At 32.7% G+C, this 72,089-nt stretch overlaps 5 protein-coding genes across 5 annotated transcripts; all 5 read left to right on the top strand.

The window, feature by feature from the left end:
- The first annotated feature begins 14,015 nt into the window (after window positions 1-14,015).
- On the top strand, window positions 14,016-14,968 carry LOC100930553 (olfactory receptor 5D18-like). The gene has a single exon (XM_012552985.2). It carries the CDS (start codon window positions 14,016-14,018, stop codon window positions 14,949-14,951), a length of 936 nt encoding a protein of 311 aa, XP_012408439.1. The 3' UTR covers window positions 14,952-14,968.
- A 14,368-nt stretch (window positions 14,969-29,336) lies between these two features.
- On the top strand, window positions 29,337-30,272 carry LOC100933947 (olfactory receptor 5D18-like). The gene has a single exon (XM_012552645.1). The coding sequence runs from the start codon at window positions 29,337-29,339 to the stop codon at window positions 30,270-30,272; it is 936 nt and encodes a 311-aa protein (XP_012408099.1).
- A 7,790-nt stretch (window positions 30,273-38,062) lies between these two features.
- Window positions 38,063-42,486, top strand: LOC100934208 (olfactory receptor 5D13-like). The gene is made up of 2 exons (XM_031943697.1): window positions 38,063-38,068; window positions 41,476-42,486. The coding sequence occupies exons 1-2, from the start codon at window positions 38,063-38,065 to the stop codon at window positions 42,484-42,486; spliced, it is 1,017 nt and encodes a 338-aa protein (XP_031799557.1).
- Window positions 42,487-55,213: 12,727 nt separating this feature from the next.
- On the top strand, window positions 55,214-56,466 carry LOC100929006 (olfactory receptor 5D13-like). The gene has a single exon (XM_003773795.2). The coding sequence runs from the start codon at window positions 55,296-55,298 to the stop codon at window positions 56,238-56,240; it is 945 nt and encodes a 314-aa protein (XP_003773843.2). The 5' UTR covers window positions 55,214-55,295; the 3' UTR covers window positions 56,241-56,466.
- Window positions 56,467-66,624: 10,158 nt separating this feature from the next.
- Window positions 66,625-67,647, top strand: LOC100934464 (olfactory receptor 5D18-like). Its single transcript, XM_003773814.2, has one exon. The coding sequence runs from the start codon at window positions 66,681-66,683 to the stop codon at window positions 67,614-67,616; it is 936 nt and encodes a 311-aa protein (XP_003773862.1). The 5' UTR covers window positions 66,625-66,680; the 3' UTR covers window positions 67,617-67,647.
- The last annotated feature ends 4,442 nt before the right edge of the window (window positions 67,648-72,089 follow it).

Raw genomic sequence — 72,089 nt, 5'->3', positions numbered from 1 at the left:
TATATTAAACATGCACAATTATTTTCTACATATTTCCACAATTATTATGTTGCACCAAAAAATCAGAACAAAAAGGGAAAAATGAGAATGAAACAAAAAGCAAGACAACAACAAAAAAGTAAAAATACTATGTTGTGATCCACACTCAATCCCTAATGTCTTCTCTCTGGGCGCAGATGTTCTTTCCATAACAAGATCATCAGAACTGGCTTGAATCATCTCATTGTTGAAAAGAGCCATGCTCATCAGAATTTATCATTATATAGTCTTCTTGTTGCTGTACAATATTAACATCATTTCATGTAAGTTTTTCAAGGCCTTTCTGAAATCATCCTTCTACTAATTTCTTATAGAATAATAATATCCCATAGTATTTATATACTATAACTTATTCAACCATTCTATAACTGATAGGCATTCACTTATTTGCCAGTTCCTTTCTACTACAAAAAGAGCTGCTACAAACATTTTTGCACATATAGGTTCTTTTCCCTTTTTGATGATTTCTGGAATACAGGCCCAGTAACACTGCTGCATGAAAGGTTAGGCACAGTTTGATATTCCTTTGAGCACAGTTCAATATTTCTCTCCAGAATGGTTGGCTCAACTCACAACTCCTTCAACAATGTATTAGTGTCCCAGTTTTCCCACATCCCTTCTAATATTCATCATTATCTTTTCCTGTCATCTTAGCCAATCTGAAAGATGTACAGTGGTACCTCAGAGTTGTCTTAATTTCTATTTCTCTAACAAAGTGATTTAAATAATTTTTCATATGACTAGAAATAATTTTAATTTTTCATGTGAAAATTGTCTGTTCATATCTTTTGATCATTTAACAATTGGAGAATGGCTTGTATTATTATAAATTAGACTAATTTCTCTATATATTTTAGAAATGGGGCCTTTATAAGTACCCTCAGATGTGAAATTTTCCCCAGGTTACTGCTTCCCTTCTAATCTTGCCTGCATTGCTTTTGTTTGTACAAAACCTTTTTAATTTAATATAATGAAAATTATTCATTTTGCATTCTATTATGTGTTCTAGTTTGTCTTTATCCACAAATTCCTTTCTTCTCTCCAGATTTGAGGAGTAAATTATTTTTTTTTTCTAATTTACTTATAGTATCACTCTTTATGTCTAAATTATGGACCAATTTCAACCTTATCGTGGTATAAGGTGTTAGGTGTGAGTCAATGCCTAGTTTCTGACATACTAATTTTAAATTTTTCTAGCCATTTTTTGTCAAGTTCTTATCCCACACGCTAGGGTCTTTGTGTTTATCAAACACTAAATCATTATAGACATTTACTATTGTTTCTTGTGAACCTAACCTATTTAACTTGGCAGGTATCAAATTATTATTTGTTTAATAGCCTTTTATTTACAGGATATATGCATGTATATAACTTTACAGCATTAACAATTGCCAAACCTCTTGTTCCAATTTTTCACCTCTTACCCCCCAACCCCTTCCCCTAGATGGCAGGATGAACAGTAGATGTTAAATATATTAAAATATAAATTAGATATACAATAAGTATAGATGACCAAAACGTTATTTTGTTGTACAAAAAGAATCAGACTCTGAAATATTGTACAATTAGCTTGTGAAGGAAATCAAAAATGCAAGTGTGCATAAATATAGGGACTGGGAATTCAATGTAATGGTTTTTAGTCATCTCCCAGAGTTCTTTTTCTGGGCATAGCTGGTTCAGTTCATTACTGCTCCTTTGGAAATGATTTGGTTTATCTCGTTGCTGAGGATGGCCTGGTCCATCAGAACTGGTCATCATATGGTATTGTTGTTGAAGTATATAATGATCTCCTGGTCCTGCTCATTTCACTCAGCATCAGTTTGTGTAAGTCGCTCCAGGCCATTCTGAAATCATCCTGTTGGTCATTTCTTACAGAACAGTAATATTCCATAATATTCATATACCATAATTTATTCAGCCATTCTCCAACTGATGGACATCCATTCAGTTTCCAGTTTTTAGCCACTACAAAAGGGCTACCACAACATTTCGTGCACATACAGGTCCCTTTCCTCTTATAATCTCTTTGGGATATAATCCCAGTAGTAACACTGCTGGATCAAAGGGTATGCACAGTTTGATAACTTTTTGAGCATAGTTCCAAACTACTCTCCAGAATGGTTGGATTCGTTCACAACTCCACCAACAATGCATCAATGTCCCAGTTTTCCCACATCCCTCCAATAATCATCATTATTTTTCCTGTCATCTTAGCCAATCTGACAGGTGTGTAGTGTATCTTAGAGTTGTCTTAATTTGCATTTCTCTGATTAATAATGACTTGGAGCATCTTTTCATATGACTAGAAATAGTTTCCATTTCTTCATCTGAGAATTTTCTGTTCATATCCTTTGACCATGTTTCAATTGGAGAATGGCTTGATTTTTATAAATTAGAGTTAATTTCATATATTTTGGAAATGAGGCCTTTATCAGAACCTTTGACTGTAAAAATATTTTCCAGTTTATTGCTTCCTTCTAATCTGTCTGCATTAGTTTTGTTTGAAAAACTTAACAGTTTGGTATAATCGAAATTTCTATTTTAGATGTAATGATCTCTAGTTCTGCTTTGGTCATAAAGACCTTCCCTTCTAGGTCTGAGAGGTAAACTATCCTGTGTTCCTCTAATTTATTAATAATTTCATTCTTTATGCTAGGTCATGAACCCATTTTGACCTTATCTTGGTGTACGGCGTTAAGTATGGATCAATGCCTAGTTTCTGCCATATTAGTTTCCAATTTTCCCAGCAATTTTTATCAAACGGTAAGTTCTTATCCAAAAGCTGGGATCTTTGGGTTTGTCAAAGACTAGGTTGCTATATTTGTTGACTGTTTATCCCTTGAACCTAATCTATTCCACTGATCAACTAATTATTTTTAGCCAATACCAAATAGTTTTGGTAACTGCTGCTCTATAATATAATTTTAGATGTATACAGCTAAGCCACCTTCATTTGATTTTTTTTTCATTAATTCCCTTGAAATTTTGACCTTTTGTTTTTCCATATGAACTTTGTTGTTATTTTTCTAGGTCATTAAAATAGTTTTGGGACTCTGATTGGTATAGCACTAAATAAATAGATTAGTTTAGGTAATATTGTCATCTTTATTATATTTGCTCACCCTATCAAGAGCATTTAATATTTTCAATTGGTTAGATCCGACTTAATTTTTTGCGAAAAGTGGTCTGTAATTTTGCTCATAAAGTTTCTGATTTTCCTTGGCAGATAGATTCCTAAATATTTTATATTATCAGTAGTTACTTTAAATGGAATTTCTCTTGTAACTCTGACTGTTGGATTTGTTAGTGATATATAAGAATGCTGATGACTTATGTGGGTTTATTTTATAACGAGCAAATGTAAAGTTGTGGATTATTTACAATTTTTAGCAGAATCTGGGGTTCTCTAAGTATATCATCATGTCATTGGCAAAGAGTGATAATTTGGTTTCCTCCTTGCCTATTCTTATTCCTTTAATCTCTTTCTCAGCTCTTATTGCTATAGCTAGCATTTCTAATACAATATTAAATAGTAATGGTGATAGTGGGCAACCTTGTTTCACTCCAGATCTTATTGGGAATGGTTGCAGTTTGTCTCATTACATATGATGCTTACTGATGGTTTTAAATAGATGCTGATTATTTTAAGGAAAAGTCCATTTATTCCTATACTCAAGTGTTTTTAATAGGAATGGATGTTGGATTTATCAAATGCTTTCTGCATCTATTGAGATGATCATATGGTTTTTGTTAATTTGGTTATCAACATGGCCAATTATATTGATAGTTTTCCTAATATTGAACCAGCCCTGCATTCCTGGTATGAATCCTACTTGATCATAGTGTATTATCTTGGAGATGATTTTCTGTAGTCTTTTTGTTAATATCTTATTTAAGATTTTAGCATCAATATTCATTAGGGAGATTGGTCTATCATTTTCTTTCTCTGTTTTCAGCCTACCTGGTTTAGGTATCAGTACCATTCTGTGTCATAGAAGGAATTTGGTAGGACTCCTTCATTCCCTATTTTATCAAATAATTTATATAGCATTGGGGCCAATTGTTCTTTAAATGTTTGGTAAAATTCACATGTAAATCCATCTGGTCCTGGGGATTTTTTCTTAGAGTTGTTTAATTGCTGTTCTATTTCTTTTTCTGAAATGGGATTATTAACATTTCTTCCTCCTCTGTTAGTCTGGGAAGTCTGTATTTTGGAGGTAGTCATCCATTTTAGGTTATCAAATTATTGGCATAAGTTGAGCAAATAATTCTTATTATTTCTATTTCTCTTCATTGGTGGAAATTTCTCCTTTTCATTTTAAGACTACTATTGTTGTCCTCCTCATTTTCTAATCAGATTTACCAAAGGCTTATCTATTTTATTGCCTTTTTTATAGAACCAACTCTTAGTTTTATTAATTAGTTCAATAGTTTTTTTTTTCTTTCAATATTTTTAATTTCTCCTTTTAATTTTAGAATTTCCAATTTAGTATTTGATTGGGGTTTTTAATTTGGTCTTTAGTTTTTTAGTTGCAAGCCCAATTATTAATCTTTTCTTTCTCTGTTTTATTCAAGTAAGCCTCTAGGATAAAATTCCTCTTATTACCGCTTTGGCTGCATCCCACAAATTTGGTATAATGTCTCATCATTGTCATTATCTTGAGGTGAAATTATTAATTGTATCTATAATTTGCTGTTCACCCAATCATTCTTTAAGATGAGATTGTTTAGTTTCCAATTACTTTTGGTCTATTTCCCTAACTTTTTGTTGAATGTAGTTTTATTGCATCATGATCTGAAAAAGAAAGCATTTACTATTTCTGCTTTCTTGCATTTAATTTTAGAGGTCTTTATGTCCTAATATATGGTCAATTTTGAATAGGTTCCATGAACTGCTGAGAAGAAAGTATATTCCTTCTATCTCCATTCAATTTTCTCCAAAGATCCAACATACCTAATTTTCTAATATTCTATTTACTTCTTAATTTCTTTCTTATTTGTTTTGTGGTTTGATTTGTCTAATTCTGAGGTGCAAGGTTGAGATCTCCTACTATTACAGTTTTGTTGTCTATTTCTTCTTGCAACTCTCTTAACTTCTCTAGGAAGCTGGATGCCATACCACTTGGTGCATATATGTTTATATTGATATTGCTTCGTTGTTTATGCTACTTTGGCAGGATGTAGTTACCTTCCTTATCTCTTTTAATTAGATCAATTTTACTTTTGTTTGATCTGAGATAAGGATGGCTACCCCTGCTTTTGACTTCACCTGAAGCATAATAGATTTTGCTCCAGCCTTTACTTTTACTCTATATGTATCCCTCTTTAAATGTGTTTTGTAAACTAACATATTGTAGGGTTCTGACTTTTGATCAGTCTGCTATCTGCCTCTCTTTATGGGGGAGTTCATCCATTTAAATTTACGGTTAGAATTACTAAATCTGTATTTCCTGCCATCCTAATAACTCCCTGATTGTGCTTTTCTTATTCTTGCCTCCCCAACCCTCTTTCCCCTTTAAACTTATGTACCCTCTTGTATCACGATACTTATCCTCTTATAATCCTCCTCCCCCTTTGAGTCTTTTCCCTTCCTTCCTTATTACTCTTTTTTCTTTCCCTTTTCTCTCCCCGTTTTAATGAGGCTAGAGAGATTTTTCTAAAACAAATGTCAATTATTTTTCTTGAGCAACTCTGATGAGAGTAAGATTCACACAATGTTCCTCCCCTCTCTAAATTCCTCAGATATGATAAGTTTCTTAGCTCTTTGTGGGATGTGGTTTCCTTTTATCCCTCCTTCCACCTTGTTCTGCCATCATCCCTTTTCCATATCTACTTCCCTTTTTATGTTATAAGTACAATCAAATTATACATGTATTCTTTTTGTATATCCACAACAGTAATACAATTCTTAAGAGTTGATTTTTCTTTTCTGCATCTCTTGAGTTCTATTCTTGGAGATCAAATTTTTGTTTAGTTCTGGTTTTTCTTCAGAAACAAATGGAATTCATTTGTTTCATTAAATGTCCATCTTCTTCCCTGGAAGAAAATGCTCAGCTTCGTGGTAGTTTTATTCTTGGCTATCTCAAGTTCTTGTGCCTTTTGGAATATCATTTCCAGGCCCTTCTTTCCTTTAATGTGAGGCAGCAGACCTTGGGTGATCCTTATTGTGGCACCTCGGTATTTAAATGGTTTTTTTTTTGGCTGCTTGTAAAATTTTTCCTTAATCTGATAGTTCTGAAATTTTGCCACAATATTCCTTGGGGTTTTTATTTTAGGGTTTCTTTCAGAAGGTGTTCGATGAATTCTTTGAATGCCTATTTTACCTTCTGATTCTATTACATATGGGCAGTTCTCTTTGATGATTTCTTGTAAAATAGTATCTAGGCTCTTTTTTCATCATAGTTTTCAGAAAGTCCAATAATCCTCAGATTATCTCCTAGATCTATTTTCCAAGTCTGTAGTTTTGCAAGTAGAAAATTCGTGGTTTTTCCAGTTTGTCATTTTTGTTTTGCTTGACTGATTCTTGCTGTCTCAATGAATCATTAGTTTCAATTTGTTCAGTTCTAATTTTAAAGAATTATTTTCTTCAATAGCTTTTTTACTTCTTTCTGTATATGTCCAATTGAGTTTTAGGATGTATTGTTTTGGTCTGTGGAATTTTTTTCCATTTCACTAATTTTTTTTTAGTGAATTATTTTCTTTTCAATTCACAGATCCTACTTTCTTGCGTGTTCTTTGTCTTTTCAATTCACGGATCCTACTTTCTTGCGAGTTCTTTGTCTTTTCCAATTCTAAATCCTACTTTCTAGTGAATTTTTTTTTTCAATTCACAATTCTTACTTTCCTGAGATTTTTTTATTTTTCAATTCATCATTTGTTTCTGCACTTCCTGGGAATTTTTAACTTTTCAATTGTATTTCAGGAAGTTGTTGCTCTGTTGTAAGGCTTCTCTTCCTTTCCCATTTATCTTCTAACTCTCTTTGAGACTTTTAATGTTCTCTATGAGAGCATCATGTAAAGGAGGACAGTCTGATGTATTTTGTGTTTGAGGTCTCCTCAGGTTTGCTGACCTGCTCTTTTTCTGCATAGAAGTTGTTGATCGTTCTTTTCATCTTTTTATTCATGTTTTAAAGCCTTTAGGTATGTCTCCTAGGCAAGGGGTTACTAGCTTCCTCTGCAGAGCAGGGAGATGTAAACCGATTTCGGCCTGAGGTATGGGAGTGCTCTGAGTGAGAGTCTTCCTTCCCCAACAGGAGTGGATTCAGCACTGGCTGTTATCGAAGTGCCCAGTTGGGCTGAGTGGGTTAGCGATTGCCCTGGGCTAGAGACTAGGGGTGAAAGTGTCACTGCACCAGGCCGGAGCCTCTTGTGGGAATGTGAGTATTAGCAGCTGACCGCATACAACAGACCACAGACCGCAGACCGCAGACCGCTGCAAATTCTGCCCAGCTTCTCTGCCTGATGCAAATCGGCCCTGGAAAAGCTCTATGGCCCCAAGCCGAGCTCCCCACTGCACAGATTGGAGGCTAACCTGGGCTGAGTCCTCCTGCCGTGCAGGATCACAGCTGCCCCAAGGAAAAGCCCGGTACTGCGGGTTGGGGCTGTGGGCTTGTGCTGAGATCTGTGCTTTCACTTTCGGCTTGAGGCTCTCCTCTGAACCTAATTTCTCTCCCTGTCTGCCCTGATCTCCCCCCTGGCCCCGGAACCAATCTTTTTTTTGGCGAGACTGCAGATTTTCTTCGGCTGGTGAGTTGTTCTACTTCTTATCTTTATGAATTGTAGCAGTCAAGACTATTTTTGAGGCTCGATATAATAAAGAGGGTAAGAGAAGAGCTTAGAAAGTCACATGTGCCTTCTCCGCCATCTTGGCTCCGCCCCCCTATCAAATTATTTTTATGACCATTGCTTTAAAAGAGTCATTATCCACATCCAGTAACAAGTGATACAAAAAAAGAAATTCCATTAAAAATTACTGTAGATAATATAAAACATTTCGGAGTCTACCTGCCAAGACAAATTCAGGGACTATATGAACACAATTACAAAACATTTTTCACAGAAATTAAGTCCGATCTAATCAATTGGAAGGATATTACATGCTCATGAGGAGATGGAGCTTATATCATAAAAATAACAATTCTTTCTAAATTAACTTACTTATTCAGTGCCATGCCAATCAAACTCTCAAGGAATTATTTTATTGAACCTAAAAAATAATAATAAATTTCATCTGGAAGAATAAAAGGTCAAGAATTTCAGGAGAACTGATTAAAAACTTTAAAGGTTAGCATTGTAATATATAACTATCAAGATATACCAACTCTGAAGTGATATGATTTTCTTCAGGAGAAACCTTAGTAATTAAAGACAAAAATCAGAGTGGTGAGGGTATATTTATGCTCTTAGGAATCTAATTATCCAGATTTCCAAGTCTCTGTTTTCCCTCTATTTCTGTTTATCTATAAGACCACAATGTAGGGAAATCTGGGCATGGTTACAGTCAATCAATACTGAATTCCAAAGTCCACATACTTTTTACTCAGTCATTTGTCTTTGTGGATTTCTGGTGACTGAAGCATATGCTAGAGCAATCATTTCTTCTTTCATGTTTATCTATTCTCTTATTAGATTGTCTTTTCTGTGGGATTAACATAATTAATAATTTTTTTTCTGTAAGTATTCTGTCATCCTCTCAGCCTCATGTTCAAATAGAGATTTTAGTGAAATGATACATTTCAGTCTTGCTGATTTTAATGTCTTGCACACAGTCATACCCATTCTTATCTCCTTTGTTTTAATTTTCATGCCTATCACAAAAATATGGTCAGCCAGATTGACATAAAGCCTTCTTCGCTGTGCCTTCTCCTGTGCCTCCCAACTGTAAATCATCTTCATTTATAGGACTTTTGTCTTTGTCTATCGTGTCCCCAGTTCTAAAAATTCATAGCTTATAGACAAAGTCACTTGATTTTCTTATTTTTAATAGAATGTTCATTTCTTTTTGAACCCCTTATTATTTGAATTCCCCTTCCAGGAACCTGGCCACAAGCATTCTTTTCTGCCCTGTACCAGTTAGGAGTGTCTCCACCCCACTGTAGATGTAAGATCTAGTGTAATAATGATTGGGGCCAGAGCTATGCTGATATGGCCTGCACTGGAATTGCATACTGGACTCCCACCCTGGAGTCACAGACTATTTCTAAGTTGCCTCCAGCAACTTTTTGAGTATTCTGATGCTCTAAAATTAGTTTACAGTCATTATTTAAAGGAATTTGAAGTAGTTTGGGGGAGAGGCTTCCTACACAGTCTTAAGATCAAAGATGTGAAAGAAGCTATCAGTAAAGTAATGGACACCAAATATATCTCTCTTTTTTTTTTTTTTTAATTTAATAGCCTTTTATTTACAGGATATACACATGGGCAACTTTACAGCATTAACAATTGCCAAACCTCTTGTTCCAATCCTTCACCTCCTACCCCCCCACCCCCTCCCCTAAATGGCAGGATGACCAGTAGATGTTAAATATATTAAAATATAACTTAGATACACAATAAGTATACATGACCAAAACATTATTTTGCTGTACAAAAAGAATCAGACTCTGAATTATTGTACAATTAGCTTGTGAAGGAAATCAAAAATGCAGGTGTGCATAAATATAGGGATTGGGAATTCAATGTAATGGTCATTAGTCATCTCCCAGAGTTCTTTTTCTGGGCATAGCTGGTTCAGTTCATTATTGCTACATTGGAAATGATTTGGTTGATCTCGTTGCTGAGGATGGCCTGGTCCATCAGAACTGGTCATCATATAGTATTGTTGTTGAAGTATATAATGATCTCCTGGTCCTGCTCATTTCACTCAGCATCAGTTCGTGTAAGTCTCTCCAGGCCTTTCTGAAATCATCCTGTTGGTCATTTCTTACAGAACAGTAATATTCCATAATTTTCATATACCACAATTTATTCAGCCATTCTCCAACTGATGGACATCCATTCAGTTTCCAGTTTCTAGCCACTACAAAAAGGGCTGCCACAAACATTCGTGCACATACAGGTCCCTTTCCCTTCTTTATAATCTCTTTGGGATATAATCCCAGTAGTAACACTGCTGGATCAAAGGGTATGCGCAGTTTGATAACTTTTTGAGCATAGTTCCAAACTACTCTCCAAAATGGTTGGATTCATTCACAACTCCACCAACAATGAATCAATGTCCCAGTTTTCCCACATCCCCTCCAACAATCATCATTATTTTTTCCTGTCATCTTAGCCAATCTGACAGGTGTGTAGTGGTATCTTAGAGTCACCAAATATATCTCAAAATTATTTGTTAGCTTGGGGAGGGGGTCTGAGATTAATTTCCTTGTGTTTACAAAATCTCTCAAAATTTCAGTGGCCATTTTGCATTGGAAAAAGGATTGTATAACCATTAAGTGTTGTATTCTATAAGATTAAAAAAAATTCTGGATCTCAAAGAGAGATGAACAAAGATGTACCGGGACAGAGACAAAGACAGTGAAGAAGAGAGAGACACGGAGGTAGAGTCATTGAAATAGAAAAATAGATATATAAAAAAAGGTAACCACTGAAAGAGAGACAGCTTTATTGTACATCTCTCTTTTTTTTTTGTCTCTTTCTCTATCTCTTTGTCTCTCCAAACACACACACACGCACATATGCACATATCACCCTATCAACTGTGTTTAATAAAATTCCTTCCTGCTCTTTCACTACCAATATGTCCCCTTTGAGATTATTTTTTACTTGCTCTGAAATCTATCATTTGAATTCCATTCGTACCTCAGGCCACTGACAATAAAGAGTCAATAAATATGGCAACTAAGTGGTGTTTGTGGATAAAACACTGGCCTTACAGTCAGAAAGATCTGAATCCAAATGTGGCCTCTTATAACTATGTTAGCATAGTCAAGTCACTCAATTTGACTCAGTTTCTTCATCTGAAAAATGATGAAAAATAATAAAACATTTTTCCAGGGTATTATAAAAATCAAATAATATAAGATCCATAAAGTAGTGAGCACAGTATATGACCCTCAGTAAATCCTATATAAATGTTATCTATTATTAAATGTCTGCAATATGTCAATAATTATGGCAAACATTAAAATATAAAGAATGAATATGATTATAATATTATAACATTTTTAATTATAGTTTTCTCCTGTGACTTCATCTTGGGAGAGTTCTTCATTAATAGTAAAAGAAATTTTAGTCAATTCCAAATAATATGAATGGAAAATAAATCTCTCATAGTAACTATCCCCTCTGATTTCAAGAAAATCCTATTCCCACAAGTCAGAATTTTCACTTCTTGCTTGTTTGGTCCCTAGCCAGGAAAGGTCATCAGTTTCTAGCATCACTTTCCCAAGATTTGTTCAGATACAAGTAAAAGTGGCAGTATTCATGCAGACTCAGGTGAAGGGCATAATAGGAACATGTGTTTTCTCTCTGAGTTTTTCTGCCAAATATAGAGACATTTATTGTACACTACAAAAATGGTTTAAGTTTCCATTTGCATAGATTATTTAAATGTCCTTTACTGACTTCTGATTCTGACCAAATTTTGAGTAATGTGGTATTTTCTACTAATGATCACTGTTTTCTATTATTTACAAGCTCAATATACATTGAACTATGGATCTAGGAATCAACTTCTCTTAATTTGATAATAACTGTAGTTGCACCTAGAAAATACTTTTTATTTTCTTTTCAGAAAATTTCTTCAAATGTTTTGATTTGAAAAGAACTGCTAAGCAAAGGAGGTAGGTCCTCTCATTTTATCTTTTTCACTATTATAATTTCACATTTAATGGATAGTTATTATTTTGAGAACAATGTGCTAAGCCCCAAGGATACCAGGAAGTATCACAGTCTGAATTCGAGATTTCACAGTTCATATGGTAAGAGATACCTACAAACCAAAACCAAATGCAGATATTAGAGACCATAAACTAAATGCCTATTGATTCTTATAGTTTCTGTAACTGATTTTAAGAGAAAGTGCAATCATTAAGTGTAGTTCCTGAGAAAATACTTGTGAAAAACAACCAAAACAAAACAAAACCAAAAACAAAACAAAAAAACAAACCCTGAAGGAAATGGGAAACCTTGAAGAGTGAGGTCATTTTAGGTAAGCACAATTGTTTGAGTAAACTATTTCAGGGAATATGTAATCATAATTATTATATTATGCCAAGAATATTATACCTGAAATGGTGCCTTCATTTAGGAGAACATTTTGGAGATAAGGTTGTGGAACTGGGTATTTCTCACTTTAAAAAAAGACTTGAATATCAAGTAATATACTTGATGATTTTCTTTAGCTTTGCCGATACTGCAGATACTGCAGTGCAGAGACTGACCCAGATGATACCAAAGATTTCTTCCATCAAGTCTCAGGTAAAGATATCAGGAGAAAAGGTTTTTGATTAAGAATATTCTGTTGTTCCAAATGAGCATTTCCTCCTATCTCTGCTCAAACTATTATAAAGTCAAGGAAAGTTCAGAATCTCTTATTTATCCTCCACAAATAATAATATATATTAAACCTATTCTTGCATGTGTCAGCTTGGAAAAGCAAATGTAGGCAAAAGGTTTTTCTAGATAGTGACCACCTCAGTTTTTACTTCCTTGACAATACCATTGTCTAACAGCTTGTGTAGAGAAACGTTTTTGACTATGAAGATATTTTTCTATCTTATTAGAAACCATACATTTTAGCAAAATAAGAATGGCAAATAAGGTTGGAAAAGATTTAAATGTTTGATCATACTCAAAGATAATAGACTTTATTTCTAGAATGTGATTTCCTATGTGTGTGTATATATATATATATATATATATATATACACACACACATGTATATGTTTTAATTTTTCAACTCATATTTATAAAATAGATAATGAGTTCTCATATTCATGTACATTTGGAGAATATATTAAAAATCAGGAAACATTTTAATTGATCAGAAGAGGTTATTTTCTTAATTTGGAATAGCTTGTGATAACAATATTTATAAAAATCAGAAATACAAATTATAAAGTTTAGGACTTGTTTCCTATAGTTCTCACCATGTACATTTATAGACTTGGAAGACAAATTAAAGTATAAAAAAGAACATATGGTATTATGGAAAACTAAACTAAATGATAAGATTTTGTTACACGGAAAATTTTGGATAGAATTTCTAACAGCTGGATAGGAAAAAAAGCTGAAAAGAAATAAAGTTTATAATATAGGATTATTTTGTTTTATTCATGTGTGAAAACTGATCCTGGGAAATACAGCAAAGAAAGAAACTTTGTTCTTTGGCTTTTCTCTATCCAGAATTTTCAGCATTTAGAAATTGCTTCTATTTGCATTATTTCCTCTATTTTATAACTGTTGTGTTCAGATCCATGATAGATCCTGTCACTCCTAATTCCACCATCATAATTTTTGCATGCAATCATAACATCTTCCCCCACTCTACTTCTCTCCTTTCCTCTCCTCTAACTTGTACATCCATCTATCCTCCTTTCCTCATCTATCTTTTATGATTTTTCACAAAATGCAACTTGAATTGAGTTTTCAATAAATACTAATTTCACCAATTAGCATTAACTTTTTTAGACCTATAATTTCTTTGTCATAAATAGATTTCATTATGAATAAATATCTAATTTAGATTTGCATCTGACCTGTCATATGGAGCACTTATGAGTTGCCTGAACTACTGAGAGGTTATATATTTATTGCAAAATCATAGGTTAATATGTGTCTGAAGAAGATAAGAAACTAAGACTTTTTCAATTCAAGATTGAAATTTTATCTACCAGACATGGTGGAAATGTGTGATTGTTATAAATGTCCTCCAATTGTCTTTATTTATTGAAATATACCAATTGTCTATGTCTCTCATTTTATTATTCTTCTTTTCAGGAAATATTTTAAAATTTCTTTCAACTTTACCCATGATGATCACTGAAAAAAACCATAGTGGTACTCCAGTCATTTTCATTCTCTTGGGATTTTCTGACTACCCAGAATTTCAGATTCCTTTCTTCCTGATATTTTTGACCATCTATGTAATCACTGTGATGGGGAATCTTGGAATGACTGCAATCATTATCATGAACCCCAAATTACATATTCCAATGTATTTTTTCCTTAAGCACCTATCTTTTGTGGATTTCTGTTCCTCCACTGTTGTTGCACCAAAGCTGCTGGAAAACTTAGTTGCAAAGGATAGAATAGTGTCTATTTCTATCTGCATCACACAATTCTTCTTTTTTGCTACCTATGCTTTGACTGACACCTTCATGTTGGCAGTGATGGCATATGATCGCTTTGTGGCCATTTGTTATCCCCTTTTATACATGGTCATCATGTCCCAGAAACGTTGTGTCTTGTTGGTGGTGGCAGCATACTCCTGGGGCACACTCTTCTCTCTGCTCTTCACCTATTCTCTCCTTACATTATCTTTTTGTGGGACTAACATCATTGATAATTTTGTCTGTGACTATTCTGGAATACTTTATGCTGCCTGCTCTGATAAACATTTTAGTGAGATGATTCTTTTTATAGTTACTAATTTTAATATGCTGAGCACACTCCTGGTCATAATTTCTTCTTATATTTTTATTTTTGTAACTGTCATGAAGATGCATTCAGCTGGAGCAAGGAATAAGGCTTTCTCTACTTGTGCCTCTCACCTGACAGCTGTTGGAGTCTTTTATGGAACAATCTTATTCCTGTACTGTATACCCAATATTAAAAGCTCCTGGTTTACAGCTAAATTGGGATCTGTTTTCTATGCAGTAGTCATCCCCATGCTGAACCCCCTTATATACAGTCTGAGGAACAATGAAGTGAAGGACATACTCAGGAAGCTAATGGGCAAAATATGATTTCTGAGTAAATTACTACCATCATCACTATCACCAGCTGCACAATGTACAGTAACTGCAACTAAACCCATAGCTCAACAACTAAACAATATCAACACTATTCACAATATTAATATATGTTGTTTAAATACTCTGCTGTAATTGATTCCCTTTAAGTGAAAAATGAATATATTCATGAGTTCTCATACTCATCTGATTTGTAGCTTTTAGATTTAGTGTGTCCGCTGTTGTTTATCCACATCTAAGAGAAGCAAGAATGTGAAAACTGAAAAAAGTAGCTGCCCAAATCCTTTTGAACTTTACCATGTAGGTTAGATTGGTCTTCATCACATTACCTTAAATATCTTTTTCCTTAATATAACTAGCAAAATGCAATCATTTTTTAAAAGACCAGGTGTTTTGTTTTATTCTGGTCTTCTATAGTTCTTTTTAGATCTTCCTAATCTATGTCGAGTAGCTGGTGAATTAATGTCTTGCATTCAGGAGAAATTGTGCTAGAAAATAAGATACTGACTGATGTGATTTGTTGATCAAAGAGGAGAATGGGGATCACTAAATACTCAGTAGTATTATGAGGTTGATGTAATCCAGTGCAATGGTAAACTACCTTATAGAAATGCATTATTTTCTGACAATAAGTATATTCCTCTCTTCTTAAATTTACTAGTTCATAATCTCTGCATTTAGTACATCTAGTTTTCTTTAAGGATCAATTGAAGCATCACCTTCTAAAGCTGATATATTTTCTAATACCTTTTTCTCTAATGTTATGTATTCATTACCCTAAAACAGATTGTATATAGGTTTGTGTTTGCAAATATGTCTATATTTACATAAACATCTATATGTATATATATATATCTAATCATTTATATGAAACTATAGATATATTCAGAAATATTATTGTTGTTATTGTTGAAGTGATTAATGTGTCTAATGATAACTGCTAAACATTAAACAAGACCAAATAACCTTCAAGATGAACATTTTATTGAGGCGAATGTGGCAGTTAATAAGTACAATAGTCATAGTTTTGGGTAATTTAATTATGTTATTAATAAGGCTAGCAGATTAATAAAGGGGGGCCATTTGCTTATCTCTCAGGCCAAAGAGCCCTCTCGGTGGTTTATATCCCCTTAAAGAGGAGGTAGGTTGTTCCTAACTTTCATTGTTTAACACAAAGAGAGATAGGCTATCTTGGGGCATATTGGTTTCTCAAATATTGGTCAAAGAGATATGAATTTCTATATTATCTGTCCTGATAATAAGTAGAATCAACATTTTCCCCTAACCTGTCTAACCAAATACAATGACTCAGAATATAATTATAACTTACATTTTGGATTTCTTTTGCTGTATGAAATTAATCTCTAGGAAAGAGTCCTCACATAAGTTTATTTATGTGAAAGAAAATTATAAAGGGAAAATCCTTGGTCTAATCCAACATCAATTCATTAATTATATGATAGAAATATTCATTTTCACAAAAGGAGGATTTCCCAAACAGTAATTTGTGGGGAAATTTCATTTTTAGTTTGACAATTGATTAAGTTTCCAACCTCAATTTAATGTGCACACCACAAATATGTTGTGATTAAGAACAAAAATGTATGACAATAAACATTACTTTGAATTCAATACTGCTTTTTTACATGAATTTGCCATCTCCTAATCCAAATGTTTCTATCTGAAAAATGAAAAATGTGTATTTGTGAAACAATATCTATATAGTATTTCAAGTTAGATATCAGCATAATTGTTAGGGTAACTTAAATTTGATTTTTATTTTTTGAAGCAAACTAATATTAAAATGATAAGATATAGTGTAAATTTGAATGTCCATATGATTTAAAACAATCTTCATTCTTCTCCTCTCTCCCCAAAATCCCCTTCACAAAACTCTTTTGCTCCCACATCCAATATTTCAGGCTCTGAGAATATTGCCTTGATCTCTGGTTTATTGATGGAGGTGAAAAGGAGAGTGAGTGAATGTAATATGCGGCATTTTCTCCCTTCCTCCCTTTTTTTTTCCAACTTATTTTATTTTTTCACCCCCCCCCCTGCCGAATTTTAGCATCACACATTTCTTTTATATCAGCATTATCTACATATTATATAGCATTTCAGATTCTGAAGAATGGAATAAAAATGTCCCCTTTTTTAGGAACCTTCTAGATAAAGCAGCTACTGTCTGGTGTTTTCAATTGCGTGTGATTCTTAGTGACCCCATTGGAGATTTTCTTGGAACTTACTGCTGGGCTTTGTGATTTCAAAAACCATTTCATTTAAAAGATGACTATTGACTGACAATGGGTGTGAAATCTAGAGTAATAAGGCAAAACAACAGCCTTGATATTAGTAGAGGAGGCTGGGAAAATACACACATACACAATTGAATAGTTAAAGGGTGGTTGGTTCCTTTTTACTGTGGAAAGAACATGGAGTTTTTACTACTTTGTATAATATTCACAGAATAAAAATTTTCCTCCTATTTTCACTTTGCAAATTGCATTTTGGATTCAGGTCTTTGAACATATTATTTAATATTCCACAGAGTTAAGAATTTTATTTCAGAAATCCTACATTTTGGAATATTTATTTTAAAAAAAAATTGGGCAAGATTCAAATACTTTGTAAATTTACTCTTGCGGAGGTTTTCCATTGTGAGTAAACCAAAAAAAAGTGGTATATTTGCATTCTAATTGTCTGATCTAAAATTTTCAATAATTGGCTATGTGATTTAATTCAGATTTTTAATGTTTCTTAATGCAAATGCAAAACATTTTATTAGTTTCATACTTCTCAAGGTTATCATATGCAGATTTCAATTTGGTTATTATGAAAGTGTTTATCATTTTTTAAAAATATATTAAGAATTGCTCTTATTACTACTGTGTTAGAAAGTACACACATTAAATATAGTTTTCTTCCTCATTTGTTTCTATATCCAAAGCACTTAAAGGTGCTTAATATATTTTTCTTAATTGACGGATGTCTCTTTAGTTTGGTTGAACTTTATTTGTTCTGACATATACTACTTAAGTTCTTATATATATTTTTTATTTCAATTTGAAGATTGGGCTCAAGTAGAATACTTATTTAATAACAAAGATATTTTATTCAAAGGTGGCAATTATCAAAATAACTTCAAGAGAAATAACTGGAGAGACTTATATGATCTAATGTTGAGTAAAATTAACAGAACCAGAAGATCATTGTACACAGCAAAAAGATTATATGATGATCATTTCTGATAGACATGGCTCTCTTCAACAATGAAATGAATCAGACCAGGTCACATGTTCTTGTGATGAAATGAGTCCTCTATACCCAGAGAGAGGAGTGTACGAAATTAAGTGTGGTTCATAACATAGAATTTTCACTCTTTTTGCTATTGTTTTCTTGCATTTTATTTTCTCAGTTTTTTTTTCCTTTTTGATTTGATTTTTTTTCTGCAGCAAGATAATTTTCTAAATATGTATGCATATATTGGATTAAACATATATTTTACAATGTTTAACATATATTTGAATTCTTGCCATCTGGGGGAGGGAATGGGAAAAGGGAGGAAAATTGGAACACAAGGTTTTTCAAGGGTTGAAAAATTTGAAAAAGAGTTGGAAAATTGTTGAAAAATTATCAATATGGGGCAGCTAGGTGGTGAAGTGGTTACAGCACCAGCCTTGAAGTCAGGAGGACTTAAGTTCAAATCTGGTCTCAAGACACTTAACCCTTCCTAGCTGTATGACATTGGGCAAGTCACTTAACCCCAACTGCCTCAGGGGAAAAAAAAGAAAAAGAAAGAAAAATTATTAATGCATATGTTTTGAAAATAAAAAAGGTTCAATAAATAAAGGTTCAAAAATTTATATTCCTATATGGGATGATGATATATTTAACTATTCAGATCTGTATCTCTCATGGATATACTTTGAGTGTGCAGGAATAATTTGGTTTTATTGTGATGAAATAAAAAAAAAAAGAAACTAGAGGAGGAAAAGTGATTCTACTGAGAGAAAAAGAAAATGGAGCTAAAATGGGGTAAATTACATTTCATGAGGAGGCAAAAACGACCTATTGTCATTGAGGGGCAAAGGGAAGTGGTGGGGTGAGCATTGTATGCATCTTACTCTCATAAGATTTGGCACAAGGAAGGAATATCAAACATTCAATTTCACAGAGAAGTTTTTTTCATCTATGGTGAAGTAAGAGTGGAAGGAGGAAAAGAAAGGGGAGACTAATAGAAGGGAGAATAGAAGTAGAAGGAGAAAGGTATAAGAAAGGGGAAAGGGCTGCAAAAGGAGAATATTGCTTCAGGGAGGGAGTGATCAGTGACAAAATGCAGGGGAAGAGGGAAAGAGAGAAAGGGAAGAGAACTGGGGATTAACTGGGGATTAACAAGATGGCAGGAAATACAGAGTTAGTAATTTTATCTGTGAATGTGAATGGAATCTATTATCATAAAGCAGAAGTGGATAGCAGACTGGATTAAAAGCCAGAACACTACAAGTGTTATGCCACAGTTTTCAGTTTCCATAATTATTCTGACCCAGTCCTGACTCAGTTTCCCTGCTTCTCAAAGCTCAGTCTTACAAAACCTCCCCTGCCTCTTTATCAGAATATTTGATAAGGATAAAAGATCTTATGTTTTAGAATATCAGAATGCCTCTTCCCATCCCAAACTATTTGAATGTCAGATACCGTCTTATCAAGATGCTTCTCTCCATGTCTGGGGTGACTCCCCTTGATTATATCATCTCATCTCCAGAGGCTCACTCCACCTTGACAGAGTCCTGTTCCGGATAACTCTTGCATCAGTCTGCCCCCTGAGTGTGAGCTATGTGTACATATGTCATTGAGAACTCAAATTGTTGGCTGAATTCTTGGAGATGATAGTCTCATTCAGCCCTGGGACCAAACCATGGATCCATTTGCCCCAGTATATCTCTCCATTAAATAAATTATTAAATACTCTCTAATCTCTATCTTGCTCAGTTTCTATGGCATTACACAAGATATTCATTTAAAGTAGAATAATACATTTAGACTTAAGATAAAAGGCTGGGGCAGGATCAATTTTGCTTCATCCGAAATAAAAAAGCAGGAGATGAAGCCCTGATCTCAGATCAAGCAAAAGCAAAAATAGATCACACTAAAAGAGATAAAGAAGGGAACTGTATTTTGTTATAGGGTTCAATAGATAATGAAACAATATCAATACTAAGCATATATTCACCAAGTGGTATAGCATCCAAATTCCTAGAGGAAAAGTTAAGAGAGCTGCAAGAAGGAATAGACAGAAAAACTATACTTGTTTTTCTAGTATATCTGAACTAGATATATTGAACTATCAAATAAATAAGAAAGAAATTAAGGAGATAAATAGACCCTACGAAAAGCTAGGGATGGTAGACATTTGGAGAAAATTGTATAGAGACAGAAAGGATTATATATTTTTATCAACAGTATATGGAACTTATATAAAAAATGACCACATAATATGCACAAAATCCTCACAATCAAATGCAGAATGGCAGGAAGAGTAAATGCCTTTTTTTCCAGATCATAATGCAATAAGAATACATGCCATAAAAGGCCAGGGGGAAATAGATCATAAATTAATTAGAAACTAAATAGTCTAATCCAAAAGAATGAATGAGTGAAACAACAAATCATAGACATAATAAAAATTTCATCCAAGAGAATAATAATTATGGGACCACATTCCAAAATTTGGGGGTAAAGACTATATAACCCCAAAAAGCTAGGGTCTCTCAGGACCTGCCCACATCCACCCACAGTGTCTCAGCATGCTCTCAGAATCTCAGAGAACAGATGCAGTGCAGCCATTGCTATCCTGCTAGTGCCTCACTGCTGCCCCCTGCAGTCTGTAGAAGAAGCTTGATAACACCATCCAGCCAAAAACAAAAACCAAAAACCAAAAACAAAAAACTTTTTTTTGCTAGTTTGTCTTCTTTGATTCTTCTCTGACAAAATGAGCAAAAAATTTAAAAGGACTTTAACCATTGATAGCTTCTATATGGCTAGAGAGCAGAATTTAAACCCTGAGGAGACTAAAAACAGACTGTCTACAGATGAATCCCCAAAGAGGGATATCATCTAGTCCTCAACACAAAAGACTCTCATAAAAGAAATTAAAAAGACTCTCACAAGAGAGCTGGAAGAAAAATGGGAAAAGGAAAGGGGAGCTTGGCAAGAGAGTCTAGATAAGTCATCCACTCATTTAAAGATAGAGTGGATAAAGAAATCAAATCCCTGAAAAACAGAATTTAGTGAACTGGAAAAAGAAAATAGCTCTAATAATAAAATTGGTGAAATGGAAAAAAAAATTCCATAGAACAAAACAACTCACTTAAAAACTCATTTGGACAATGAGAAAAAAGATATAAAAAAGTAAGTGAAGGAAATACTTCATTGAAATTCAGAATTGAACAAATGAAATTGAATGACTCAAGGAGACATCAAGAATCAGTCAAGCAAAACAAACAAACAAAAAAATGAAACAATGGAAAAAAGGTCAAATACGTTCTTGGGAAAACACCAGACCTGGAAAATAGATCTAGGAGAGACAACCTGAGAATAATTGGACTCCCTGAAATATACAATGAAAAAATAAAGAGCCTGGACACTATCTTCCAGAAAATTATCAAAGAGAACTGCCCAGAAGTTATAGAAACAGAGGGTAATATAGAAATTGAAAGAATTCATCAATCACCTACTGAAAGGGATCCTAAAATCAAAACACCAAGAAATATAGTGGCCAAATGCCAGAACTATCAGACAAAGGAAAAAATACTGCAAGCTGTTAGAAAAAAATTAATTCAAATATAGAGGAGCCACAATAAGGATTACCCAGGATCTAACAGCATCCACACTAGAGGATCAAAAGGCCTGGAATATGATATTACAAAAGGCTAAGGAACTTGGTATGCAGCCAAAAATAACTTACCCAGTGAAAATCAGCATCTTTTTCAGGAAGAAAATGGACTTTTAACGAAGTAAGTGAAGTTCACCTATTTTTAATGAAAAAACTGGAATTAAACTAAAAGTTTGATCTACAAATACAGAACCGAAGAGAAATCTAAAAAGGTAAAAAGTAATCTTGGGAACTATATTTCTGCAATAAAAATATATAAAGAACACATGTATACTTAGTTCTAGAAACTAGAGGTTGAAAGGAAATTGTACCCAGAAAAGGGTAAAGTGGGGATACTATATCTTATGAAGAAGCAAAGGAAACCTATTATATTTGAAAGAAAGAATGGAGAGGGATGAACATAGTGTGTATCTTACTGCCATCAGAATTGGCTTGAAGAGAAAAATATTAGACATATTTGATTATTGGTGAAACTTCTCCCATCTCATTGAAAAGTGGGAGGGGGAAAGTGAAAAGGGAAGCAGTAAGCTAAGTGGAAGGGAATTCAGAAATTGTGAGGAAAAGGAGTAAGATAAGGGGATAAATTCTAAGGTGGGGGTGGATACTAAAAAGGGATGGCTGTGAGAAGCAAGTGGTGCTCACAAGTTTAATAGTGGGAAGGGGAGGTAAGAGGGAAGGAAAAAATAAAAACATAAACAGGGGTTAACAAGATGGCAATTAATACAGACTTGGTAATTTTAACCATAAATGTGAATGGGGTAAACTCCCCCATAAAGAGGAAGTGCTTAGCAGAATGGATTAAAAGCCAGAATCCTAAAATATGTTGTTTACAGCAGACACATATGAAGCAAAGTGATGCATACAGAGTAAAGGTAAAAGGTTGAAGCAGAATCTACTATGCTTCAGATAAAGTCAAAAAAGCAGGGGGTAGCCATCCTCATCTCAGATCAAGTAAAAGCAAAAATTGATTTAATTAAAAGAGATAAGGAAGGGCACTATATCTTGCTAAAGGGTAGCATAGACAATGAAGCAATATCAATATTAAACATATATGCATCAAGTAGTATAGCATTTAAATTCTTAAAAGAGAAATTAGAAGAACTGCAATAAGAAATAGCAAAATTATAATAGTGGGAGATCTCAACCTTACACCCTCAGAATTAGATAAATCAAACCACAAAATAAATAAGAAAGAAGTAAAAGGGGTAAATAAAATACTAGAAAAGTTAGATATGATATATCTTGGGAGAAAACTAAATGGAGACAGAAAGGAGTACACTTTCTTCTCAGCAGTTCATAGAACTTATACAAAAATTGACCATATATTAGGACATAAAAACCTCAAACTCAAATGCAATAAGGCAGAAATAGTAAATGCATCCTTTTCATACTATGATGCAATGAAAATTACATTCAATAAAAAGCCAGGGAAAAATAAATGAAAATATAATTGGAAACTAAATAATCTCATACTAAAGAAGGATTGGGTGAAATAGCAAATCATAGACATAATTAATAACTTCACCCAAGAAAATAACAATAATGAGATGTCATACCAAAATGTGTGGGATGCAGCCAAAGTGGTAATAAGGGGAAATTTCATATCTCTAGAGGCCTAATTGCATAAAATAGAGAAAGAGAAGGTCAATGAATTGGGCTTACAATTAAAAATGCTAGAAAAGGAGCAAATTAAAACCCCTCAGTCAAATACTAAACTTGAAATTCAAAAAATAAAAGGAGAGATCAATAAAATTGAAAGTAAAAATAACTATTCAATTAATTAATAAAAGTAAGAGCTGGTTCAATGGGAAAAAATAGACAAACCCTTAGTAAATCTGATTTTTTTTTTAAAAAAAGGAAAGAGGAATATCAAATTGTTAGTCTTAAAAATGGAAAGGGAGAACTTACCACTAATGAAGAGGAAATTAGAGCAATAATTAGGAGTTACTTTGCCCAACTTTATGCCAATAAATTTGACAACTTAAATGAAATGGAAGAATACCTTCAAAAACATAGCTTGCCCAGATTAACAGAGGAAGAAGTAAGTAGACTAAACAGTCCATTTTAGAAAAAGAAATAGAACAAACTATTAACCAACTACCTAAGAAAAAATCCCCAGGACCAGATGGATTTACATGTGAATTCTACCAAACATTTAAAGAACTATTAACTCCAATGCTATATTAACTATTTGAAAAAAATAGGGATTGAAGGAGTCCTACCAAATTCCTTTTATGACACAGAAATGGTACTTATACCTAAACCAGGTAGGCTGAAAACAGAGAAAGAAAATATGAACCAATCTCCCTAATGAATATTGATGCTAAAATCTTAAATAAAATTAGCAAAAAGATTACAGAAAATTATCCCCAGGATAATATACTATGACCAAGTAGGATTTATACCAGGAATGCAGGGCTGATTCAATATTAGGAAAACTATTAGCATAATTGACTATACCAATAACCAAATTAACAAAAAACATATGATCATCTCAATAGATGCAGAAAAAGCATTTGATAAAATCCAGCATCCATTCCTAATAAAAACACTTGAGAGTATAGAATAAATGGACTTTCCCTTAAAATAGTCAGGAGCATATATTTAAAACCATCAGTAAGAATCATATGCAATGGGGAAAAACTTTCCTAGAAAGATCAGTAGTGAAATAAGTTTGCCCACTATCGCCATTATTATTCAATATTGTATTAGAAACACTAGCCTCATCAATAAGAGTCAAAAAAGAGATTAAAGGCATTAGAGAAGGTAATGAGGAAACCAAATTATCACTCTTTGCAAATGATATGATGGTATACTCAGAGAACCCCAGAGATTCTACTAAAAAGTTATTAGAAATAATACATAACTTTAGCAAAGTTGCAGGATACAAAATAAATCCACATAAATCCTCAGCATTTCTATACATTACCAACAATATCCAACAAAGAGAAATTCCATTCAAAATACCTGTCAATAGCATAAAATATTTGGGAATCTATCTACCAAAGGAAAGTCAGGAATTATATGAGCAAACCTACAAAGCACTTGCCACACAAATAAAGTAAGATTTAAATAATTGGAAAAATATTAAGTGCTCTTGAATAGGTTGAACAAATATAATAAAGATGACAATACTCCCTAATTTATTTATTTAGTGCTCTACCAATTAGACTCCCAATAAACTATTTTAATGACCTAGAAAAAATAACAAAATTCATATGGAAGAACAAAAGATCGAGAATTTCAAGGGAATTAATGAAAAAAAAAACATCAAATGAAAATGACCTAGCTGAAACTGATCTAAAACTATATTATAAAGCAGCAATCACCAAAACCATTTGGTATTGGCTAAGAAATAGATTAGTTGTTCAGTGGAATAGGTTAGGTTCACAAGACAAAATAGTCAATAACTATAGCAATCTAATGTTTGACAAACGTCAAGATCCCAACTTTTGGGATAAGAATTCATTATTTGAGAAAAACTGCTGGGACAACTGGAAATTAGTATGGCAGAAATTAGGAATGGACCCACACTTAACACCATACCAAGATAAGATCAAAATTGGTCCATGATTTAGGCATAAAGAATGAGATCATAAATAAATTAGAGGAACATAGTACAGTTTACCTCTCAGACTTGTTGAGGAGGAAGAAATTTGTGACCAAATTAGAACTAGAGATCATCATTGATAACAAAATAGAAAATTTTGATTATACCAAATTGAAAGACCTCTATATAAACAAAACTAATGCAAACAAAATTAGAAGGGAAGCAACAAACTGGGAAAACATTTTTACAGTTAAAGGTTCTGATGAAGGCCTCATTTCCATAATACATAGATAATTGACTCTAATTTATAAGAAATCAAGCCATTGTCCAACTGATAAATGGTCAAAGGATATGAACAGACGATTTTCAGATGATGAAATTGAAACTATTTCCACAATTATGAATGAGTGTTCCAAATCACTATTGATCAGAGAAATGCAAATTAAGACAACTCTGAAATACTACTACACACCTGCCAAATTGGCTAAGATAACAAGAAAAATAATGATGAATGTTGGAGGGGATGTTGGAAAACTGGGACATTCATGAATTTTTGGTAGAGTTGTGAATGAATCCAACCATTCTTGAGAGCAATCTGGAATTATACCCAAAAAGTTATCTAACTATTCACACCCTTTGATCCAGCAGTGCTACTACTGGGTTTATATTCCAACAAAATACTAAAGAAGGGAAAGGGCCCTGTATGTGCCAAAATGTTTGTGGCAGCCCTGTTTGTAGTGGCTAGAAACTGGAAAATGAATGGATACCCATCAATTGGAGAATGGCTGGGTAAATTGTGGTATATGAATGTTAAGGAATATTATTGTTCTGTAAGAAATGACCAGCAGGATGAATACAGAGAGGCTTGGAGAGACTTACATGAACTGATGTTAAGTGAAATGAGCAGAACCAGGAGATTATTATACACTTCAACAACAGTACTGTATGAGGATGTATTCTGATGCAAGTGGATTTCTTTGACAAAGAGACCTAATTCAGTTCCAGTTGATCTATGACGGACAGAAGCATCTACATCCAAAGAAAGAATACTGGGAAATCAGTGAAAGTGTTTGCATTTTTGTTTTTCTTCCCAGATTATCTTTACCTTCTGAATCCAATTCTTCCTGTGCAACAAGAGACCTGTTCGGTTCTGCACACATATATTGTATGTAGGATATTCTATAACGTATTTAACATGTAAAAGACTGCTTGCCATCTAGGGTAGGGGATGGAGAGAGGGAAAGGAAAAATCAGAACAGAAGTGAGTGAAAGGGATAATGTTGTAAAAAAAATACCAAGTCATATGTTCTGTCAATAAAAAGTTACAATTAAAAAAATAAAATAAAAATAAAAAATTAATAAAATAATAAAATAATTATGGAAGTAATTCTATATCATAAACTCAGCCTGGACAGTCACCATCAAACTCCATTATGGGACAATTACTAAGTTAGATGTTTACACATAATATTTTGAATTGCAGTTTCCTCCTTTTGCTTTTTCTTGAGAGACATCTTTACTAATGATAGTAAAAAGAGATTTTAATTGATTCCAAATAATATGAATGGAAAATACACCTCTGATATTAACTATCCCCTCTGATTTCAAGGAAAGACTATTCTCTAAAGGCAGAATTTCCACTTATTATTTATTTGGACCCTAGCCAAGCAAGTTCATTAGTTCCTGGCATCTCTTTCATATTGTGTGTTGAGATACACGTAAAATTGGCAGCATCCATGCAGAATCAGGTGATTTGCAAAACTGGAATATGTGTTTCTCACTCTGAGTTTTGCTGTATAAACAGAGACCTTGTCTTGTAGTAGTCAGTTCAAAAAGTAGTTTACTTTTCTACTTTCATAGATTATTCAAAAGCCCATTACTGGTTTAATTCTGATTCTGATAAAAGTTGAGGGAACATAGTATTTTCTTCTAATGTACATTGTTTGTTACTATTTACAAGTTCAACATTCATGAATTTAGGAATGAATCATCTCTAGAGATTACTGTAGATGTACCTCATAAATCCCTTCTATTTCCTGTTCCTAAACAAAGACTGATAATATAGAATTTCTGCAAATCTGCTGATTTGAAAGCAGCTGCCAGATAAAGAAGGTGGGTACTGTTCTTACATCATCCTTTTTCCTATCATCGTTGCACATTTAATGGATAGCTACTGTTTTGAGAGCTCTCTGCTAGGCCCCAAGGATGATGTTAGGGAGTATTAGCCTCTCAATTCATTCTCTCTCTCTCTCTCTCTCTCTCTCTCTCTCTCTCACACACACACACACACACACACACACACACACACACAGAAAACCCATCAATTTAGATGTTGGAGACCACAAACTAAATGTCTATTGATTCTTGTAGATAATTTGTGTAATTATTTTAAGAAAAGTGTAGTCATTAAGGCTAGTTACTGAGCAAACATTTCTTAAAGGTCAAAAAGAAATAAATTCTGAAAGAAATGAAGTATGAAAATGGAAGGCTCTCAAGTAAGAGCAATTGTACAAGTAAAATCAGGAAGAATCAGGGATTTATGATCAATATACTTTGACTGAAACAGTGTCTTTATTAATTAGAACATTATGGAAATACGGTTGTGCAATTGGGTATTTCCCACTTTAAAACAGTACTTGAATTTTCAGGCAATGGACTTTATGATTTTCTTTAGCTTTCTAAATGCTCGGTACCAAGACTGATCCAGATGGTAACAAAGACTTTTCTTCCATCAAGTATAAGATAAAGGCACCAAGAGTCAGCTTTCTATTCAGAATCTTCTGTTGTCCCCAATCTCTGCTCTAATTATTATGGAGACAAGGAATGACCCTGATCTCTTGTTTGTCCTCATGAAATGAAAATAAGTATTAAATCTATTACTGCATATGTCACATTTGAGAAACACAAATAAAACTAGTAGGCAATGGGTTTTTGTAGGTAGGAAAGATTTCACCTTCTACATCTCTGACAACATTCTCTCTAACACTACAGACAGAGGAAGGTTTTTGAATAAAAGGTTTTTCCTATAAGATTAGAAATCATAATTTTAGAGAAATAAGAATGGCAACTAATAGTTGGGAAGATTTTAAACAGATTACACCAAATGGTAATGGACATTATTTCTGGATTGTGCTTTACTTTAAAAAAATTTCTTCAACTATTTGTCTTTTTTATATTAGATAATTAGTGAATTCTCAGATTCATGTGCATTTGGAGAATAAATTCAAAATTAACAAGCATAATTTTAATAGGCAAGGGCATGCTGTGTTCTCCATTCACTATAGCTATGGATTTTGTCCATTCAGAATTTTGAGCATTTGGACATTACTTCTATTAGTTTCATTTCATATTGATGACTTTGTATTTTCTGGCTATCATTGTCAGAACGATGACAGATCCTATTACTCAACCCTAATTCTATCCCCTCTTCACATGCAAACATAATATCTCCTCTAAACTCTCGTTTTCTTACTTTCTGTCCACCAAATTTGATTTGGGTTTTGAGTAAATACTAATTTCAAAAGTAAATTAATATTAATTAATTTACAAATTAATTTAATTTATAAATATATAATGCCATTGGTATGAATAGATTTCTATATGAACTCAATCTTTCCTAATTAGACTGGAATCTGACCTGTCACTTGGGGTATCAGTGAGTTTTCTGGACTACTGAGAAATTAAGTATTTCTGACAGAAGATTAGGTTAGTTTTGTGGTAGAATCACAGGTTAGTATTAGTCAGAGAATATAAGAATCTTTTTGAATTCAAGATTGATGTTTAATCAGCAAGGAAAACTTGCCATTCATATCAGAAAAATATACTTTTTAAAATGTCCTCTGTCTTCATTTGCTGAGATATACCACTTGTCTATGTCCCTCTCATTGCCCTATTCTTCTTTTCAGGATATATCTTAAAATTCCTTTCACATTTAGCCATGATGATCTCTGGTAGAAATCACAGTGCTGCTCCAGTTATTCTCATTCTCTTGGGATTCTCTGACTATCCAGAATTTCAGATTCTTCTCTTTCTGATATTTTTCGCCATCTATGTGATCTCTGTGATGGGGAATATTGGCATGATCGCAATCATTATTATGAACCCCAAATTGCACACTCCAATGTATTTTTTCCTAAAACATTTGTCCTTTGTGGATTTCTGTTACTCCACTGCAGTTACACCAAAGCTGCTGGAAAACTTAGTGGCAGAAGACAGGACAGTGTCTTTCTCTGCTTGTATCACACAATTCTTCTTTTTTGTTACCTGTGCTTTGACTGACAACTTTATGTTGACAGTGATGGCATATGACCGCTTTGTGGCCATTTGTAAACCCCTTTTGTACCTGGTTATCATGTCCCAGAAACGTTGCGTCCTGTTGATGGCTGCAGCATACATCTGGGGCACACTCTTCACTCTGACCTTCACCTACTCTCTCCTTACATTATCTTTTTGTGGGACTAACATAATTGACAATTTTGTTTGTGAGTATACTGGCATACTCTATGCCTCTTGCTCTGATAAACATTTCAGTGAGCTGCTTCTTTTTATAGTAACTAATATTAATATGTTGAGCACACTCATGGCCATAATTTCTTCTTATATTTTTATTTTTGTAACTGTCATGAAGATGCATTCAGTTAGGGCAAGATATAAGGCTTTCTCAACTTGTGCTTCTCACTTGACAGCTGTTGGACTCTTTTATGGAACAGTCATTTTTCTCTACTGTATACCCAATAATAAAAACTCTGGGTTTACTGCTAAATTGGGAACTGTTTTCTATGCAGTGGTCATCCCCATGCTGAACCCTCTTATATACAGTCTGAGGAACAATGAAGTGAAGGAAGCATTCAAGAAGTTAGTGGTCAAAATATGATTTCTCAATAAATTACTACAATCATCTTCATCATCAGTAGTACCACCAGCACTATGAAAAGATAACAGCATCTAAGCTAACAGCAAAAGCTAAACAGTATCAACCTTTGTTGTTTAAATATTTAGCTTGAACTGATTTTCATTAAATGAAAAATGCATTTATTCACTTGTTCTTATACTTATTTGGTGTGTAGCTTTATTTTCAAGTGTGCCCCATTGTTTTTAATCTATGCCTACAAGAAGTAAGAATGTGAGAACTTGAAAAAAAGGTAGCTGCCCAAATTGGATTGGTCTTCATCACATTAACTTAAATATTTTTCCTTAATATAATAAGCAGAATGCAATCATTTTTGAAGACCAGATATTTTGTTTTATTCTGGTCTTCCCTAGTACTTTTTAGATCTTCCTAATCTATGTCTAGTAGGTGCTGAATTAATGAGTTGGATTTGGGAGAAATTATGCTAGAAAATAAGATACTGACAGATGTGACTTGTTGATCCAAGAAGAGAATGGGGACTCACTCAAAAATATTATCAGGTTGATGTAATTCAATGTAATGGTAAACTACCTTATAGAAATGCATTATTTTTTGAAAATAATGGGTGTATCCCTCTCTTCTTAAATTTACTAGTTCATAATCTCTGCATTTAGTACCTATAGTTTCCTTTAAGGATCAATTGAAGTACCATCTACTAAAGCTGAGAAGAGACATTTTCTAATCCCTATCTGCCTAATGGTATGTATTCATTATCCTAAGACAGATTGTATGTAGGTTTGTATATTCAAATATGTCTATATTTACATAAACATCTCTATGCATATGTGTCTAACCATATACATGAATCTATATACATATTCAGAAATATCATTGTGTTGTAGTTATAATTAATTGTATAAAGTAATTAATGTTTCTAATGACAACTGCAAGGCATTAAACAAGACTAAATGACCTTCATGGTGATCATTTTATTGAGTCCAGTGTGGCAATTAATAAGTATAACATCATAGTTTCTGGGTAATTTAATCATTTTATTAATAAGGCTAGAAGATTATTAATAAAGGGTGTTCATTTGATTGTCTCTCAGGCTAAAGATCCCTCATGGTGATGGAGTCATAGTTTATGTTCCCTTAAAGAGAAGGTGCTCCTAACTTTCATTGTTTAACACAAGGAGAGATAGTCTATCTTGGGGCATATGATTTAGGTCTCTCAAATCTTGGTCAAAGACATATTAGTTTACATATTGCCTGTCTTGATAATTGACAGAGTCAATATTTTCCCCTAATGTGTCTGAGAAAACACAAGCAGAAATATACTTATTAATTTAAATTTTTGATTTCTCTAAGAAAGAGTTCTCACATAGGTTGATTTATGGTTAAGGAAAATAAAAAAAAAAATTCTTGGTCTAATCCAATATCCATTCTTTTGTCATCAGATAGAAATATTCCTTTCTCATAAAAAGAAGATTTCCCAAACAGTAAGTTTTGGGGACAATGATGATAGAATACTACTTAGAATTCAATACTGCTTTTAAATTAATTTGTAATCTCTTAATCCAAATGTTTCTATCTATGTGAAAAATAAAGGTGTATATGAGTGAAGCAATATCTTTCTTATTTCAAGTTAAATGTCTGCCTATTTGGTTATGGTAAGTTAAATTTGATCTCTACTTTTTTAAAGTAAAGATTAAAATCATAATGTATAGTGTGAATTTGAATGTCCATATGCTTAAAAAGTCTTTCCTCCTCTTCTTCTCCCCCCAGAAAATAACAAAATTCCTTTCCAGATTATGAGAATATTGCTTTGATCTCTGGTTGATTGCTCAAGGTGAAAAGGAGAGTGGACGAATGCCACATGCAGCATTCTTCTCCCACCTCTTTTTTTTTCCCCCAATATATTTTATTTTGGCATACCCCCCTTGAACTTGCATCACACATCTCTTTTACATTAGAATTATCTACATATTATATAGTATTTCAGATTCTGAAGTTTGGGGTAAAATCTTTTTTTTTTTTTAAAGCTACCTGTTAAACTATTTTTGTAAATTAAAGAATTGCTGTTGTTCAATATTTTCAACTGTGTCTGATTCTTAGCAAACCCATTTGGGCTTTTCTTCTTTAGACCCTGTCAGACATAAGGGAAATGATTCACACATTTTAAATGACTTTCCCTAGATCACACATCTGAAGACTGTCTCACATTTGAATTAAAATCTTTTTAACTCCATACCTCCACTGTATCCTCTGAGATGTATAGATCCTAATAAACAATAACAAATTATGGTAATGATAACAGAATATCAATGATATGGAAGATGACATATATAATCATTGTTATTATATCTTTTCTCCAGACAATTACATGGCAAATAAATAAGGGTAATAGAAGAGCAGTTTCATTTAAACAATGAATAATGACTGACTGACGTGGTAATATCCTTTGCAATCTAGAATAATAAGGCAAAATGACAGCCATGATATTGGTAGAAAAGTTTTGGAAAAAACCCATACACACACACACACACACACACACACACACACAAACGCACATGACCAAATTGGTAAAGATGGTTGATTCCTTTTTAGTATGGAAAGTACATGGGATTTTTACCACTTTGTATAATATTCACAGAATAAAATATTTTCCTCATCTTTTCATATTGCAAATTGAATCTTGGATTCAGGTGTTTGGACACATGGTTTAATAATCCACAGGGATGAGAATTTTCTTTCAGACATCATACATTTTGGAACATCTATTTAAGAAAAAAAAAACTTGGACAAGTTTCAAATATTTTGTAAATTCACTCTTGTGGAGGTCCTCCTTGGTGTGTAATAGAAAGAATGTGGTCTATTTGCATTCTGATTGTCTGATCTGAAATTTTCAATATGGTTCCTGGCTATGTGATTTAATGCCAAAATTTACTGTTTGTTTTAATATAATTAAAAAACATTTGATCAGTTCCATCATTTCCAAGGTTACTATGTACAGATTTCAGTTTTGTTAATACAAAAGGACTTATTAATTTTAGAATGTATTGAAATGTGTTACTCTTATTACTATTATATTTGAAAGTAACCAAATGAAATATAAATTTCTCCTTCGTTTTTCTATAGCTAAGGCATCTAAATGTGTTTAATATATTCTTAATTGATGGATGTCTGTTTAGTTTGAACTTTTTTATATTTTTAGTGTAATGTGAGGACTGGGTTCAGTAGATTCCCTCTTTAATGAGAAAAGAGATTTTTGTTCAAAGGTAGTAATGACCAAATTAATCCAGTGTTACTTTATTCCAGTGTTAACTAAGAAATAAAGTATTGTATTAATAAAATACTTTAGCTACAAAATTTATTATAATAAATTACACTTGATATAATAAATATAAATATCTAAACTATTAGAACAAAAATTCATTAATCAAGAAAAAATTGCTAGGAAAACTGGAAAATTGTATTGGAGAAACTATTTATATATCACCATATTGCATCATATATTAGGTTAAGGTCCTAATGCATACATAATTTATATATAACATCTGATATCACAAATCCATCAGGAGAACATGAAATAGTTTATCAGTACATCATCATAGGTTTCAGTCTTGTAGAATAGGTGTCAACTTGTAGAACTATACTAAGTACATGTAAATTAGAGAATCATTATCTTAATTCCACTGAGTTAACACCTTGTTGTAAGATGACTTGTTTCAACTACACTTGGCCCTCTATAAGAATTGACTCAAATTTTTAAGAACTCAGTCCATTCTCCAACTGATAAATGGTGAAAGGATATGAACAGACAATTTTCAGATGAAAAAATTGAAACTATTTCTAGTCATATGAAAAGGTGTTCCAAATCATTATTGATCAGAGAAATGCAAATTAAGACAACTCTGAGACACCACTACACACCTATCAGACTGGCTAAATGACAGGAAAAGATAATGATGAATGTTGGACGGGATATGGGAAAACTGGGACCCTAATACATTGTTGCTGCAACCATTCTGGAAAGCAATTTCGAACTATGTTCAAAAAGTTATCAAACTGTGCATACCTTTTGATCCAGCAGTGTTTATACTGGGCTTATATCACAAAGAGATCTTAAAGGAGGAAAAGGAACCCACATGTGCAAAAATATTTGTGGTAGCCCACTTTGTAGTGACTAGAAACTGGAAATTGAATGGATACCCATCAGATGGAGAAAAGATGAATAAGTTATTATATATGGATGTTATGGAATATTATTGTTCTGTAATAAACAATCAGCAGGATGATTTCAGAGAGCCCTGGAGAGACTTAGATGAACTGATGCTGAGTGAAATGAGCAGAACAAGGAGATCATTATACACAGCAACAAGACTATATGATGGTGAATTCTGATAGACATGGCTCTCCTCAATAATGCGATGATTCAAACCAATTTCAATTGTTCAATGATGAAAAGAACCTTCTATATCCAGAGAGCAGACACTAGGAATTGAGTGTGGACCACAGCATAGCATTCTCACTTTTTCTATTGGTGTTTGCTTTCATTTTGTTCTTTCCTGTTTTTTTTTTTTTCCTTCTTGATCCCATTTTTTTTTTGTGTGTGAGCAGGATAACTATATAAATATGTATACACATATTGGATATAACATATATTTTATCAGATTGCTGTCTGAGGGAGGGGATGGCGGGGGTGGGAAAGAGGAGATAATTTGGAACAGAAGGTTTTGCAAGGATCACTGTTGAAAAATTACCCATGTATGTGTTTTGTAAATAAAAAGCATTAATAAAAAAATAAAAATAATATAATTGAAATAAGGAAAATGTTGCATGATATCTAGTAATCTTTTCACGTTGACTGTATTTTATATGTACATTATCATTTATTTTTGTCTTCTTCATTGTAATCTGAGCTCCTCTGGTCAATATTAAATGAAGTGCTTGGATCATTCCAAGTGCTTATAAAATGTTTATTAGCTAGTGGATTGATTAGAAATTCACAAACTTGATTATTACATGGGCTAGGAGGCTTGAAAGGGGCAGGTGATGTTTTCTAATCTCAACAGTAGTTAGCCACTAGGGTCATTAATAGACATAAACATTTAGAAATGAAGTACCCAAATCATTTCATGAAGAGAACATGTCTAGCAGTGATGATAATATTATGAGCTTAGGAATGCTAGTATCCAATGGTCACAAGAGCAGCATCTACTGAATGTAGAGTTGAGATTCTAGGGTTTGTTGAGCTCTCAGATCACCAATCTAGAGTTATTCTATGTATCTACTGACTAAATAGGAGATAGAATAAGGAAGAAATCCTTCATTCTGAAGCCAACTTTATTCAGCTTTAATTGTCCTAAGCAAGGTGAAGTCATGAAATATTTATTAAGTTCTCTCAATAAGCATTTATTAATGTAATGTTGGCCAAGTCTTCCCCTAAGCCCTCTGAAAGAAAGTCTTCAATTATGTAATAACTTGCATCTAATTATTCACTTTATAATGTTAGGGGAAAGCTATGTTAATATTTGTGAATGAATTCTACTTGCAAATCAATTCAATTTTTAGTAGATTCCATTTTTGGCAAGTGAAACAACAGAGGCAATCTTTTTTTCTTAAAATTATTTCTTTTGAGACTATATATATATATATAGATAGATAGATATAGATATAGATATATAGATATAGTCACTAGAGAGTCTCTAGGGTCTGGATCCCAAAGGATTTGCAGGCAAATAAAATTTCTTCCACAAAGTATACACACTCAGTAAAATGATGTGTCTTTGACATTGAGATCTATCATAAAATAGAGATAACCAATCTCTGTACAACACTGTAATTTTCTATTAATAATTATAGCAGTAGATTAATTTTGAGCATGATCAACAGTAAGGAGTTAGGGAGTAGTCTAATCATGAAGCTCCTGTGTCACAAGACACTCCTTGTGTACTGTTGGCCTGGGAAATGAAACATGCAGGAGAATCAATGTATTTGGTGAGTAGGCATATTTGCTAATTTTTGACCATTCACTTTCCCCTTGGTCTACTGACTAGAAACTGGAACATTTCTTTCAATAGTTCCCTAAAAGATAAAACAGAAAGGAACTACAGAAAAGTGGAAGTGGATGGGATTATCTCTTATCATCTTCATCATTATCATCATCATTCACTTTTTAGTTGTGTAGGCAACTTAATATTAAGCAGGATCAGCCAGTGTAGTCAAAGTAATTTTGTGGTATCCTCCACAAAATCATTTTGGTATATGTATTAAGATAATACAGATATGTATAAAGACCAATATTAATGCCATGTAGCTTTCATTAAAGTTCCACTGGCAGTTACCATCAAGGATGCAGAAAACAAGAGACTGAGGAATTTATGTAGGTGGGGAAGACAGGACTGTTAACCAAAGCTTAACTTAAGGAAATTATATATGAAAGGCTAGATTTAATTCAGTAAGGATCAAGAGGGTTAATGTTATGGTAGATTAAGAATCTAGATAGAATCTAATTTCACATTCTATCTGTAAAAAAATTCTAGCTGAGTGAAACTGGGGGGGGGGGAAGTGTTAAAGTCTCTAAACCCAAATAATTATCTAAAACTAGCCATTGCAAGATGTCTAAGCTGTATCACTGGAGATGGTTTTCATGTCTGAAGCTCCTTATAACATTGGAAGCAAAGATATAGACAGTAATCACACTCTTTGACTCTAAATTATTATTACTGAGATTTCCTCCATAAACTGAAAACTATTTTTAGAATTATTTTCAAAAGTGTTCAAAAAAAGCAATTGTAACAAAAATAAATCTGCAGTCAACTTAAAACTTTGACAATAAAAATAGTTTATTTGACATATATTAATGTGTTTGACAACTATAATGCTACCAGAATTGACAAGTATGAAACACAAAATAAAACCTGAAAAGAGACCTGAGTGGAATAGTGGACAACCATGAGTCTTCAGTAGAATAGCATAGAGCCTGAAGTAGTAGGATGGAAGCTAAAAAGAAAAAGAAAATAGCTTTCATGTTAGGTAGATCTTCTGAATAGTTAAGATGTAGCAAATACATTCCCCAACATCAATGGTTCATAATACCTGCTAGTAAGGTGGATACCTGCACACAAAGATAGATATTAATATTAAAACACATGGATGCCTATTGTAGCTTACAAAATGTTCCTATAGGTTAGAGAGAAAAAAGTGAATAGAGAATGGTCAAGCAATGGTTTGAAAATTGAGAAATTTGTTTGAACATTAAGCAAAATTTAAATTTTCTACAATTAGGAAAGTTTAAAGGGGTCAAGGAGTATGGTAAGAAGAAAGATATGGAGCCAAGGATATACACTGTGTTGATGGTATAAAGAATGTACACTTTGAGTGGAAACTACTGCTAGCCATACAGACATAATTGGGATGGTAAATCCGAGTTCATGACAACAAAGTTAAGGAAAGACTTAAATGTCAGGCTAAGAACTTGAGACTTTGATTTTGAATAAAATCTGAAAAATAAGTATCTCCATTTTTAAAGATGAGAAATAGGATAATGTAAGAGAGTCAGAGGTAGAAATGAAGGAACCACGTCAGGATTGCAGCTCTGCTGTTTGATACCTATGTAATCCTGAACAAATCATATAACCTCAATGAATCTGGACTAGATGGCTAATAAGTCTTAAAACTTCAATTTCTTATAATAAATCATAAATTTGTAAATATATGCTAAAATGAAGGACTGGATGACATAGTTGATAAATCTTTGAGCTCTAATTTTATGATAATAAATCATATATTTTGTAGGTATATGCTAGGAACATGAGCGTAAAAATCTATTGAAGAGATCAGATATGGACAAGACTGGAAAAGTAATTAAAAATCTAGAAAGGTAAACAGGTATGTGAATACATACATTGTAGATGTATCCTTTTGTACATTTACGTGTGAATATATTTACATATAAAATACACACACATGTGCACACACACAAACACACATTTATATATACACATTTCCATACACACACACAAAGACAAACACAGGCACATCCATACATGATACAAATCTAAAAGAAAAATTTAGTAAATTGATTGAAAAGTGAAAAACTAGAAGGGAACTTTTTATTCTAGCTCCATCTCTGAAGAATTTACTATAGAGGGTCTGGATTAAAAGACACTGAAGAAGTCATTTGACTACTTTGTGTCCCAGTTATGAGATTGTGAGAGAGAAAAAAAAAAGAATGATCAACAAGGGGCAACTGTGTGGTCCAGTGGATAGAGCATGGCTCTGGAGTCAGTGATTTCATATCTGGAATCAGACATTCATAGCTGAGTGACAAGGACAAATAATAATCCTCTTTGCCTCAATTTCCTCAATTGTAAAATGAGTTGGAAAGTGAAATGGCAAACCAGAAAAACCCCAAATAGAGTCAGGAACAATGCAACATGACTGAAAAAGAAACAAAAGCTTCAGGTAACTCTCTAATCACATGTTATAAATACACACAGCATTGAGGAGACTTTCTTTACATATGTACTATGTATTGACAGATTATATAGATGAGAATTTAGGAGAGACATTTAAAAGGGAACAAAGATTATAGATTGTGATAGTTAAGAAAGCCATTTGTTATCCTTTATAGAAACTCAGGAATCATATAAATATTTTGGGAAAAAAATGAAAGCTCATTAGAATTTAAGAAATGTCAACTATTGGCCTCAGCATTACAACAGAAACATAGTTAAGAGGAAAATATCCCAGGGGAGAAACTTTTGTTCATGAGAGATAAGAATGATTGAAAGGAAAATCCTGGAATTTGTACATTTAAAGAAGGAATTGTATGTGGGGATACAGAAGCCTTGGAAGCTACGTGTGGAAAAATGTTAAAGTGGTAAAGACTGGAGTGTTAATATTGAATGAAATATGGTAATGGAATAAAATATACATCTGGACTTACTAGGTAGCATATTCTCTTACAAAAGTTCATTGATTAAGGACACTTAGAGAATTTGGAGAATAATCTTCCTCAGGCTTCTATAAAAAGAGAAGTCCAACTTGAAATGTTGACTCCCATCTCATCTCCATGACCCATTTCATAATCCTCATGTCATGTATCTTACTTCTCATTGAACTAAACCTCCACCATCTTTGGCTCATTTCTTTATGTCTCTGTCCTCTGTCTCTGTGTCTCTCTGTGTCTTTGTTTTTGTGTTTCTCTCAGTGTCTCTGTTTCTGTAGCTAGCTAGCTAGTCATTCATTTGTTTTTATTTTCAGTTTTGTCTTTTAAAATTGTTTTCTAGTTGAAAGATAATCACTACATTGTGCTACTTTTTTTTTAAAGGGATATACTTGATAACTCTCTAGAAGGAAAGATTAAGTTACTAGATCTCTAAAACATATCTTTTTAAGGCTTTCTCTAATTCTTCCTAGTAACTTCATATTAACTTGTTTTCCATTTCCATTATAGCCAATAATTATATAGATACTGTTTCTATTTAGGATTCAACAAATAGAGACTTCCCTTGTCTATCTGGAGACATTTTTCATACTATTGATAAAAAATAAAAAGGACCATAAGATGTTAATGTATATAAATTTGGAAATGATTTTAAAACATTGAATATATAATGTGATATCTGGGATTAAAATTTAAATATTGTCTAGTCTAACCTCATATTTTATAGTGCAGTAGCTAGAAATCTGCCTCTGAAGTCAGGAGAATCTGAATTCAAATCCAAACTCAAGATGCTAGCTGTGAACATACAACTATCTGGGCAAATCTTTTAACCTCTGTCAGCATCAGTTTCCCAATCTATAAAGATTAAATAATAAAGCAATTTACCTCTCTAGGATATTTTTGGGGATCACTTTCATAATAATCACAAAGTACTTAGCACAATACCTCGCACAAAGAATAGTTAATTTTTATTGTTGGTATAAATCTTAGGAAAATAGGTGAAATGATTAATTAATAATTACACAATCATCAAGGCTCATGAACTACATTGAAGTCATTCTAACATTAATAGAGCTCTATGTAGTGGGTATTATCTTTAGCACTTTTCAAATATCATTCCATTCGGTCTTCACAACAACCCGAGAAAGTATTTTCTCCACTTGAAAAATGAGGAAACTGAGTTAAATAGCGGTTAAATAAATTTTTAGAATCCCATAAGTATCTGAGCCTAGATTTGAACTTAGAGTACTAAGTGTGGAATCAGGAAAACCTATCCCTTAGCTACCTCTAAAGCAAACTATTGCTACATGTAAATTTTTATGTTAAAGCACACATTACCTGAATTTTATTGCCATACTAATTTACTGAAATATGGTGTATGTAAAAATTCCTCACCAAATTCTCCCTGCTGAAATTCCTCTAAATAATAGCTCCAACTTATGCTATTGTAGAATAACTTAAAAAATATTCTCCTCTTTTGCAATCTATTAATTGAAGAAAAATTTAGAAAATTGCTTACATTTTTAGTGCTCAAAAATATGCCTGTACATACATATAGACATATATAGTATATATGCATGAATGGCATTGTGGGTACTTATACATATACATGTATACATCTCTATATACATATATATGTACACATATACACATTCATACACACATTGCTATGTGATGTTTGTACATGACTTGGTGTGTTTATATCTATATCAGTATACATATATATTCTATACATTACATACACACATACATATATACTCTTATATATATGTATATATTTATATACATATATGTACTTATATTTAAAGAGATATGTGTTAAATAGAGCTTTGACTTCTTTTTCTGTCTTCCAGGAAAGTGAATTACACCAAATGGGTAGAATGTCATACTCAGGATGATAAAATGAACACCAAAATGGAAGGTAAGATTAAGCACTTTTGTCCTTTCAGTTTGATGTGTAAAGAAATGAGGTAGACTGACTTGTAAGTTAAGGGGCTCTCCTACATTTAAGAGTTCTAAATGAGCTTCACTTTTTAGAATGGGCATTTCTTGAAGCAGAAATTTTACTAATTCTGTGAATTTTTACCCATCTATATAATCAAATCATTATCTTTCTCACTGTACCTTTGGCTTTTTTCAGGCTCCATAATTTGCTCTCAGAACAAATGTATAGTATTGAGAGTAATGTTAACTTTGAAATTAATCCTATTACTATTTTCATAATTATAATAATAATTTCTAATTCACATTTCATGTCCTGCCCCCTTATTTGCAGTTCCACAATTTCACTCATGTTTCACTTCTCCTAAACCATTTCTCTCCATTCTCTCCAACAGGAATCATTGTAACCACTGACAAAAATCAGAGTGCCGCAGTCATGTTCATCCTCTCAGGATTCTCAGAGTATCCAGAGCTCCAGGTGCCCCTCTTTCTACTGTTCCTCATCATCTATGCAGTTACTGTGGTGGGAAACTTGGGCATGATCGTGATCATTAGGATCAACTCCAAACTCCATACCCCCATGTACTTTTTCCTCAAGCACTTGTCTTTTGTGGATTTCTGTTACTCCACTATAGTTACACCAAAATTACTAGAAAATTTAGTTGTACAAGACAGAAGTATTTCTATCAAGGCATGCATCTCACAGTTTTCCATTGGTGTCACCTGTGTGGTGACAGAGATGGTGGTGCTGGCCGTGATGGCCTATGATCGCTTTGTTGCCATATGCTATCCTTTGCTCTATCCAATTTCCATGTCTCCGAAGCTCTGTGCTGTGCTAGTGACTGTTGCATATGCATGGGGCATAATTTCTTCTATTATATTCACTTATTCACTTCTTATCGTGTCATTTTGTGTGACCAAAATCATTAATAACTTTGTATGTGAATACTCTGTCATCCTTTCTGCTTCCTGTTCTGATAAACACTTCAGTGAGACAATATTTTTTATCTTTGCAAATCTCAATACATTATCCACCTTGATCATTATTCTTACATCCTATCTTTTTATTTTTGTCACTATCCTCAAAATGAATTCAGTCAGTGGGAGATATAAAGCTTTCTCTACTTGTGCCTCCCATCTGACAGCTATTACTATCTTCTATGGGACCATTCTTTTGCTTTATTGTATTCCCAACTCTCAAAACTCATGGCTTTTTGTCGAAGTAGGATCTGTTTTTTATATTGTGGTTATCCCCATGTTAAATCCCTTAATATATAGTCTCAGGAACAATGATGTAAAGGAAACCTTTAAGAAATTAATGCATCTCAAAATTATTTCTCAGTAACATCACTGATATGAATTCTATTACTACTTGCTAAACTAATTATGATGGAATGTATGGTGATATTTATTTAATTCTGAGTTCTATTCAGTTATTCCCTTCTCTGGTGTTTGCACCCAGTTTCTACAACGATCTGAAGAAATGCCATAGAAAGTCTTAGGTAAATGAAGTGAGAATATTTGAAATGAAAAAAAAGCACTGCAGTAAAATGATTACAATGTATTCCATGATGTAAAATCAACCTCAGAAACTTATTAACACTTCTTGAAAATTTATTATAAAAATGTATCTATTGCTTTTACAATATTTGAAGCTTGGTTTCTATATTTCATTCTTTATATTTCCATTATTTCATAGGAGTAAAAAAGACCAAAAAAAATCTAAGTTATACATTAGTTAGATAAGCTTGTAATTTTTTTTTGTCTGCCAGAAACAAGTGTTTTGCTGAATGAGATTATTTTATTTGATGTTCAAAGGGAACAATGATCACGACTCCTGGAGCAAGTCAATGGATTAATAGAATTCTTAAAAAGTAAATGTTTGTTCTACAAAGTGATTAGTACAATTTTTTTTTTTTTTTGGAAAATAATGAATGTTTAGTAACTGTTGGTTGATTGATTCATTTGTACAATGGAGACAGAATCCTGGCTTTGCCCTCATTAGCATGAGCAGCTCTTAGAAAACTCAGAGCAAATCTGAAATTTCTTCAGATTTAAATTTATTATTTTTATTTTTTCCTTAATGAATGTAATTAAAGAAGCTTTTCCACAAAAGAACATAATAAAATGAAAGATAATTATACATAAAACTGAAAATCTATTATGTACAAATACTATCAAGGTCTGAATTAAATACCCATTGTTCATGTGGGAAGAAAGATACAAACCAAAAAAAAAAAAAAAAAAAAAAAGTAGATGTTAGAGACATCAAATTAAATGCCTATTAATTCTTATACGTAAATTGTGTAGTGGGTTTTAAGAGAAACTGCAGTTGCTAAAGGCCAGTATTAAGAAAACATTTATAAAAGAGCAAATTGGAACAAACACTGAAGGAAGTAAGCCATGAAATAAATTCATTTTATGTACCTACTGGCTCAATGGAAAATAGAATAGGAAGAAATTCTTCATCCTGAAGCCATTTTTTTTACAATGTTTTAATTATCCTGGGCAGAGTGAAGTCCAAAAAAAAAATCATTAAATTCTTTCATGTAGCATTTTTTTAAGGGCGCATTAGCCAAGTCTTACTCTATGTCATCTGAGAGTAAATCATTCAATTATGTGATGATTTGCATCTAATGCTGCATCCTATCATCTTAGAGAAAATATGCTAATAGTTGTGAAGGAATTTTAATTGCAAGATTAAAGTAATTTCCAGTAGATTCCATTTTTTGGAAAGTGAAATGGCAGAGACAGTTTTTTTGGAATTATTTCTTTTGAGATCATACATGTAGGGTCATTAAAGGGTCTCTAGGGTGTGGTTCCCAAGGGACTTAAAGACAAAGGTAAAATCCTTATCAAAGTGCCATGCTCAGGTTTCAGATAGAGCAAAATGGCATGTCTTTGACATTGAGCTTGGTTTTAATGTAAGAAACCACCTCCTCTTTGTCCAGTCAAGTGAACAAGACTGATTTTCCTTTTGAAATGTTTAGCAGTGGATTAATTCTGAGATTGATCACAAGGATGGGGTCAGGGAGTGATCAAATCATGAAACTACCATGTCACAGCATAGTTTGTGTATACTATCGATTTAGCAAAAGAAACATCCAGGAGATTGGATGTTCTGGTGAGTAGAAGTATTTGGATACTTCCTCACATGCACTTTTCCTCCTGATTTATTGACTGGAAACTAGAATACTCCTTTCAATAGTTCCCTGAAAGAGAAAGCATAAAGAAACTGTCCAAAAAAAGGGAGTGAAAAAATTTCAGATCACCTTCATCGTTATTCACTTTTAGTTGTCTATGGAATTTAATATTAAGAAGTATCAACCAGAGTAATCAGAATAATTTTGATGTATTTTCAACATTTTTTTTTTCAATAAATGTGTGAAGATAACTGTGGTACTTACAAAGACCATTATTAGTCTCATGTAGCTAGTGTTAAAGGTTCACTGATAGTACAGTTAAGGATGAAGAAACTGAAAGGACTGAAAAATGTGTGTGGGTGGAGAAGGTAGGATTGTCAATAAAAGCTTAATGAGCAATTATGTGAAACTAAGCACTGAAAGATATCTGAAGCTTTATGAATGGAGGTGGTTTCCCTGTCTGAAGCTCCTTATAATTATGCAATCAAAGAGACAAGCAATAATCATACTCTTGGAATCTAAATAATTATTATTGAAATTACTTTCTTAAAATGATAATGATTTTAGAACTTTCTTTTTAAAATCATTCAGAATAAGCAATTATTAATCTAAATAAACACAAGTCTTCAATAAACTTTAAAAACTGATAAAGTAATAGTTTGATTGTTTGAGATACCTTAAGTTATTGGGTAGCTATAATGTCACTAAAGTCGACAAGTATGAAACATACAATACAACCTCAAAAGAGACCTGAAGGGGAGAATCATGAATGTCTTGAATAAAGTAGTGTAGAGCCTAAAGAAGTGGAGTGAAAGTTATAAAAATGGAAAATATGAGTTCATGAGAGGAAAGTTATGGAAGTATTGAATGCTAGGTTAAGAATTCTAATGTTCCATTTCATTTTGAATATATGGTGAAACCAAAATATTTCCATTTTTCAATAGACATGTTTTATGCATAAAGACAAGTTTAGTCTTATAATGAGCTTAATACAATTCTTGAAATGTAATGAAAGTTAAGCAAGTGTTGCTTGATGGATTCATTTGTTGCATAGATACAAAAATTCATGGCTCTCTTCTCATTCAACATGAACAATTCTACCTTAAAAATGGATTTATTTTTTAATTTTATTTTATCTCTAGTTAATCAAATGAAAGAAACTTTCCCATAATAGTATAATGAAATAAAAGATGATTATATGTGACTGCATATCTATTATGTATAACTTGTTATTCCTTTTTTAAAGCACTTAAAATAACATAAAGTAAAATATGGTTTTCCAAAACAGAGTACAATAAAAAGATTGTGTATTGTGTTGCCCTTTTTTTCTTCCCTGCCTTCCTACTGCCCTATAGATGGCTACTATCAGACCAACATGGCTATGTCTGCTATATGTCTATCTGTCTGTCTATCTATATTTCCATTCATGCATCCGTCTATCTATCTACACACATTATGCATTTTTATTTGCACACATGTAGAGATAGATAAAAAAATAAATATCTATGTATGTCTATAAAATCATTCTAGACATACGTTTATCAATTCTTTCTCCAGTGACATATAACATTCTTTTTCATATGATCTTTATTGTTAATTCGTGGTGTATAATAAAAAGTAATTTATTTGCTTATAATTTATACGTTAACATATAACATTTCATTCTTAAAACAATATTGCTGTTCTGGTTTATGGTGTTCTCTTGCTTCTGCTCAGTCTGTTCTTGATTATTTCAAACAACTCTCAATGCTTCTCCTAAAAAAGTAATTATTTCTAATAGCATAGTAGTATTCCATCACAATCATGTACCATAACTTGTCAAGCTATTCTTTTTAAATATATACTAAATCAAATACACATTTTAAATATGTTGTATCTTTTAAATATTTAGTAACCACATAAATTGATACTTTTCCCACTTTCCCCTACCTCCAACTTAGAGATGTCAATCATTAGATGCATGTATTATAAATGCATGTATATGTGTGTTTGTATATTTTTACAAATGTATACATACCAATATATATAAATCATTTTATAAATATTCCATTTACCAGTTCTTACTCTGGGCATAGATAGTACCATCCTATATATGACCTTTGTAGTTAGTGTATTTTAATAATCAGCATGATTTAGTTGTTCAAAGTTGTTTTTACAACAATATTGCTATACTTACATATGATGTTCTCTTGCCTTTTCTCATTTTGATTTTTCTCATTTCATTCACTTCTACACGTGGCAGAACTACAGATTTCTCAACCTCAGTTATTGCTCCAGAATCAACAAAGTCCATTGGGAAGACAAAAGACAAAATAAATGACAATGATCTGGTATGTGTCTTAGCTCAATGAAAAAATAATTTTAAAACAATCAACATCTTTTTAATAACAGTAAAATAAATAAATTTAGAGAGCATCCAAACAAAAATCTTTCATTTAATAAAATGAAAGATCCATTGATTTCAAGGAAGCTAAAGAAGAATTAACTTTTTTTTTCATTAAGGGAAGAGATTTGATAATATCTAATTTCAAGTTTTATTAGATGTAAAGGGTTAAAACCCTTGAGTTCATGCATTGAGGTTCAGACAAGCAAGCACTTAAGACTAATTACCAATTGGACAATACTCAATTAGCATTTGCTTGGAAAATGGCCCATCCCACCATTCTGTGAGGGCTCAATTGGTTGGTTTATAGAAAGATGAGGGGGGGATGGGATAAAAAGGGTGGAGTAAAAAAACCAGAGTGACTCCTGGCTAGATTTGAGTCACCATTCCTCTCTTGTCCACAAAGAATAAAGATCAAGGACTTTTACTGATCCTTACTCCAGTTGATTCTAAAGTATCCAAGGTGCTAATGTGGTTATCACAATTAGACATCACTGAACAGAGCACTATCTTACTATATAAGAGACAAATTAAAAGAAGCACAGTATCCCTCTATTTAAATGAAGGAATTCTTCTGTACTCTTGTACATTCTTGTACAAACTATATTCTTCAGATCTGAGTTTTCTATTATTGGAAGTATAAGTTGGAGGGAGTACAGAGCAGTGTGATTTTCTTAAAGAAAGACCTCTGATACGTGCTTAAGGAGAATTGGTGAAATAATTTGTTACTGGCATGCTATAGAAAAGATTCAAGGTCACAGATTATTGCCTTCATTGATTTAAAAAGCTGACAAATCAATCAAGCTAACAATCATCAACAAGCAATTATTATTTATCTATAGTGCATCATTTCCTTATTTAGGTATTAGGTAAAAAAAAAAAATCAAACATTCCATATCTTCAAAAATGTCACCATCTCTTTTAGAAACATTGGAGACAACATAAATAATTGTAAATCATAAACACTAGATTTGTGAAAGATGGATAATAAGTTCTTCCCTCATATTTATCCATTTTCTCATTAGACTATCTTTTTGTGGGACTTATTCACAATTTTCTCTGTGAATATGCAGGTATCCTCTCTGCCTCTTGTTCAGATAGATACTTTAGTGAAATGATATTTTTCATCCTTGCTGATTTTAATGTGTTGAGCATCTTCAAACCTATTTTCACTTCCTTTGTTTTAATTTTTATCACCATGACAAAAACGAATTCAATCAGGGGAGACATAAAATCTTCACCTGCGCACCCAACCAGTCTTCTCTTTTATACAATCCTTCTCTTTTTCTTTTTTGTCCCTAATTCTAAAAAATGTCTGGCTCATAGTCAAAGTGACAAAGTATGCATGTGTGGATGCTCATGTGTGTATGTACATAAGAGACAGTTAGGTGACACAAGATATAGAGTGATGGCCCTGGAATCATGGGTGTTCATCTTTCTGAGTTCAAATATGGCCTCAGATAATTACAAGCTGTGTGAGCCTGGATAAGACATTTAACTCTGCCTCAGTTTCCTATATGTAAAATGAGCAGGGAAAGAACATGGCAAATCACTCCATTGTATTTCTCAAAAAAAAAATCCAAATAGGGTAAGAAAGTGTTGGGCATGATAGAAATTTCTGAATAATAAAACACACACATACCTATTATGGTATAGAAATACTATGTGATGAAAACTGCCAGGAAAAATGGAAACTATTTTGGCAGGAATTAGGCATTGTCCAACATCTCATATCGTATGCCAAAATAAACTTGAAATGGGTCCATGATTTAGACATAGTGGTACCATAAGGAAATTAGAACAAGGAATATTTTACCTATCAGATCAATGGAGAAAGGAAGAATATATTACCAAACAGGAGATAGAAAATGTAATGAAATGCAATATGGATAATTTAGATTACAATAAATTTTTAAAAGTTCCGTACAAAAAATATCCAATGAAGCCAGGATTACAAGGGAAGAAAAAATTTGGTAAACAATTTTTCGAACTAGGGTTTCTAATAAAGGCCTCATTTCTGAAATATGTAGAAAACTGACTCAAATTTATAAGAATAATAGTCACTCCCCAATTTGAGAGGATATGAAAAGACTATTTTCAGTTGAAGAAATTAAATTCACCTATAGTCAGATGAAAAAAAAAAATTCTCAAATCACTCCTGCTTAGAGAAATGCATATTAAACTAACTTTGAGATAACATCTCACAACTATAAGATTGGCTAATATTACACAAAAGAAAAATGGTATATGTTGGAGAGCAAATAGGTGCTGAAATGACAGCTCATATTTTCTGGCTCCCAGTTTACTTCTCTTTTCACTATATCATTCCAATTTCTATTTTGCCATGAGACCCAATCACAACATAGTAGACCTAAGTATCATTTGGCTCAAGGAGTCAAATTTCTGGTGAGTAGATGTACTTTAAATTGAACTTCTTTCTTTTGTCAGCACTTAGATTGGAAGGGAAAGATGTCCCTATGTCTCACTCTGATCCCCCTTCCACTTCTCACAAGGTGTCTGTAATTTTAAACAGAAAGCAAGCAGAGGACAAAATTGCCAAGGTAATGTGGTAACTAAATATAATAGAATAATACTATTGTTCCATAAGAAAAGATGAGCAGGTGGATTTTAGAAAAATCTGGATTTACTTGATTATTGATGTTGAGTGAAATCAATAGAACCAACAGGACCTCATACACACAAAAATAGCAACACTAGACAGTCAACTTTGATAGAAATTATTCTTCTTTGCAATGTAATGATCTAATACAATCTAAAAATGTCATGATGGAAAATGATATTCACATCTTCACAAAAGAACTGTGAAGTTTGAATGCAGATCAGAACATTATTTTCACTTTGTTGTTTTTTTTTTTTCTTTTTCATGGTTTTCCCCTTTGTGCCAATTCTTCCTTCACAACATGACTAATATAATATGTTTAATAAGATTTTACCTGTGTATTAGATTCATTTACTTCTTGGAAGCAGAGAAAGGGAAGGAGTTAAGGAGAAAAAAAGGAAATGGAAGTCTTTTAAAAGTGAACACTTTTTCTAATTGACATGACTTTATTGCAGATCTACTACATACAAGGAACAGCTGAGTAGCCCAGTGAATACAGTGTCAAGCCTAGAGTGATGAATATTCATCTTCCTGAATTCAAATCTAGAATCTAAATCACTTAACCTTGTTTACCTCAATTTCCTTATCTGTTAAATGAGTTAGGGAAGGGAATGGAGCACCATACCAGTTATCTTAGCCAAGAAAATTGCAAATGTGTTCACAAAAAATCAAATAAGACTGAAATAACTGAAAACCCCCCCCAAAAAAAGGTGCTAAATATATTAGTGACTAAATATGTATATTAAAATAAAAAAGTTAAATAATTGCTGGCTTAAGAAATTGGCTAATGAAATAACATATACATACATATACATGTGTATAAGCTTTAAAGTGCTATCAAAAGTTACATAATTAAGGCTATTACTACCATCTGTTTCCACACAGACAAGTCATTAAACAGATATTAAGGAGTCTGTATTTTAGTGATTATGAAGCATCACTGAGATAACTTACATTAATCAATTTAGAAATTTCAAAAAGCAATATAAAACGTCATTATTATAAGCAAGGTTTTCTGCACATGCTAGATAAACATTCAATTAAATTAAAGATCAATTATTGGTCATGTGATCAATTTCTCAGCTATCGTATTTTTCCCATCTCACCTCTGTGCAAATTCAGTGATGGAGAATTTCATGCCCATTCTGTCCCAGGTTTAGAGATGTTTTCTGCTAATTCTTTCCATCATAATAATGAGTATTATGATTTTCGTAATTTAAACCTATGTACTACAGCTTCCATAAAATTGTGAACTACTATTGTTATTTTTGAAAATAAAATCTATTGAGTTTTTCTTTGAATCATATTTTAATTCATGACAATTTGTCTTACAAATTTCATTTCAATATCATTCATTCTTCACACACAACTATGAAACGTGTAACTGATATTAAAAAGACAATTTATGCAATGAAAAGAAGGCAAAATGGTTTCCAGGAAAGAAATGCAGACATTCTATAAAAAGAATAGTTGATAAGAGGAATTGCATTTTTAATTTGCATTTCCTAGACTGAATTAAAAAAGAAAGGAAAACAAAAACAGCATGTCCAAATCAGAGCTCTAATTCTTAGATTTCTTGGTTCCAGCATCACCAAATAGAAGTTTGTGATATAAAATGAGAACATACAATAAGCACTTAGCAAGCCTTATTGCACTATATTCATGATTGACTGACAGATTGATTGATGATAGTGATGCAGAAATTAGATCTATTAGATCACAGACTGACAGAGCATCCCTCCTACCACCTAGTAGGTATGATGTTTTCCTCATCTTGGGGAAGTTGGGGAACCAACTACTGGGCTGACCCCTGTTGGGACACATAAATCATCCAGATTCTGATTTTAATAAAAAAAATTGTTATTGCATTATCTTAGCATGACTTTGCATTTATATTTTCTAAAGAGATTTTAACTTTCATTGCAAAGCCTCTATTTTACTTATCCTCTGTAATTAAAAAAAAAATCTATAAAAGGAACATTGGAGACTTGGACTCCCCTGTAATGATATGCTGTGTTATTCACAGAGAAGAGGCCAGTTGAGATTGTCTAGTTGTTAGGTCCCAAAGGTCCTGATGGAGAATAAATAATCTGCTGTATTCTCCTCAGCCCAAACTTCCTGAAACAATAACACAATTTCTTACTTTCTGTCCACGGTATGGATTAGCCTGGAATGATTGTCCCTGTAGTATCAGAGAAAAGTACTGTAATGGTCTATATAGTGTACTGTATGTCCCATTGCTAGCCTATCTAGTGCTGTTTTATTTTTTTTTTCACAGTTTAAAACAATGGAAGTAGAATCTTGAAATTATAGCGTCACATTATTAGCATCATATTATCATAGGTCTAAAAGGGATTTTCCCTGTTCTGAATTCATCATTTCATGAACAAACTAATTGAATAAGAAACTTTCTTAAAGCAAATAGGTGCTGAAATGACAGCTCATATTTTCTGGCTCCCAGTTTACTTCTCTTTTCACTATATCATGCCAATTTCTATTTTGCCATGAGACTCAATCACAACATAGCAGATCTAAGTATCATTTGGCTCAAGGAGTCAAATTTCTGGTGAGTAGATGTACTTTAAATTGAACTTCTTTCTTTTGTCAGCACCTAGATTGGAAGGGAAAGATGTCCCTGTGTCTCATTCTGATCCCCTTTCCACTTCTCACAAGGTGTCTATAATTTTAAACAGAAAGCAAGCAGAGGACAAAATTGCCAAGGTAATTTTCCCTCCTCTTTCTTTTTTCCTCTTTATTTCTTCCTAATCATCTTCTTCCTCCTGAATATCCTTTTCCTTCTTCTACTTATTAGTCATTTTTCTCTCACTTATGGGCAAAAATAAGACATGAACAGACTCTATAAACATGGGGGTCTGACAATCTAATGATTAGACAAGACAGCAAAAGTTAAATATTTAAATTCTTCAATTCTAATATTATTAAATGTTTAAATTCTCTTTTAAATACCAATCATATACAATACATATGCACTGAGTATCTCACACACACAAACACATACAAACCAGTCTGCAAGTTTTGAGAAGAGAGAAGGAGGAATTAATTAACAGGGAGCTTTACTGGATGTTTCTATAAACAGGAGGCATCTGAGCAATCCTTGCAGAAGGGTTAAGACACAGATAAGCAGAGGGGAGAAATTAAGTTGTTAAGGCAAAAAACAAAAGGTTGCAATTTATGGGATTATCAAACCATAGATTTTGCCCTTGAAGTCTTAACATCACCAAAAATGAAAAGAGTAGGAAATACTAAAAATATTAATAAACAAGGATTAAAAATGAATTAGCTACCATCTCACCTCCTTTTGACTCTTTATGTCTATTGTTCTTTGCATTTGTAAGAAAGCAGAAATAAGTGATTAGGTATAGTGAAGAAAGTCATATTTAGAATCTGGAAGATCTGTGTTAAAATTGTACCTCTGAAGCATTTAATGAGGAACTTAGACAAAGTCAATTAATGAAGGAACACTGAAGTAATTCTCCAAGTTATAGACTTCCAAACAATACCATGGAGAAAGTCTCTATATCCACAAATTAACCTATTATGAAGTGATCCCATCTCTTAGAATTTTAAAATAATACAATATCAGGTAGGTTGCTGAGAAGATTATGGTGGAAGCTTAAGAGAACATAGAAAAGTTGGGAATTGAATAAACCCAAGTCAAAATGTATTTTTATTGCCTCAGCATTATGGTAAGAGTAAGGGAATAATGTAGAAATGTTCTTTCTATTTAAGTTTTTTTTTTAAGAAAATAGTCTTTGACACAAGGTTGTTACTTTTTTTGTATGAATTAAAGAATTCAACATATATGATTTTAACAGGGAAGGGAAAATACTCATATCAGAATCCAAGTTCCCCACAATTAAAACATAGTTGAATTTGTTGTTTTGTTTTGTTTGCTTATTTCTTTCTAATACCTTTGTAATTACTTCCCCCCAATGTCATTAGTAGATATAAAGAAATAACTCCAAATTGTGTGATCTGGGGTTTTCCCACAAGGAATTTCCTGTTTCTGTTGGTGCTTTTTTAGTATTTTTAAAGAATTAAAACAATAGCATTGCATAATACACATCCAGAAGGGAACTTTTAGAACACAGACAACAAAATAACAGAACTGGAAGGGAACTGAAGTATTTTCTAATTTAACTTGTCTTTCAAATGAAGAAAATAATGGCAAGCAAACTCTAAGGTCTAAGGTCACATAGCGAGTAAAGTGAATACTTGGGAAATAAACATACACTTTCTAACTTCAAATTTTGTGTTTTGCACAAAAATTTTCTGTTCTGCAACAGAAGTCCTAAAAATGTTTAAAATCTCTCTTTCTTTTTGTTCCCTGTTCTATTCCACTTCTTTCATTAAATCTTCTATTCCTAAAATTTTCAGTACTACTAGGCACCCATGGCATAATATTTAGGCATCCATTCATTAATGCTACTGTCTTGCTAAATCATTTTTAAATAGATTGGAGACAATTTGGTCAACTTAAGAAAAATGACTATGAAAGGATGGCACAGAATATCAAGAAGGGAGAAACTACATGGATTTGATAGATCATGGGAGTGGGTACCACAAAAGTCATTGTCTCTTACAATTTTGCTGTTAGTATTTTCTTATGGCTTTGTCTTTTATTGTTCATCATATTAAGAATATAAACACGAATGAATTTTTTTTAAATGTATATACTCTGTCATGTGTCACTGTGTTAATACAAATAAATATCCACTGAGGATAAATTTTAAAAGCAAAAAAAAATTTTGGGGTTTTTAGGCTGTTGAAGTTATTTTTCTAATAATAACAAATATTTCAAAATATGGTGGGCAAGTAGGGATATTTCAAAGTGAGAAGGCATAGAGATGTTGAGTAGATCCATGGAGCAATTGAGTGATATGAACTTTCTGGGAATGATAGTGTTTGATTACTGTTGTGAAATATAGAGGTGTCTAGGAGGAGTGGGTGAATTAAAAGAAAATAATATAGCATGGAGATGGATTGAGAGCAGCAGAGTGCTGACTCTGCTTCAAACTAACTATGGAAGAATCTTGCCAATGAGTCCAGACTCATCTCTCATTTGGTTCCTTCTGTTGTAGTCTCCTTTCAAAAGCTATAAACAAATAGCTATCGCAAGGGCAAACTATTTTTTTTTTAAACTTACCTCTCCTTAGAAAATGACAATTTAGAGATGGAGGTTTTGGAGGTACTCCTTAAAGAATTTAAAGAATTACAATGTGCAAAAAACTAGGACTTTTTCCTATCGACACAGAATATGGGCCAATGGTCAGAAGCTCTAAAGACAATTATGGGTATATGAGGAAACAATTTTTCCTAATGTACTTTTTTTGTTCATATCTTTGAATTCATCTTATATAGAGGTGTCTATAGAGGAATTTGATCTTTCTGACAAAGTCTGCCATAGTTCAGTCTTTGAGTGTTGTGTAAAGCACTGAGAGAGCAAATCACAATTCACTCAGTTGCAAAGCTACTATGCCTGAGATACACAACCCATGTTCTCCTGACACTGCATGACTGATCATGAAAACTTGACAAATGAAAGAGGAAGTAATGGCTATTCCTTTTTTGAAGTCTTAAACAAAGGTTAGCCAATGACCTGCCAACAATGGTCATCGAAAGGGGATCCTTATCCCCTAATGCAGATTGGGCTAGATAACTTCTCAAATCCCTTCCTTCTCTGAATTTAGAATAGAATCTATCTTTTGTTCTGTATCTGTCTCTTTATCTCTCTCTGTCTCCCTCTCTCTTTCTCTCTCTTCTCTGATTCTTTCCACGTTCTATTATGTTGAATTTTTCTCAAAATGAAAATAACTTTCATGATAATATTTATTTTAAAAGTAATCCATGTTGCTTCCAAAAAAAGTTAATAATACATCTTCCTCAATTCTCAATTCAAGATTTCATTTGCTACATTGCCTAGGAAATTCATGTTATTTTATTTTCTCCTTCTCAGAATCTATTTTGAATTCTTTTGAAGAGGAGTCATGATAACTGCTGAAAAGAATCAGAGCACTTCAGGGATATTCATCCTTTTAGGATTCTCAGATTATCCTGATCTCCAAGTCCCCCTCTTTCTGGTGTTCTTGACCATCTATGTGGTCACTGTGGTAGGAAATTTAGGTATGATTGTCATCATCAGGATCAACCCCAAACTCCACACACCCATGTACTTTTTCCTCAGTCACTTGTCCTTTGTGGATTTTTGTTACTCCACTGGAGTCACACCCAAGCTCTTAGAAAACCTGGTTGTGGAAGACAGAACTATCTCCATCAAGAATTGCATCACACAATTCTTTTTTACTGCTACCTTTGTGGTGGCAGAGACATGCCTACTAGCAGTGATGGCCTATGACCGTTTCTTGGCCATTTATAAGCCTCTGCTTTATACTGTTTCCATGTCACAGAAACTTTCTGCCTTTCTGGTGGCTGCAGTATATTCATGGGGCATAAGCTCTTCTCTTCTATTTACCTATTCTCTCATTGTCTTGTCATTTTGTGAAACTAAAATTATCAATAATTTTCTCTGTGAGTATTCTGTCATCTTGGCAGCCTCCTGTTCTGATAAATATTTTAGTGAAACAATACTTTTTATTGTTGCTAACTTTACTGCATTTGGCACTCTCATCATTATCCTGACTTCTTATAGTTGCATTTTTGTCACCATTCTGAGAATGCATTCAGCAAGTGGGAGACATAAAGCTTTCTCCACCTGTGTCTCCCACCTTACAGCTGTCACCATCTTCTATGGAAGCATCCTCTTCCTCTACTGTGTTCCTAATTCCAAAAGCTCATGGCTTATAGTTAGGGTGACTACAGTTTTTTATACCGTGGTAATCCCTATGCTCAATCCCCTAATTTATAGTCTGAGAAACAAAGAAATAAAAGAAACCCTCAGCAAAATAAGAAATATCAAAAAAAATACTCACTAAAATTATTTGTCATTATGATGTGTTTCCTGATTGAGCTCTTATCATAGAATTTGTGGTCAAAATCAATTAAACAGACAATTGATTTATTCTTAAACAATAATTTCCTGCTTATTGAATAGACTGAAATTTGACAAATGTTATAAACTCCAAGATAGACATTTTATGTAAATTTTGACAGACTTCTCTCATCTTCACCTCTACAAAGAAGTTGTTTTTTTTTTTGTTTTTCTTTCCATTAAAATTGTTCTATCCATATACACTATTATTACTATTTCTATTTTGTCTGGTTTTTTGTTTTTGTTGGTCTTTTTACTTCCCTTTCCATTCATTTGGGTCTTTCAATGTTTCCCTGTATTTTTCATCTTCATTCTTTATTATAATACAGCAATATTCTATTATATTCATGTATTGCATTTATTTACTCACTTCCCAATTGATGGCCTTGTAATGCAATTTTGTTTCTAATTCTGTAATACTGAAAAAATGCCACTAAAATATGTTTTTGTATATATTCATATACATATATGTACATATATGTATATAAATATGAAAGCTTTCTTTTTGACAGTGATTTCCTTTGATTACCTGCTTAGCAGGGGAATAAAAAATAAACCATTTACTTAATCAAATCACGTTGTAATTGATGTGTACAGCCATGTTATATTCCAGTTAAAACGGAGAGGTTAAACAACTTCCTCATGATAACTCAGTTAATAAGAGAAGTAGAATTTGGACTCAAGTCCTTAAGCACAGTTTTTTTTCTTATCCATATTTCCACATTTATCATGAAGCACAAGAAAAATCAGATCAGAAAGGAAAAAAAAAATGAGAAAAAAAGTAATCAAACAACAAAAACACTGAAAATATTATTTTATGATCCACATTAAGTCCTCATAGACCTCTTCCTGGCATTAGAAGTTTATTGGATTCAGCCTGAATCACTTCATTATTGAAAAGAGCCACGTCCATCAGAATTGATCATCACATAATCTTGTCATTTGTGTGTACAGAATCTATATTCTCTTGGTTCACTTAGCATCAATTCATGTAACTCTTTCCAGGCCTCCCTGAAATCATCCTGCTGATTGTATCTTATAGGATAATAATATTCCAAAACATACATATAAACCATAGCTTATCCAGCTATTCCCCAGCTGATGGACATCCTCTCAATTTCTAGTTCCTTGTCACTACAAAAAGGGCTGCTATAAACATGTTTGCATATGTAGGTCATTTTTCCTTTTTTATGATTTCTTTGGGACAAACCCATTAGAAACACAGCTGGATCAAAGCAGTTTGCTAGCCTTTTGGGCAGAGCTTCAAATTGCTCTCCAGAATGATTAGATCAGTTTACAACTCCACTGGCAATATATTAGTGTCCCACTTTTCCCACATCCCCTCCAATATTTGTCATTTTTTTTCCTGTCATCTTAGCCAATCTGAGAACTGTGTGGTGGCAATTCAGAGTCATCTTAATTTGAAATTGTTTAATCAATACTGATTTAGAACATTTTTTCACATGAGTAGAAATGGCTTTAATTTCTACCTCTGAAAATTGTCCATTCATATTCTTAGACCATTTACCAATCGAAGAATGTTCAAGCACTTATTTTGCTATAACTTCCTGATTTATTCTCTTTTATTTCTTAAGATCTCAGCTATTTGGCCTCCATCTTAAAAAAAAAAATCATTTGAATGAATGAAAAAAATATAATGTATTAAGTGTCTACTCTTTGCCAGATACTGTTCTATGGAATGGGAACATTTTTTCAATAGATCCTTTTCTGCAAGAATGGAGAGTGCTACTGCATATAAAGTAATTTTGATGTGAGGGATCATGGGCTTTGTGAGTGAACTCCTTGAGCAATAAATGGAAACATCATTTTTTAAATATCAGTGCTATTACTTATTTATATACCCTCTAAAAATTGGCAGAAAAATAATGGATTTACAGAAGATAGTTAGAAAGTTGTGAACATTACCGATCAGTTTATATTTGTGAGAAGTGCTATCAAAGGCTTAGATAGACTCATATAAACAAGGCAAGTAATTTGAATCTTAGCCAAGAACCCAGGGCTTATTGCACAATTATTTTCCCAAATGGTAGACTAAGAAGTTTCTATGCTAATAGACCTTAGGTCTTAGAGAATTATATTTTAAATAGCAAAGTAAGCAGAGTTGCATTCAAGAATATTTTATCCTGCAAAGTTGAGCCTAATCTGGATTGGGAAAAAAATGGATATTTGATGAATTGAAAAACTTTCAGATATTTGCAACAAAAGGAGCAGAATTTAATGGAAAATCAAATACAAAACATCCAAAAGAAATATAAAGAAATCATTAAAGATGAATTATAATGCACTAATTAAGGTTAAAATAGTTATTTATGATTTATGAAAGTATTATTAAAATTAACAATTATCATTATTAGTGATAGTATTCCAGTTTGAAAGGAAGGTTAGCATTCCCAATAAGATCTGGAGTGAAACAAGGTTGCCCACTATCACCGTTACTATTTAATATTGTATTAGAAACGCTAACTTTGGCAATAAGAATTGAGAAAGAGATTAAAGGAATAAAAATAGGCAATGAGGAAACAAAATTATCACTCTTTGCTGATGACATGATGGTATACTTAGAGAACCCCAGAGATTCTACTAAAAAGTTATTAGAAATAATCCACAACTTTACCAAAGTTGCTGGTTATAAAATAAACCCACATAAGTCATCAGCATTCTTATATATCACTAACAAAATCCAACAGTCAGAGTTACAAAGAGAAATTCCATTTAAAGTAACTACTGATAATATAAAATATTTAGGAATCTATCTGCCAAGGGAAAATCAGAAACTTTATGACAAAATTACAGACCACTTTTCACAGAAATTAAGTATGATCTAACCAATTGGAAAAATATTAAATGCTCTTAGATAAGGCAAGCAAATATAATAAAGATGACAATATTACCTAAACTAATATATTTATTTAGTGCTATATCAATCAGACTCCCAAAAAAATATTTTAATAACCTAGAAAAATAATAAAAAATTATATAGAAAAAAGGTCAAAATTTCAAAGGGAATTAATGAAAAAAAAAAAATCCAATGAAGGTGGCTTACTTATCAGATCTAAAATTATTTATAGAGCAGCATTACCAAAACCATTTGGTATTGCTAAGGAATGATTAGTTGATCAGTGGAATAGGTTGGTTCAAGGACAAAACAGTCAACAACTATAGCAACCCTAGTCTTTGACAAACCCAAAAACCCCGCTTTTGGGATGAAACTTTTACAAAAATTGCTGGGAAAATTGGAAAATTTAAAAACTAGGATGATCCACACTTAATACCGTACACCAAGATAAGGTCAAAATGGGTTCATGACCTAGGCATAAAGAATTAAATTATTAATAAATTAGAGGAACACAGGATAGTTTACCTCTCAGACCTGTGGAAGAGGAAGGAATTTATGACCAAAGCAGAACTAGAGATCATTACTGATCACAAATGAAAATTTCGACTATACCAAACGAAAAGTTTTGTCAAACAAAACAATTCAGACAAGATTAGAAGGAAGCAATATACTGGGAAAATATTTTACAGTCAAAGGTTCTGATATCTCATTTAAAATATTGGAAATTACCTCTAATTTATAAAAATCAAGCCATTCTCCAATTGAAAAATGGTCAAAGGATAACAGACAACTCAGATGAAAAATTGAAACAATTTTTGTCATATGAAAAGATGCTCCAAGTCATTATTAATCAAAAATCAAAATTAAGACAACTCTAAGATACCACTACATACCGTCAGATTGGCTAAGATGACGGAAAAATAATGATGATTTTGGAGGGATGCGGGAAAACTGGGACACTTGATACATTTTGGTGGGTTTGGAGTGTCCAACCATTCTGGACACTTTGGAACTATGCTCAAAAGTTATCAAACCACCCTTTGATCCAACAGTGTTACTACTGGGCTTTATCCCAAAGAATCAAAAGAAGGAAAGGGCCTGTTGTGACGAATGTTTGTGGCCCTCTTTGTAGTGGGTAGAAACTGGAAAAATAAGTGGATGCCCACGTTGGGAATGGTGAATAAAATTGGTTATGAATATTTGGAATTTTTTTCTGTGAAATGACCCAAACACAGAAAGGTCTGGAAGACTTCAGAACTGATGTGAGTGAAAGAAGAGGAAGGAATTATATCTTCAACAATACTATATGATGACCAATTCTGATGGACTTCCATCCTCACAATTGATCAACAAATCATTTCAAAGGACGATAATGAACGAACCAGGTAACCCAACGAAAAAACTTTGGGAATGACTAAGAAATTCATTGAATTCCCAATCCCATATTTTTGCCCACCCATTTTTTTTCACAGGCTAATTTACAATATTTCAGAGTCTGATTCTTTTTGTACACAAAATAACGGTTTGGTCGTGTATACTTATTGGTATCTAATTTTATTTTAATACATTTAACATCTACTGGACATCTTGCCATCTAAGATTTGGGGGCAAAGAGGGGAAAAATTGGAACAAGAGGTTTGGCAATTGTCAATGCTGTAAAGTTACCCATATATAAACCTGTAAATAAAAGGCTATTAAATAAAAAAAAAGGAAGGTTAGGTTGGAGTTATGTATGATTAGGTAATTCTAAAACTATAATTGCATAGGAAAATAATATAAGGATATTATAATAAGGAATAAAAAGGTAAAATGGGAGAAGATCATGTGACAGGGAAAGGGTAAAAAGAGAGGCTGAGAGAGAAAATAATGAGTAAAAGCAACTGGGCATCAATAAAAAAAAAGGTAATTCTGTCTATACTAAAAATGATTTTGTCAAAACAAGAAATCCTACAGGGTCAGTTTGTTCTGTATCAAAAAGGAATAGAAGGAGATAGAATTCCTGAATGGGCCCCCCTTAGATACTGGGTTAGATCCAGGGACATAGTATTTTACTGGTGTTTATTCACTTCCTCAAACAAATGGGACCCAAAACTTTTGTGGGTCTTATCTTTTGATATTGTTTCCTGCTGTGGTTTGGCCATAGAATTATACCCTTCAAGAAGTAGATCCTTACTGGGTGTTCAAAACCTGGCTGATACCAGACCCAGTAAGAGATGCTTCTTTGTTTGGACAGAAGTTATTATGCAGTCTGAGCAAACATCTCAAGTGACATGGCTTGGAACCTAGAAGAGACAAATCTACATAGGAGGTGAAGCCAAGAAGGGCTAAAAAGAAGTACTAGAAGAATGATAAGAAGTGAATGAATGAGGGGAGTTAACAAAGATAATAGCCAAAGTTACCATGAAGCACATTGTTTCAAAGAACTGAGGTTATCATGGATTGTTTGTATCCAATTAGCCTCTTGTAGAATGAGATGGAGTTCTAACTGCTGAGATTCATTAATGCATATGCATCAGGAGGTCTTGGCCAATGTACAAGTGCTTCTGCTTGAGGCAAGATGTTAAGCCAGGGCTATTCTGCTATCTGAAGCCACATTTGTTAGGAAATTCAAAGAATGCTGCATTTCCTGAAGACTGGACTGTTTCATTGGCTAACTGGTGAATAGTGTCTGTTAAGTTAGAGAGAATGAGTTCATGGTGTAAGGGTCCATAAAAAGCCATGAAATACTCTGATCTTTTTTTAAGGAATCTTAGAGAATATTTTCCCAGAACACATTTTAACCTTTTCAAGGTTGAGATTCCAGATTTCAAGTTATTAACAATGGAAAGAGACCACCTGTGTTCTACAACAAAAGAAAGCAGGAGATGTAATGGGCTGAAGCTCAAGTTGATGCACCGAGGTCCCAAGCATGTGAGACTAAATAGTAATTGGACCATTCTCTATTAATATATACTTGGAGAAAGAATGGCCCCACCCACTCTTTGTGCAAGTTTTCATGTGTTGTATAGGAAATGATGTAGGGACGATGTTGGTGGATGGAAAGAGAAAGGCGGGGAGAGAGGCAGAGAGACTGCTGGCTGGGTTCGTGTGGCAGCTACTCACATTCCTATTGCCATCCCCGTTCACCTCCATAAAGAATAAAGATCGAAGATTTTCCCTTAACCTGAATTCCTGACTCCAGCTGATTTTAAAATACGTGGTCATCACAACAATGTGTACTTTGCCTGTGTTCAATACAGCCCTGGTCACCTGATGCCCAATACAACTAAATCTTTTGACTCCAACTTTCAACATCTTGTTTCGGTGATGTTGCCAGAGCTGCAGATACTGACAATGACCTTGGGAGAAGAGTTAAGAGTATTAGAGTCATCATTTAAAGAATTTGGAGCAGTTTGGGGGAGAATATAGGGAGTTCTTTCCTTTATTCTGTCATCTTTGCTCCATCTCCCCACAATATAAAACTTTATAAATATAAAGATTTTTTAACATGTAATTGAATAAAAATAAAGCACAGAGGAATAAGAAAGAAGTTGAATTATACCTGGAGATCTATTTTCAATGCTTATATTATTTATGTATATTATTGTTTACTGGAGATACTTTCTAATTATAACAGTAGTAGCTCTCTGGCTTCATCAACAGTCTTAAATATCTAGGATGTAAAGTATCCATACTATTCCCTGTAGGAAAATATATATATATATATATATATATATATATATATATATATATATCTACTACCGGTGACAATATTATGAGTTCAGGAAACCTAGTGTTGAGTGGTTATAGTAGCAACATCTACAATGCTCACAGATTCTTAACTTAGGGCAGACAGAGCTCAGATCACCATGTTGAGTCATTCTATGTATCTAATGGCTCTAAGTAGGACAGAGTATAAGAAAGAAATGCTTCATGCTGAAGCTAATTTTTTTGCAGTGTGTAATGGTGCTGGGAAAGGTGAAGTCAATAAATATTTGTTTAAGTTTCCTCAATAATCATTTATGGGAAATTCTAGTCAAACCTTTACCCAAATACTCAGAGGATAAATCATTCAATTATATGAAAATATGCATCCAATTGTACATTTTGGGGGATAACTAGGTTAATATTTTTGAAGATATGTTACTTCACTTAGAGAATACCAGAGAATCATCCAAAAAGCTACTTGAAACAATTAAAAACTTACCCAATGTTCCAGGATTTAAAATAAGTGCACACATATCAGCATTTATTTATTTTACTAACAAAGCCCAGGAACTAGCAATACTAAGATTATGGGATGATCAATTGTGATGGACTTGGCTTTTTTCAACAATGATTCAAGGCAATTCCAGTGGACTTGGGATGAAAAGAGCCATCCACATCCAGACAGAATTATAGAGACTGTCTGCGGATGAAAGCAAAATGTTACCTCTATTTCTTCATCAGCAAAATGAGGATAAAAAATGGAACCTATTTTAAAAAGTTGTTATAATAATCAAATGATTTATAAATTGGTTACTACAGAATGTAACACTGAAAATTCTATATATATTTTCCCTATTATTAATTGCCTTCAATGTATTAATAGGTATGCAAAAAAACAAAAATAACATAATCCCTGGTTTAAAGGAGACAGCGTGATGTCAATGTAATGTATGTTTCTCTGTGTATATAGACCATATATGTATATATGTTAAATGGATATGTAAACATATATGCATTTTAAATATATAAATATATATGTATACATACCTATTGTAACTAATTAATTGAAGAAAATTAAAATAGAAAAAAGGACTAAGATTAAAAGCTGGTTTAAAAAATATTCTTGTAGTAGGTAGGATTTAATTGAGACTGGAAAAAAAAACAAGAGATTAATAAATCTTTTAAAATAATTGTGGAAGAAATTCTATATCTTAAGCCCAGACTGCTATCCTGTTTGGTACATATGTTTACAATCTTTTTATACTGGACAGTCACCATCAAACTCCATTATGGGACAATTATTAAGTTGGATGTTTACACATAATATTTTGAATTATAGTTTCCTCTTTTTGCTTCTTCTTGGGAGACATCTTCACTAATGATAGCAAAAAGAGATTTGAGTTGATTTCAAATAATATGAATGGAAAATAAACCCCTGATATTAACTATCCCCTCTAATTTCAAGGAAAGACTATTCTCTAAAGGCAAATTTCCACTTATTATTGATTTGGACCCTAGCCAAGCAAGCTCATTAGTTCCTGGCATCCCTTTCATACTGTGTGTTGAGATACATGTAAAACTGGCAGCCTCCATGCAGAATCAGGTGATTTGTATAACAGGAATATGTGTTTCTCACTCTGAGTTTTGCTGCATAAACAGAGACCTTGTCTTATAGCAGTCAGTTCAAAAAGGAGTTTAATTTTCCATTTTCATAGATTATTCAAAAGCTGATTACTGGTTTAATTCTGATTCCGATAAAAGTTGAGGGAACATGGTATTTTCTACTAATTGACATTGTTTGCTACTATTTACAAGTTCAGCATTCATGGATTTAGGAATCAATCATCTCTAGAGATTACTGTAGATGTACCTCAAAAATCCCTTCTATTTCCTGTTTCCAAAGAAAGATTGATAATACAAAATTTCTGCAAATCTGCTGATTTGAAAGCAACTGCCAGGTAAAGATTGATACTCTTTTTATATCATCCTTTTCACTATCATCATTGCATATTTAATGGATAGCTACTGCTTTGAGAGCTCTCTGCTAGGCCCCAAGAATAATAGGAAGTATTAGCCACTCAATTCAATATCACACACACACACACATACACACACACAGAAAACCCATCAATTCAGATTTTGGAGACCACAAACTAAATGTCTATTGATTCTTGTAGATAATTTGTGTAATTAATTTTAAGAAAAGTGTAGTCATTAAGGCTAGTTACTGAGCAAACATTTCTTAAAGGTCAAAAAGGAACAAATTCTGAAAGAAATGGAGTATGAAAATGGAGGGCCCTCAGGTAAGGGCAATTGTACAAGTAAAATCAGGAAAAATCAGGGATTTATGATCAGTATACTTTGACTGAAACAGTGTCTTTATTAATTAGAACATTATGGAAATACGGTTGTGCAATTGGGTATTTCCCACTTTAAAACAGTACTTGAATTTTCAGGCAATGGACTTGATGATTTTCTTTAGCTTTCTAGATGCTTTGTACCAAGACTGATGATAACAAAGACTTTTCTTCCATCAAGTCTAAGATAAAGGCACCAGGAGTCAACTTTCTATTCAGAATCTTCTGTTGTTCCCATGAACATTTCCCTCAATCTCTGCTAAAATTATTATAGAGACAAGGAATGATCTGAATCTCTTGTTTGTCCTCATCAAATGAAAATAAATATTAAATCTATTACTGCATGTTACATTTGAAAAGCAAGAATAAAACTAGCAGGCAATGGGTTTTTGTAGGTAGGAAACATTTCACCTTCTAAATCTCTGATAATAACCCTAACATTAAAGACAAAGGAAGGTTTTTGAATATAAAGGTTTTTTCCTATAAGATTAGAAATCATAATTTTAGAGAAATAAGAATGGCAACTAATGGTTGGGAAGATTTTAAATAGATTACACCAAATGGTAATGGACATTTTTTCTGGATTGTGCTTTACTTTAAAAAAATCTCTTCAACTATTTGTCTTTTTTAGATTAGATATTTAGTGAATTCTCAGATTCATGTGCATTTGGAGAATAAATTCAAAATTAACAAGCATAATTTTAATAGGCAAGAGTATGCCATGTTCTCCATTCACTATAGCTATGGATTTTGTCCATTCAGAATTTTCAGCATTTGGACATTGCTTCTATTAGGTTCATTTCATATCTATGACTTTGTATTTTCTGGCTATCATTCTCAGAACCATGACAGATCCTATTACCTACCCCTAATTCTACCCCCTCTTCACATGCAAACCTAATATCTCCTCTAAACTCTAGTTTTCTTATTTGTTGTCCTTTAAAGTACGAGTACATCTTATTACATTCTTTCCTCATCTATCCTTTATGAATTTTTCACAAAATCATATTTGATTTGGATTTTTAGTAAATACTAATTTCAAAAGTGAATTAATATTAATTAATTTACAAATAAATTTATAAATCTATAACGTCATTGGTATGAATAGATTTCTTTATGAACTCAACCCTTCCTAATTAGACTGGAATCTGATCTTTCACTTGGGGTATCAGTGAGTTTTCTGGACTACTGAGAAATTAAGTATTTCTGCCAGAAGTACAAGTTAGTTTTGTGGTAGAATCACAGGTTAGTATTAGTCAGAGAATATAAGAATCTTTTTGAATTCAAGATTGATGTTTAATCAAATAGGAAAACTTGCCATTCATATTAGAAACACACACACACACACACACACACACACATATATATATATATATATATATCTTCTGTCTTCATTTGTTAAGATATACCACTCGTCTATGTCCCTCTCATTGCACTATTCTTCTTTGCAGGATACATCTTAAAATTCCTTTCACCTTTAGCCATGATGATCTCTGGTAGAAATCACAGTGCTGCTCCAGCTATTCTCATTCTCTTGGGATTCTCTGACTATCCAGAATTCCAGATTCTTCTCTTTCTGATATTTTTGACCATCTATGTGATCACTGTGATGGGGAATGTTGGCATGATCGCAATCATTATTATGAACCCCAAATTGCACACTCCAATGTATTTTTTCCTAAAACATTTGTCCTTTGTGGATTTCTGTTACTCCACTGCAGTTACACCAAAGTTGCTGGGAAACTTAGTTACAGAAGATAGGACAGTGTCTCTCTCTGCTTGTATCACACAATTCTTCATTTTTGTTACCTGTGCTTTGACTGACAACTTCATGTTGGCAGTGATGGCATATGACCGCTTTGTGGCCATTTGTAAACCCCTTTTGTACCTGGTTATCATGTCCCAGAAACGTTGTGTCCTGTTGATGGCTGCAGCATACATCTGGGGCACACTCTTCACTCTGACCTTAACCTACTCTCTCCTTACATTATCTTTTTGTGGGACTAACATCATTGATAATTTTGTTTGTGAGTATTCTGGCATACTTTATGCCTCTTGCTCTGACAAACATTTCAGTGAGCTGTTTCTTTTTACAGTAGCTAATATTAATATGCTGAGCACACTCATGGCCATAATATCTTCTTATATTTTTATTTTTGTAACTGTCATGAAGATGCATTCAGTTAGGGCAAAATATAAGGCTTTCTCTACTTGTGCTTCTCACTTGACAGCTGTTGGACTCTTTTATGGAACAGTCATTTTCCTCTACTGTATACCCAATACTAAAAATTCCTGGTTTACTGCTAAATTGGGAACCGTTTTCTATGCAGTGGTCATCCCCATGCTGAACCCCCTTATATACAGTCTGAGGAACAATGAAGTGAAGGAAGCATTCAAGAAGTTAGTGGTCAAAATATGATTCCTCAATAAATTATTACAATCATCTTCATTATCACTAGTACCACCAGCACTATGAAAAAATAACAGCATCTAAACTAACAGAAAAAACTAAACAGTATCAACCTTTGTTATTTAAATAATTAGTTTGAACTGATTTTCATTAAATGAAAAATGTATACATTCACTGGTTCTTAGTGTGCCCCACTGTTTTTTTTTTTTTTGTTTGTTTGTTTGTTTGTTTGCTTTTTTCTGTTGTTAAGGATTTTATATTCTTTGTCGGGGAAGGAGCCAGAATGTACATATAAAATAGAGCATAACAATAATTGTATAAATATGTATGCATATATTGGCTTTAACATATTTCTACCATGTTTAATATATATTTGATTATTTGCCATCTGGGGGAAAGGAGAGAAAATTGGAACACAAGGTTTTGTAAGGGCTAATGTTAAATAATTGTCCATGCATGTGTTTTGAAAAATTAAAAAAAGAATAAAAATATATAAATAGAGCATAAGCAAAATATACAAGGTAAATATCAGGTAATTCTTGAGGGTGGGCCACATGACTCACTGATCCTGAGGGTCTCCCTTGAGGGCAACCTTCTTGTTAGAAACTTTTATTGCTGTTCTTAACTGTTCAGATACTAAGCTAACAAATAAGAAGAGACAGATGATAGGGAAAGGGTTTATTATAATAAGTAGTGACTTTATTCAACCTACAATTTATCCATATAGTTTGTCCTTTTTAATTTTTTAATATTCTATTTCATGAAACTTTTTCCTTTTGAATTGATTTTATATAATATAGGTCTTTTATTAAAAGGGTTTCATGTAGAAGCTGTATTTTGGGCTGAGTTTTGAAGGAAACATGGAGTTCTAAAAGACAGTTTTAAGAGGGGGAAATTCTCTTCAGGTATGGCTTAGCCAATGCAAAGGTTCAAAGATGTGAGTTATGGAGGATGGTGTGTGAGAAACAGCAAGAAGTGCCCCCCTGTTTTTAACCTATGTCTATAAGAAGTAAGAATTTGAGAACTTGAAAAAAAATGTAGCTGCCCAAATCCCCTTGACCTTGGACTGGTCTGTATCACATTAACTTAATTTTTTCCCTTAATATAACAAGCAGAATGCAATCATTTTTTAAAGAACACGTGTTTTGTTTTATTCTGGTCTTCCCTAGTTCTTTTTAGATCTTCCTAATCTGTCTAGTAGGTGCTGAATTAATGTGTTGGATTTGGGAGAAATTGTGCTAGAAAATAAGATACTGACAGATGTGATTTATTGATTCAAGAAGAGAATGGGGATCAAACACTCAGAAATATTATCAGGTTGAGGTAATTCAATGCAATGGTAAACTATCTTATAAAATGCATTATTTTCTGGAAATAATGGGTGTATCCCTCTTTTCTTAAATTTACTACTTCATAATCTCTGCATTTAGTACCTCATTTTTCTTTAAGGATCAATTGAAGTACCATCTTCTAAAGCTGAGACATTTTCTAATCCTTTTCTCCCTAATAGTATGTATTCATTATCCTAAGACAGATTGTATGTAGGTTTGTGTATTCAAATATGTCTATATTTACCTAAACATCTATATGCATATATGTCTAACTATATACATGAATCTATACGTATATTCAGAAATATTATTTTTGTTGTAGTTATAATTAATTGTATAGGAAATGCTTAATGTTTCTAAAGATAACTGCAAGGCATTAAACAAGACCAAATGACCTTCATGGTGATCGTTTTATTGAGGCAAGTGTGACAATAAGTACAACAGTCATAGTTTCTGGGTAATTTAATCATTTTATTAATAAGGCTAGCAGATTATTAATAAAGGGTGGTCATTTGATTGTCTTTCAGGCTAAAGATCCCTCATGATGGTAAAGTCACAGTTTATATTCCCTTAAAGAAGAAATGTTCCTAATTTCCATTGTTTAACACAATGAGAGGAGGGCTATTTTGGGGCATATGATTTGGATCTCTCAAATCTTGCTCAAAGACATATTAGTTTCCATATTGCCTGTCTTGATAATTGGTAGAGTCAATATCTTCCTCTAATGTGTCTGAGGAAACACAATGAGCAGAAATACACTCATTAATTTAAGCTTTTGATTTCTTTTGCTGTCTGATTATATCCTAACTTAAATTAATATCTAGCAAAGAGTTCCCACATAGGTTGATTTATGGTTAAGGAAATTAAAAGGAAAAATCCTTGGTCTAATCCAATATCTACTTTTTAACAATCAGATAGAAATATTCCTTTCTCACAAAAGGTAGATTTACCAAATAGTAAGTTTTGGGGAAAATTCATCTTGTGTTTAAGAGGATTCATTTCCAAACCTTAGTTTAATGCATACACCACCAATATATTCTCACTGAGAACAAAAATGTATGATGATAGAATGTTACTTAGAATTCAATACTGCTTTTAAATGAATTTGTAATCTTTTAATCCAAATGTTTCTATCTATGTGAAAAATAAAGATATATATGTGTGAAGCAATATCTATCTTATTTCAAGTTAAATGTCTGCCTAATTTTTATGGTAAGTTAAACTTGATCTTTTTTGAAGCAAACAGATTAAAATGATAATGTATAGTATGAATTTGAACGTTCATATGCTTAAAAAAATCTTTCCTCCTCTTCCCACCCCCCCTAAAAAAATAAGAAAACTCCTTTTCACCCATGTACAACATTTTAGATTATGAGAATATTGCTTTGATCTCTGGTTTATTGATCAAGGTGAAAAAGAGAGTGGATGAATGTCATATGCAGCATTCTTCTCCCCCCTCTTTTTTCCAACATATTTTATTTTGGCATATTTCCCTTGAACTTACATCAAACTTATCTCTTTTACATTAGAATTATCCACATATTATATAGTATTTCAGATTCTGAAGTTTGGGGTAAAATCCTTTTTTTTTTTTTTTTTTTTTAAGAAACCTATTAAACTATTCTTCTAGATTAAAGAGCTGCTGTTGTTCAATATTTTCAACTGTGTCTGATTCTTAGTGACCCCATTTGGACTTTTTTTCTTTAGACCACGTCAGATAGAAGGGAAATGATTCAAACATTTTAAATGACTTTCCTTGCACCACATAGGTGATTGTTTCACATTTGAATTAAAGTCTTTTTAACTACATACCTCCACTCTATCCTCTATGACATCTAGATCTTTATAAACAATAATAAAGTATGGTAATGATAACAGAATATCAATGTTATGGAAGAAGACATATATAATCATTGTCATTATATCTTTGCTCCAGACAATTAAATGACAAATAGGGAAGAGTAATAGAAGAGCAATTTCATTTAAACGATGAATATTGACTGACTGACATGGCAATGTGCTTTGCAATCTAGAGTAATAAGGCAAAATGATAGCCATGATATTAGTAGAAAAGTTTGGGAAAACACACACACACACACACATACATATATACACACACATAAAAACACACGATTGAATTGATAAAGGTGGTTGATTCCTTTTTAGTATGGAAAGCACATGGAGTTTTTACCCCTTTATATAATATTCACAGAACAAAATATTTTCCTCATCTTTTCACATTGCAAATTGCATCTCATATTGAAGTCTTTGGAGACACGGTTTAATACTCCACAGGGTTAAGAATTTTCTTTCATATATCATACATTTTGGAACATCTATTTAAGAAAAAAAAAACTTGGACAAGTTTCAAATATTTTGTAAATTCACTCTTGTGGAAATCCTCCTTGGTGAGTAATGAAAAAAAAGTGTTATGTTTGCCTTCTAATTGTCTGATCTGAAATTTTCGATACATTTCCTGGTTATGTGATTTAATGCAGAAATTTACTGCTTGTTTTAATACAATTACAAAACATTTGATCAATTCCATCATTTCCAAGGTTACCATGTGCAGATTTCAGTTTTGTTACTACAAAAGGGCTTATAAATTTTAAAATGTATTAAAATAAGTGTTACTCTTATTACTACTATCTTTGAAAGTAAGCACATTAAATATAATTTTCTCCTTCATTTTTCTATAGCTAAAGCATATAAATGTGTTTAATATATACTTCTTAATTGACAGATGTCTGTTTAGTTTGTTTGAACTTTTTGGTTTTTTTGTCCACTTACTATTTAAATTCTTGTATTTTTATTTTAATATGAGGATTGGGTTCAGCTAGATTACTTTTTTAATGAGAAAGAGATTTTTGTTCCAAAGTAGCAATTATCAAATTAATCCAGTGTTAAGTTAGTCCAGTGTTAACTAAGAAATAAAGGGTTGTATTAGTGAAATACTTTAGCTACAAAATGTATTACAATGAATTACACTTGATATGATAAACATAAATATCTATACTATTAGAACAAAAATTCATTATTTGAGAAAAAACGGTAGAAAAACTGGAAAATTGCATCAAAGAAACTATTCATATATCAACATATTGAATCATACATTAGGATAAAGGCCTAATGCATATATAATTTATACATA

The sequence above is a fragment of the Sarcophilus harrisii genome, chromosome 6, assembly GCF_902635505.1.
Source record: "Sarcophilus harrisii chromosome 6, mSarHar1.11, whole genome shotgun sequence".
Taxonomy (NCBI): domain Eukaryota; kingdom Metazoa; phylum Chordata; class Mammalia; order Dasyuromorphia; family Dasyuridae; genus Sarcophilus; species Sarcophilus harrisii.
This window is presented reverse-complemented; position numbering and strand designations above follow the sequence as displayed.

Excerpts from the sequence above, each read along its gene's own strand:
- LOC100930553 (XM_012552985.2), top strand. The coding sequence starts at position 14,016 with ATGATGATCACTGAAAAAAACCATAGTGGTACTCCAGTCATTTTCATT.
- LOC100933947 (XM_012552645.1), top strand. The coding sequence starts at position 29,337 with ATGATGATCTCTGGTAGAAATCACAGTGCTGCTCCAGTTATTCTCATT.
- LOC100929006 (XM_003773795.2), top strand. The coding sequence starts at position 55,296 with ATGATAACTGCTGAAAAGAATCAGAGCACTTCAGGGATATTCATCCTT.
- LOC100934464 (XM_003773814.2), top strand. The coding sequence starts at position 66,681 with ATGATGATCTCTGGTAGAAATCACAGTGCTGCTCCAGCTATTCTCATT.